Below are 70993 nucleotides of genomic sequence, written 5' to 3'. Positions count from 1 at the left end.
TTTTAAAGGTGTTTTAACCTGTTTAAAACGCTATTTAAAAAGAATTTTTAATGTATTTTTAAATTCGTTTAAAATATATAAAAAGTTCCAGGGCTTTTGCAAGGCTCAAAACAGGTCTAAAATAGTTTTTAAATATCTTATAAATCGGAATAAAAACAGGATAAAAACAGTTTCAGAAACATATTTTAATTTGCTATACTATTTTAAAACTATTTTTAATGGCAATTTTAAACGTATTTTGAAAAAAGCAGGTTTAAAATAGGTCCAAAAATATATTTTTAATATATTAAAAATATATTTTTAATATATTTTTCGACTGATTTTAAAGGTGTTTTAACCTGTTTAAAACGCTTTTAAAATGTTATGCTTCAAAGTATATGTTAAAAGCTTTTTAATGGGTTTCGAAATTTAGCAAAATAATCGTATTTGCAAATACAATAAAAATACTTTGAAAATAGTATTAATATACCACAGAGGAAGAAAAGCAATAGCACGCGTATATTGTGAAAATACATCAAAAATAGGATGCAAAAATGCAAAAACAGTATAAAATTGTAAGAAAATAGCCTTAGAGTTGTCTGAAAACAGTACAAAAATCGGTCGAAAGAGCATAAAAACAGTACAAAAACAGGATGAAAATGCCATTTAAATTCATGAAATAAAATGAATACAAAACCGTCGAAAATTACTCAGAAAAAGCAAGATTTACTTCTGCGAAATTTCTCCACACAGTCCTAAGCTAGGATTTCACCGGAATTATCTCTTAGCCGATTACTTTAGGTTGATTTCCCTACGAATTCTCGGGAAATTCTTATGGAATTTTTCAGAAATGCTGAAATCAATCTTTAGCCTGTGTACAAACCCACTCCCCTCAATAAAAATCGGAGGGGAAGGGGGTCGGTACACAGGCTATCAATCTTCCGCTTCAAAAGAGTATTGCGTTACGTTACCGGTAAATAATAATCTACATACATGTAACTTACATTTTTTATTATATTCACGGCTTTACTCAATTATTATAAGAAGCTTGCAGGCTACGCCTGAATGTTTAATTATTGGCTGATAAAGAACAACATAAGAATAACACCATCAAATTTACACGAGCATGAAAGAGGTCGGTGACGTGACATCAAGTGACTGAGAACAGAGAGGCTGAGCATGGAACCCTGTAAAAACTAAAATTGCCGTACAGGCGGGAGTATATAAATGTTTACTACCCTTCATTTGTTTCTCATATGGCGTATACTTAAGCGTCTTAGTAACATGTTATGCATATATTGTGTATAATAGTCACATAACAGAAGACTCTTGGATTAACACACAAGACAGCACAAGACCGCGTGCTTCGGAGAGAAACTGAACCAGATCCTTTCAAAGTACATAACAGTCGCTGAGGAGTCATACCCATTTTTGATCCGTGATAAATGCAACATCTACGTGTTCAGACAATCCGCAGAGTTGAAATGTATACTTTTGTAAGATCGTAACAAACAGTAAAATCAAGCGCACCCGCCATCACAGCAACCGCCGGTACAATAATTTAAAATGAGCAAAGGACAAAGGACGGTTTGTTTATCACGTGCATTTGTCACATCACCGCGGCGCGAAGTCGTGATTTCAGTCGCGCGTGACATCTTAGAAATAATAATCCGAATGCAAATATGGCGGATCTCTCGTTCGGCCTGGGCCTAGTTGCCCGAAAGCGAGGCTAGTGAGGCCTCGGTAGTTTTGTTTTGACTGCGCGTCTTAGCGATTCAGTCGATCAATAAGGTTTCCTTCGAGTTGTTAAGTGCTTAAGAGCCATCAAAGAGGAGATTTAACTCCAGCAGAGACGAAAGTTGATTATCTTCGCTTTGCCAAGGTTCTTTTCGAAGAAAGAAACGGATTCAAGCGATTCGGCGCGGCGAATGGAGGCACTTTACTATCACGGAGTTAAAAGAACGAAAGTGTGCTCGCTTCACTTAAGAGAAGACTCACGAAACTACTAGAATGAGTGAATAACTGAAAGATTCATGGTTCTGTTTCAAGTTTGCTTTGTCCGTTCTCTTACCAAGGAAAGGTAAAATATCCTCGAGAACGAGTGAATCCGCCGTCGCGACTTACCTAACTTTAGGCGCTCTCAGGGACACAACGACAGACAACAAGGCCGAATGTTTTCACAGTCTTCACGATCCTGTGCTCAAGAGTTTGAGCAGTGCCATAAAAGGAGCAATTTTTGGAAAATCGCTGTTAATTTACCTCGAAACCATTCGACAAGTTGCTAAGATAGATCACGCGCAGGGTCAAATACAATGCTCGAATACTTGCACGCTCTTTCTCTACCAGAACCTTTTTCCTTCTTCATACTTTCTTAGTTGGCAACGGTTCCTTAGTTAGTTTTTTCAGTGCACCTTGGTCAAGGACTAATCTTGAAATATGTCGCTTTCTTCTGGTTCTTACATAGTTTCACAGGCCACGCTTGTAGGATTAACAGGCGATTGTTATTGTTGTTGTTATTTTTTAATGCAGCTGTTTTCAGCGTGAAATCTAAAAGATCTTACAGTCCACAGCAGATGCTCCCGTTTTCGACAATGTTTACCTTTTGTTGAATAAATAACAGACCATGCAAACATCTTGGAACAGCACCATCTCTTGTGAAAATTATTTCTTCAAATACTTTCGTGAGTCCTCTCATCTAAACAGGATCTAAAGCAAGTGAAGCGAGCACACTTTCGCTGTAAAGTGCTTCCCATCGCCGCGCCGAATCGCATGAATTTTTAACTTTCTTTGTGAAAAGATCTCGGGAAAGTAAGGGCTATTCCACCTAGAGAAAAATCTTCTTTTTGGTGGCCCTCAGGCATGCAACAACTCAAAGCAAACGAGCTCACTAGCCTCGCTTTCGCGCAACTAGACCCGGGCCGGCCGAGAGGTCCGCCATATTTGCATTCGGTGTATGCATGTGCGGAATAATCTATGAGAGAAAGATTATAACCATATGTCGGAGTTTATTCATATCCGAGCTTTGTTTCTTGATGCAATATATATGAGGTGAGATCTTAGCTTGGATAATTTATTTATTATGTAATTTCAAGGGCTTATTTTAGATAAACCTCTGTTGACCGCGTGCATCCGGTTCTCGGCCCGCGGCTTCGGCTGTTTGTGAAAAAATTCCTATATGAAATTAAAATGCGATTTTAAGAAGTTTCTTTTAAAAAACTTATGGAAAGTCCCGTAACTGCATTAATTGAATCACGGCTAAAATCTACGCGGAGATTTTCGCAGAGAGCTTGCAGGTAATGAACAGTGAGGAACGGATAGATCTTTTATCGAACACTGTCACAGTTACGTGTTGTCAGTCAAAGCTAAAACCTGTTCCTAATTTTCTTCTCTTTTTTTTATTTAATTTAGATTTAATTTTTCGCTCAACTTCGAACTTTGTTGGGAGGAGAATCCGGTCCACAATATGTGACAGCTTGTTTTGAGTCATTTATGAGTTCGTGACACGATGAAGGCTTAAAAATTAACTTTGTGCAATTGTTACTTTTATTTATAGTCTGAGTATAAGTCTCCCAAAAGACATTACAGTATTGCACCCTAGTAATAATAAGTTATCAATACACTACTTTAAAGTATTTACAATAAGGTAAGCATTTGATGACTTTAAGCAGACTTCAAATAGTTTATGGATAATTTGTTTTTATAGTCAGGGTGCTGTGTGCCCAAAATACAATTCAAATAGACCTCAAAACAGTGTTTAAGTACCCTATTTAAAAGTATTTAAAATGCGGTCAGTTCTTAAGGTTTTAAAACATATTTCAAATAGTCTATTTGAACTCTGTTTGTAACTTTGTCAGTGGATGCGTCTCAAAATACATTTTAGATACAACTCCAAACAGTGTTAAAGTACCCTATTTAAAAGGATTTAAAATACGGTCAGCATTTAGGCTCTTAAAACATATTTCAAATAGTCTATTTGAACTATGTTTGTAACTTTGTGAGTGGATGCGTCTCAAAATACATTTTAGATACAACTCAAAACAGAGTTAAAGTACCCTATTTAAAAGTATCTTAATTACAGTCAGCATAAAAGCCCTTAAAACATATTTCAAATAGTCTATTTGAACTCTGTTTGTAACAGTGTTAGTGGTTCTATGCCCAAAATACATTTTAAATACTCTATTTTAAGGTGACTCGACCCAGTTTTTTTGGGGGGGTACCATCCTACTTTGAAGCTCTCTGGTATCCCCACCTTTACTTTTATAGTAAGAGATGAATCTCATAGTTTATTAGATATAATCCGTGTAAAGTTTGCTTATCATTTTCGCACAAATTATGACCTAAATTTGGAAACCGCTGAATTTCTCGAATTGGGTCTTTGCGATTTTGGTGAAACTCTGTTCAGCGCAAGGCACTAATGCGCACTATGTGTAGCCGAGAGATTTTCACGAAAAAATGCCGGCAACAGCAGATTTTCGACTCAGACCTCAAAGGGGCGTGGCATAATAACCACGTGACATTTACTCCGATCGCCAAAAATTTTATGTTATATTGTAGATTGATCTATATGTTATCCATTCTATGTGTTAGCCTTACGATAAAAGTAAAGGTGGGGATACCAGAGAGCTTCAAAGTAGGCTGGTACCCCCCCCAAAAAACTGGGTCGAGTCACCTTAATCATATTTATTAAACAAAATACATTGTAAATTGATGAGAGAGGTTTTCCTTTACATGAAATACAATTTAACTACACCCAAGATATATTTCAAACAGGGGCGAAAATTTAAATTTTTTTGTCAAATAGTATTAAAATACAGAAAAATAGTGTTCAAATACTGAAAATACATTTTAAATACTTTAAAATCAGTTTCAAAATACTTATGGTTTGGTAAGGGATTAATGCCCGACTTTTAGTTATGCTATTAAAACGGAAAGACAGGCCAAAATCGTGGTCTTCGGATGCTTTTTCACCTGAAGAAAAGAAAAAGCAAGAAAAGAATCAAAGTGTGAGAGAAAGTGAGAGTGAAGACGAAATTTTGAAAGCGCTCTAAATGGCCGACGATCTAGGATACTACCGCGACCAAGATATCAGGATGTGGACAATCTTCAGATTAAGATGCAACTTCTTTACCAAGAGCATTATATAATAGTAGAAGGGGAAATTTTAATGTTTATTGTAATTGAAGAAAAAGATGATACACAAGGTGAGAATGGCGCAATTAGTAACCGATAGTAATCAGAACACAGGGAACGTGAAAGAGATCATTTACAATTTTATGGAACAAGAGCTACAAATCCAAAACGCTCGAGGCTGAATTGAATTCCAGTGCGTCCATGCACCGGGCAGGGAAAGCGAAAGGTAAGAAATCCCGCCTTATCATCACTCCGGCCGCGAAAAGGTCTTATCTAAGGTGAGAAAGTCAGTTGTTGAAAGACAGGACTTATAGTGTCTTCGAAGACATGCCCAAAGAACTTTATGAATTAAGAAAAGCCAACTTAAAAAACTGCAGAATGCGAGAGAGCGGTGACACAGCGTATTTCAGTAGTAAATATCCTTATACTCTTTTCATAAACGGTAAATATATTCCCTTAAATTAACTTTCTCTTTCTCCAACATATACGTATATGCTAATTTTACTGGATAGGCACTGCTATTATTTGGCTCTATTTCTTTCTTTCTTTCTTTTACACAACCCTAAATCTGCAAGTAAGAAAACAAAGCTAAAGCCAAAACATTTGTATTCAGTAGTCAGATAAACGGCGGTTGCCCTAGTAGCAGATGATCCAAAACGGGAAAAGAGTCAGCCGTTCTTAATTACACATTCATGGAGCAAGATTATGTCTTTGTATTTGTATTTTGTACTTGTATCATGATTGCTTATGTTTGTTTATCTCTCGTGTCAATGTTTATTTGTAGTTAATATACCATTATGCTTTATAACTGAGTTCACGTCCTTTCGCAATTAATAGTGTTAGTCCGTAGTTCGTTCTGTACACTATGCGCAGCATACAGCTGAACATATTTAGGGTTAAAACTTCGCTGTAACCGTTAATTTGAAATGAGTCAGTCTTTGAATAACGTAAGGGGTATTTAAGTAACTTTAATAAACGACGAACAATTTATACATGGTGCTGTAAACAGAATTGTGGAGGAGGAAGAAAAATAAAAATAAAAAAAAAAGGGAGAGGGATTAGTAAAACATTGTAGGTAGTGAGTAGTGCCTTCTTTGATTTTCTTTAAAAATAGATTCCTTTTAAACCACTGAGTATTTTACTCTTTTTGCAATTATTAAAGAATCATAAAGTTGATATTTTGTGTCTTAAGAAACGTGTCTGGTCTTATTGCGTGCATTTATAAGTCGCGTGTTTGAATTGATCCTTGTTATGTTTTTTATTGTTCTGTGTTTTTATAATAATACGTCAACGTTCTCCCTTGGGGTTTTTAGTGCGTAGCTGACGCAAGATTAACTGACTAATGGCGCGTGAAAATGACAAGATCACAGATCATAAGTTCACCAAGCGCTGAGACTTCAATAGTTAGTCGTTCACTCGAGATAGAACGGAGGAAACGGTTTTGTAATAGTCAGTCAAAATTGAAATAGAGAGTTTTCAGCTCCACTTTCTGCGTGTGTGTGAGTGTGTTTTTTTTGTTTATATCTGGTTTTTAGCGCTAATTAGAAGACATAAGCCGTTTCTAGCATTGCTAGGTGATCGTTCCTCTTATTCCTATTTTTTAACTAGACGTTCCGCGGCAAACCGGACTAAAGTTACTTACCGCAAGCCTATTGTTCCTATTGTATAAGAGAGACGCTCATTAGATATGGAGGAAGGCACTAATTAATATAGGCACTTATAATTATGGATAAAGGCAGTGTCAGCAGTGACTAGACACTTGCTAGGCAATGACTATGCACTTGAGTTAGAATTAAGTTTCACAACCGTCGCATCGACCGCAACCAGGCACAATTGCGAAAAGCCAAATCTTGTATTAAGAATACATCAGTTAAAGCAGGCAAAAGTCAATCTGACTCATGTAACATTCCAGAAAGTTTAAAAGCTATAACAGCTAACTTAGAGAAACGCCTTGAAGAAGTAAATGCAATGTTGTACGACCTTAAAGAGGCAAACAATAAAACTGTTGAAACTTACACTCGTGTGGTCTCTGAGTCAGGGTCTAGTAATAAAAAGGACTACGGGATTAGAAAGCGCAAATTTAAGAACAAAAAACACACAGAAAGACGAAAGAAAACCCGCAAAGATATTAGAGCTATGAAAACAGAATCCAATAGAAAATACATAAAGAACCTCTCCAATCTTGAACTTACAAATGATCAGATAAATCTGCTCTCTCGTGGATTAAAATTTGTCCCTACGTCTACAACAAACGAAACCGCATTAAGAAAACAACTCCTTACAGACTTCAAAGATTTTGCTAGGAGAATGCGGCTCCAGTTTATATATCACGGCAAGGACAAAAACATCCACCCCTTCTACGTTAAGTCAAACTGGGAACCACCAGTTCAGCAGTCTGTCACCCTAGAGAGCTATCTAGAAGAAATTAAAATACAACTTGCGCACACACCGATAACCAAAGCTATACACAACCTACCGCTAAATGAGAGAAAAGCTATCACAGAGCTGAAAAACAACTCTGAAATAAACGTCAAGAAAGCGGATAAAGGTACTACCACAGTCATAATGAACAAACTAGATAAAACACAAGAGGGGCAGACCCTACTAGACGATGGAAACAACTACACACCCCTCGAAGACCCCATGGCAAGGGCAACTTTCCAAAAAGTGAAACAAATAGTCGAAGAACTACATCAGGGAAGTTTTATTGACGAAATGACTGTTAAATGGTTATCACAGACACCTAATCCACCCAGAATACCTGTCTTCTACACTCTCACAAAGATTCATAAGCCAAATCCTGTTGGCCGACCTATAGTGGCAGGAAACGACGGACCCACCGAACGAATATCATCATTTGTTGATAGCCTATACTTCAGCCTATAGCTAAGTCACAAAAGTCCTATCTTAAGGACACAACTGACTTTGTTAACTTCATAGAAAGGAGAAACCTCCCAGAGGACGTTTTCCTAGTCTCCTTAGACGTTGCTAGCCTGTACACAAATATCCCACAGGAAGAGGGAATAAACACAGTATGCAAAGCATACCAGACTTTCTACGGGGAAAACACACCTATCCCCACCCAATCCCTCAGAAAAATCCTTAAACTTATTCTTCAAGAGAACTCATTTGAATTCAACGGCAAAAACTATCTCCAAACACACGGAACCGCAATGGGTACAAAGATGGCAGTCGCCTTTGCCAACATTTTTATGTCGGCGGTAGAGACAGAAATACTGAACCTCAGCAAAACTAAACCTCTTGAGTGGAAAAGATACATTGACGATATTTTCTCATTGTGGAGAACTGATAGAAAGGAGATAGATGAATTCATTGCTCTTGCAAACAGGCATCACCCTTCAATTAAATTTACGGCTGAATTATCTGATAAAGAGATTAACTTTCTGGATACAACTGTTTACAAAGGCGAGAGATTTCACAACCAGGGAATCCTTGACATCCGCACACATTTTAAACCTACAGAGACTTTTCAATACACGCATTTCTCTTCCTGTAACCCTCACGGGGTCAGAAAAGGTCTCATAAAGGGCGAAGCCCTTGGACTTCTGAGAACTAACTCCTCAGCTAAATCCTTCTATGAGAACATCTACAACTTCAAAAAAACGCCTTCGCGCTGGAGGTTACCCTCACAATCTCATAGAAAAAATCACCTCTGAGGTTAAATTTACCGAACGGAAGTCAGCTTTACAAAAGAACAATGAAGTGCGAAAAAAAATTCTGCCTTTCGTTACCACATACCACCCTGCTTTGCCGAACCTTAAAAACATTTTAATGAGCAAATGGCACTTAATTCAAGATCAACCACTATTGAGAGAAATATACAACGAGCCTCCCATCATTTCATATAAAAGAGCAAAATCGCTGGGAGATATCCTCGTTAGAGCTAAACTATAAGGTCACGTATCACACTATCACGAGCTTATGAGTCGTGTTTGGCCTGTCAACGCCTTTCACCTAATGATTTTAAATTCATAACGAAGGGTGTACCTCTTTTATTTTGACCCTGATAACGCGCCTAAGTTAGTACTAAGAAGCATTGAGAACGGATGTTTTATGAGTCAAATGAGTCATGAGTCATGAGTCATGAGTCAATGGGTCAATGAGTCAGATCTGAAAAAATAAAAGTTTCGGTAGAACCTAGCCTGTTCCAGGCGTTCAGATAGTGGGGAGCGGTGCGAAGTAAAAAGGAGCGCCAATAAAGGCATTACTTTTACTTAATACGTCTACTTGCTTCATTGCTGCCTGCACATGCAAGGCCTATTTCTGACATGAAATCTCAACTTGGGCTGTTTTTTAGCAGTATTCCAGGCCCTGCCGCTACTACTACGTGCATGCCCCGAAAAATAGCCTTCCCAGACACCCTTCAAGAACCATTTAAACCATCAGACAATCCATACTACTAGAGTTTCCATACCAGAAGTGAAGTGCTGCGCCAAGGTTGTTCATATTAGTTGATGCACGGGTTTTAAAGAGGCGAACTAATGTAAATAAACACAAACATAATGCAAACAATGAATGCCCAAAGATTTTAATCAATCAACGAGCCTTGAAAGTTATTTAACTTTACAATGGGTATACAGTAATACCTCAACAATAATTATTCGTACACTGTATGCTTCTAATATAAACACTGACTGTGTGCAACTGTTCGACTCGCTGTTTCATACCCCTCCTCGGGCAAATTACAATAATTCTAATTCAGTTTGTTCGCCTTGTAGCATCATTCACCATTTGAGGCAAGTAAAACTGATTGGAAAAGTGGTGAACTACATTGGGAAGATTATCAACTGAAAACAACTCTGCTATTGATTGTTGGAACAGACGCTTAGTGTTCTGGATCGTCTTCATTGTGTTCATGATCGACAGCGATCCACAGCATGAAAGAAAATTGTATTCCCCTTGATAAGATTCCTCGCTAAAACCTAATGAATACTTCCCGGAATACTTACCTTTACACCAGCATGACAAGCTAATGAGTAACATACCGATACAGATATAAAAAGTACTCATGACCGATTTTCTACTTCAAACCGGGCCCGAACATCAACACACCGAATAAAAACGAGCTCCCCTAAAAACGCCTGTGTGGGAGGCTAATCAAAGAATCGAAAAGAACGACTGCTCCCAGATTTGAGTCTTTGAGCGCTAGGAAATTCCATAATAGGTTTATCTCAATTTACTTTAAGCGCTGTGTTCAAAGGGAATTAAACACTTTCTTCCGAGGCACTCACAAAATTTTTAGGCTGGCTTATTTTTCGCTTCTGCTATGCGACAGGGCCTGGGAACTGCTAACAAACAGCCTAGGGCGAGATTTCATGTCAGAAATAGGCCTTGTGTAGGCAGCAATGAAGGTAGTAGGCAAAATAAGCAAAAGTAATGCTTAATGTAATTGTTTCTACCGAAACTTTTATTTTTTCAGATCTGACTCATTGACTCATTGACTCATGACTCATGACTCGTTAACTCATTTTACTCATTAATACTTTACACTCTGAAGGATTAGGGAATGACTAGGCACTTGCTAGGCACTGACTAGGGTAAATCATCCCTCTACCACTACTGAACAAAGACAGAAATCTAATTTAGTTTTTTAGAAAATGACATGGCCTGCTTCAAACAGAAAACTTGGACTGAGGGGAAAACATCATATTAGGGGGCGATTTCATTCGTCCGTTGCCGGCTCTCAGTGATAAGCATGGTGGTGTCATGATTCCCAAGAAGAGCTGCAATTGATAGTATTGAAACTTGACAAAGCAAACTGGGCTTAGTTGATATTAATTTGGAGAATTAAAAGCGTTTGTCGTAGCGAGCAAACCAGCCCATTTTGTTTTGTTGACTAGCAGTTTTATCCTGTTATCTTCAAAACTATGAAACCTCGATCTTGAATATAAGCAACAACAGCTTTCCTAACCCGTTAAATATCGGGATTTTCGAGAAACGGGCCCCGGGTTCATATCAAAAAGGTCTCACATTTCCCTCACCGCAGTACGAGGCAGCATAAAAGAGAGGAAAAGTCGTTACGTCACGTTGTCATGGTAGCAAAATTTCTAGATGACAACAAACCGAAAACGTCATCTAAAATGTGAATTGCACTGTTTCAAACTCCATCGATCTTATTCAGTTTCATTTAATTTATCAAATGTTGGCGAAATTTTCTTGGGTTGAATGCTAAAGAACTGTATCTAAGAAAAAGAAAAAGAAAATGTTTGTGTTGTGTTCACCTACTCGATATATCGGGCGAGTGAAATTAGAAAGTTTCATGCAGTAGTCGTGCATTGACGGCTAATAATTAAATGTACAAAAAAGCGTGTGTGCACGTGCAAGGTTGTTGTTTTGCTAATAAACCCATTTCGTTTTTGCTGTTCTCGTTGCCGTCTCCATCATTGTTGCTTAAGCCACCTATTGTTGTGATCCAGAAATTTTGCTACCATGATAACTTGGCGTCACACTTCTCCTCTCTGTAGCCCTTAAATTTTTACCTCGTACAACTTTAAACTTTAATCATTCTTTCAGTTGTCAGACATTTTCTCTCCGCTATAGATTCTTTGTAAAAGAAATTCAATAGCTAAGGTATCCACAAGTTAGAATTCCGTGAGCACAAGACATCAACTTTTTACGCTACTAAAACAATCACTGTTAACAGTAGCCAAGTTCTTGTTTGTCGGCTTAAACTGAGCTTCAGCTGTGATTTCTGTTCTTTTTCTGTTTAGGGGTACGCTAGGAACTTTTTCATGGCTGCATATCTCGAATTTTAGACAAGTGGAAGCAAATTTTTGGCCACAAAAACGTAAACGCCTGAAAAATCTTTTCTAAACCTGTTTGGTTAAAGCATCAAGCTTGGCTGCGGTATTTGTCAATCGCTGAAAAAATTATCTTTGGAAGGAAGTTTAAACTCTTGACTACTGAAAAAGCTGACGTATAGGAATCATGGTCCATTAAACAAGAGGAACTCATAATGTTGCCGTTCGGAAAGCAATAAAAAGAAAACGATACTTCATCAAAAGCCTTCTCGCCCTTGTGTCTGAACATGAAAAAATTGCTGGGCATTAAGTACCGATGATCGATTGCTAGTAAAGTAGCTGGTAATGAAAGCCGCATGAAAACGCAAAAAATTATATTTATTGATCAGGTCCAAGCCCTTTGAATAACTTTAGTGGAGGAAACTAGTGAAAGCTATTGATAACTTAATTGGCTGTGTGAAGTATTGGCCAACTAGTAAGAGCTCCTACACTTTCACTGAAGGGGTGGGCGATATTACTTGGATAAAAACATTCCAGTTGAAACCGACGTTACTCAAGAAGACTAACCTGAAAGAAGGTTTTAGTTTTATTCGCTTTCAGGCAGCGTAGATCACAGTTTTTAGCAGGTGGCAAAGAATGCTCAAGTTTTCAGTTCATGTCACCGTACTATGATGGTATACTCTGTTAACTAAAGAGTGATACCAAATGTGCAGTCTTGTGCATTGAAAGGACTTAGGTATAAACCTCAGGGTCCAAGAGTCTATTTTACATCCCAATACCGTTTTAACTTCATATCATCTAAAACTGATTTAAATTTCTTCAATTCGGTGTCAAGCTGCTCCTGGTAAGGCTAAATTGTTCAAATTAGCGAACCCCGACGACAGGACTCAAAACTTTTGCCAATATAGATGAAATCTTTTTTTTTTTTTTTCAAACAAAGATATGTAAGCTCCACTAATTGACCTTCATGTATCAAATGCAAATTCCAATGGAACATCATTTAGACGTATATGATAAGTTGTTAGCGTTGGGGAGCTTAATAAGGCGTTTACGAGCGACGCACGCCAAGCGAAAGGAAACCTTTTCCCTTTTATTATGCCTTGACGCTACGAAATCTGTATTTCTGAGTGTCGTTACTCTTATGCAGACGATTTGTCTGAAAATTTTGCCAAAAGCACCACCGCAAAGAAAGCAATTACGTCCTCCTCCCGTTGATGTACGCGCTCAAAATCCTCTTTGCCTATTAAAAAAAAGATAATAAGGTTTTAAGAGAGGACAAACATAGAGGACCAAGGAGCTTCTAGGGAATGTCTGGGTGAGATGTCGTAGATTGCCCAGCATTAGGCACCGACACCGTGTGTAGGAAGTTTCAAACACAGGAATTGCAGTCTGTTATTAGTTCGTGCAAGCACACTTAAAATATTATCGGCCCGACTGCCATCAGAGAGAGGATTCAAAAGAAGTTGACTGCATGCATCGATTATCTGTCTTTTAGTTTGCACAGATAAAATGTGGTGACTGTGTGGTCCAAAACTAACCTATTTCTGACCTTTTGATAGCTCAATCAGCAAAAATAAAACCAATTCGAGTCAAACCCTAGCTAGGCCACCGATCAAAATAGCCAAAGGTATTTGCATGATTTAACTTGAATTATTCCACAATCCAACAAAACTTCTTACCTGGGGGAAGATCCCGATAATGCTGATACTATTCCGAAGTTACTACATAGCAATATAATCAGCTGAAGGCAATGTTTTGTGAACGGCATTTGATCTATTAAAGAATATTCACGGCCGTAAAGCCAGAGTTCTTAAATCACTGTGACATCGAATTATAAAAAAAAATAACTTATAATATTATAATTTAAGAAAAAATCCCTAAATCACAAATGCATGTATCTTCCATTTATCATTGACATGCATCAGTTATTACACAAAAAAATGCTAGGGGCGAGAAGAAAATGACTGGAACTTGTACCTCGATCGCTAGATCTCAATAATTAGATCTTTTCGTAGGGACGGCTATCAACAAAACTGGGATAGGCAAGATTAGAATTGAGAAAATAAGAAATTGTCAGACCAGCACCAAGTCCAACACCATGTGGATAGACAACCTCGTTCCCAGGTTTTCTCTCCTGGGAGAGAACCCTGGGAACGAGGTTGGTCAGTCGGTTGGTGATAGATAGGAGGATAAAATGGTTTGAGGAAGCTGGACCGTGTTGTTTAAGGCCGGTTCAAGATAACCCAGGGTTAGTGGAAAATTTTGAATTCAGAAATGAAAGCTCAAAAAGCAAATTTCGTTTAATTTTTGTTTGTTCGCAATTCGATGATTAGATCCTATCAAAGAATATAGAAAATTGTCAGACAAAATGATTTGGAACAAAAGAAAAAGAAACCCGGATTAAAATTTAACCCCGGGTTAACTCTAATTGGCCTTCTAACAACTGGACCCTGAAGAGAAAGGTCACCAAGTAAGTTAGTAAGTAAGTAAGTAAGAGTGAGTAAGTCAGAAAGTTAGTAAGTAAGTAGTAAGTATCGTTTGGAGGATAACAAATATGGCGTTTCCATACTCAGAAACTTGATTTGACAAATTTCACCGGACACCACCTCGGCTAAACATACAATAGGCTTTTCCCACTCACTGCTCCCTCAAAAGTCTACCAGCCCCAAACTTATTTCTCGTAAGCTGTTGCGATATTCAGTTATGTAACACATCAATAACTTCAGTGTCTGCCTCTTCTTTTCAAGTTTTATTGAATTAGCTGAAAAGCGTGTATTCCGGCCTTCCAATTCACTCATTCTCATCTGGACAAGAGTTAATCACTTTGCATACGAAAGGAAGCTTAGGATCTTTAGTCTTTGCCTCCCATGAGCCATCGTCTCCACTAATGGAAACAAAATTTTCATCGTCAGTAACGTCGGGCTTCCACTCCCCGAAGTCTAGCTCAGTGCCATCAGTCCAGATCCACGGTCTGTTTTGCACGGTTCTCCTCTTCAAGCCAATCCAGGCCATTGATCCTGATCCCACCATCTGTCTGATTTTTTGATTTTCTTCCTGACTGTGAATGCTAGCTAGATGACCTCCTTTACGTTGACATTCTTTTTCAGCGGTACTCGCCTTCACAAGAGTCTCAACAAACACAAACTTCAAGAATTTAGCTGCAAACGGATAAGGGACAGAAAGGAAGTGCAGTGAACTTTTCTATTTGTAAAGGTGTTTAAATTATTAATAAAATTGACACCATGCAGCATGTATTGCGATACAGCTTTTAATGCAAGTCATGTCTCTACCCCGATGTTGGCCGCTTAATTGAGGTTTGAATGTAATATAACAAAACGAACTCCTGCAATAGATTGGAGTAAGACTGTACGGGACAACGGTCGTTGATTTAATGAATCTGTCATTCCCGTAGATTTTGCGGGGGCGAATGACATCAATGATGCCAACTTGCTACAAGGAGTCGAAAAGGAGAGAGAGCTGAGATGGAGATCGGTCGAACGCACTCCGTTATCTTTGATCATTGCTTATTTTCAAAAACATTTGGTAGGTACAAACCGCTTTCGATTTTCGCATAATAGCAGAAACGTAGCTGCACTGCCTGCCGAGAAGTACTTCCAGCTGGTTTGATGGTGCCGTTAATAACTGATTCCTTAGCGAATGGGTCATCTAACGCTCCGGTTTTGATCGACCATTCTCCTTTACGTGCACCACAAACCTTTTGGCATGGGAATCCTTGAACTTTCATCAATATAAACGGGTTGTCTATGATTTTGAAACAATGCAAAAATAATTGACAAAACAAGACTTGGGTTATTACATGTTAAGTAAAGTTAAGTTTTGTTAAACAGAAATAATGCTCAACAAAGGTGCTCTTGCATATTTTACCAGAGAAATTGCGATGAAACGGTTTTAAATTTAAACAGGAATGAAACTGAGTGAATTAAACTGTACTGCTGCGTCGATGAGGAATTAAACAAAACTGAATATCTTGTACTCACTATCTGTCTTCTCGTTGGCTAATTTTAGAAATCAGCATAGACTTCAGGGCCGAGTTGTTCTAAGCTAGGTTAAGATAACCCGGGGTTAGTGCGAGATTTGAATTCAGATTTGAAAGCTTAGAAATCATTTCAGTTTTTATTCTTTTTGTCTAGAAGTTGATTATTGGAAGCTCTAAAAATGGCACAGAAAATTATCCGAGAAAACGCTTTTGAACATAAGAAAAAGAAACCCGACGTAAATTTAACCCCGGGTTAAGCGCTAATCGGCCTTCGAACAACTGGGCCCAGGACTAATCTGAAGGTTGCGCCCGCAATGCATGGTTTCCAAGGGCAATGTCAGTTGTACATTTTTCTCCTTCCCCTGGTGTTGCGCGCGTCGCGGTGTGTTTGTCGTTATTTTGTTCAAAACAGTGTATAATAGCGGAACCTCCGCTCGCGAAGCGCGCGACGGATCCCCAATGCTAAGGAGATACGGGAACCTATCGATGCAAGAAAATTTGGTCTTGACGTTACCGTACGTTGTTTCAGGGTAGATCTAAGTAGATACGAATTCCTCCGCTAGAGAGTTTTGTTCCTACCGTTCCAAAAGGCTTAAGAAATTGTTGGCCAATCAGAATCTGTCTACTGAGCATATGTTTGGTAGTTTTTAGGGGATAGGGGATGAAACGGATTTGACTCCTTAGTGGAGGACATACATTTTCAACAAAATGGCTGGCGTGCGCTTACCAAAGAGTTTTCAAAGTTTTGCATTCAATGGTTGAAAATACACCGACGAAAGACAAAAATGGAAAGAGACAGTTCAAAAAAATACTCAGTTTCCTTTTTGTGGACAAACGAAAGCTTTTCGGTACGAAATTGTCAATCTAGGAATTCCACCTTGTTTTCTTTACGGCTGAGTGCTTGGCTTATTTTGGACTAACCAAGGCACCGACGTTGTTGAAGAAATTTCAGGTTGGTAATGAAGTTTATGCGTTTGTTTACACTTTCTATTCTCGCTGAAAAAAGTAAACTTTAGCTTTTCTAAATACGAAAGAGTTCTCCTTTCTTCTAATAACAGACTCGTCGGTTTTTCGAGCTCGAGTTTGTCTTTTTTTTTAAAGTTTAAGTACAGTTGACTCCCAATAACTCGAACCTCCCGCTAACTCGAAGTAATTTTTGTTTCACCTCAGATCATTTCCATATCATTTTACTCTCGATAACTCGAAACATGTTTTGAGGGCTTAAAAGGTCGGGAAAAAAGAACAGAGTACTGTCGTCCGAAAAGTTGATTTTGAATTTCCCATTAACGTGTTGTAGGCATATAGTTTACTAGTGAAGGCTGATGTTGTTTGTCCCAAATCTAACGTGAAACAGCTTTACTACTCAAAACGGTAAAACGAATGCTCTATTTAAGCTATGTTGTTTACGTTACATTCTGATTTATAATCTAGAAGTATCTTTCATTTTTCGCTTAACATTTGTACAATTAAATATGATAAAAATGTTCACTGTACAGTAAAAACTGGTTTTTCCCTTACTTCCGGCTATTGCTTTGAGCTCCCGAAAACTCGAACTCCCGATAACTCGAACTTTTAACGATTTCCCTTGAAGGTTCGAGTTATCGAGAGTCGACTGTGTAGTAGTTGTAACGTTTATTATTATACATTGTAGTCACCATCTGTCTTCTCATTGGCTAAAGCCTGCGGTTAATTCTGGGAAACAGCGCAACCTACAGATTATTCACTAATCTGTACCTACAGATTAGTGAATAATCTGTAGGTTGCGCGCGCAATGCATTATTTCCAAGAGCAATATCAAGTGCACGGACAGCAATGTCAAGTTCGCGGACAGCGAAGTAAGAATGGCTTCTATAATAAAAAAATAAGAATGGCTTGTATAATAAAACAATTATTAGATTCGGTTTTTGTGATATCCGGAATAATCAAGGTCTCGGTTAGTGTTATCAGCCTTAGCCTTCGGCTTCGGCTGATAACACTTACCTCCACCTTGATTATTTCGGATATCACAAAAACCTCATTCAATAATTGTTTATAATTTGTAGTGTATGCACTGCATAACACCTGAGCACGTACTGTGCAGTTTGTGTAGGTTAAAGAATTATACTTATTAGTATCGAAACGGTAAAAACTTCCCATTAGATATCGTAACCTACAAATTGCTGCTACTGGAAAGACCTATAACTTCGCAAAGGGATGTGGTGGGGGACAGCCTCGTTCCCAGTCGTTCTCGGCGATTTTGGATGTGACGTCACCTATCAAGCTTGTCGGGTAACTCGGATAGCGCGAACTGGCCTGGGTACGAGGCTGGGTGGGGGGTGGTTCGATAATGTATACGTAGTTTGGAAGAATTCTATCTGTTACAGACTTGATGCATAGTGATTTTTATTCTGTAAATATAAGTCTTTTAGCTGGCTGGGAGAGTTTTTTCATTTCAGGTGTGTTTGAGGGATATTCTTTCTTAATCATTTAACCCCTCCCTCTAGAGGTAAACTGATGCTGAAGGCTCCTAAAATAAAGAAGGAATTTGGAGATTTCTCTTTTTCTGGCTCAGAGTTCATGTTATTAGTTCAAATTTGATTGCTTTTATCATAAGTATATAAACCGAGGCTTCGCTTTAAGCCCTGGCTAAATCTATATGTTATAGGATTTACGGGATTTGGTTTTTGTGATATCCCGCCCTTTTCTGGCCATGCTGTAAATGGTAGATAGCGAGTTTGTTAGCCAATCGAAATGGAATTTTTGAATTGTGTTGGGTTGTAGAAGATTGTTCGGTAATTTGAACAATCTTCTCTTACAAAATGTGATGAGTTCTCTTTCCGTTTTCGTTTACAAAAAATTATTCCTTTTAAAAAGGTGAAACTTCTAACAAATTTCGCTCAAAACCGAAATGGAAAGTAAATCACCCTGCTAAGAGCCAATCATATTGCAAGGATCACCAGTGATTTCAAAATACAATGAAATAGATGTAATAATGACCAGTCCGCCTGCAATTATCAACTCGATCTTTTCATTTTCTCTTGCTCTTGTGTTACAGTATTTTTCATCCCCACCAGGCCCACTTTGATACCAGTGTTTTATCCACGATATTAAACCTCCTTTACACCAGATCTAAACGAAGTAAAAGTAACCTTACCGAGAGGTAAATGGATTCCGTTGTCGACAAAGCCATCCTGCCTGCAACAGAATTCTATTTTAAAGTGTTTTTTACTTTCGAATGAGCCATCAGGGTATGTTCCTTTTTTCAGCGGAGGTCTCAGAGAGTCTTCAAATGCTCCGTAATCCAATTCATCAATCCACATCACAGAAGCAGCTTCGAAATCTGATGATTAAAAAACAAAAGCGAAATATTAGGGGAGGCGGTGTGGTTTGACACACAATCCGGCGATCTCATTTTTCAGCGTACTGTAAGACAAAGTGTACCCTGGGTGCTAAAAAGTGACCCGCGCTTCGCCGCTCGTGTCTTCAGCCTTCGGCCGAACACGTGTCGGCCTGCGGCCGACGAAACGAAGTTCCCCGTCGCACGCGAGAAAAAACCTCTGGTACCCAGGGTGGACAATGTGATATCTGGGTACGATGTAAGAAGGTAGCATACCGAAACGTGCAAGAACAAAGAACCGAAAGGCACTGTAAACTATAATTAAGCTTAAAAAAGCAAGGTTTTCATGACCCCAAGTCAAAGGAATTATATCGGCTCATCAACAATAATACAAAAGATCTAACTTACTTCTTGGACATTTTGGTTCTCTAGTGTTCCTACTCTTTCGTAAGATACAGTATCTTCCTTTAGGCCAGTCTTGACTGAAGTATTGGCTGCCAGGGTCTTGTGTCTTTGTGCAGAATTCGTACTTCACACCGCCAAAATTTTCCCAATCTCCAGTCTTTCCAATCTGTTTAATGTTAATCTTAAACGACGCCATTAAGGTTGGTAATGATGTAAATATAATATGATTTTGGTCTGTTATACTACCAGGCCGCCACTGGAATCCAGTTCCCTGAGGGCACACCTTTGTTAAGGAGGTGTGATCGGTAGCAGCAAACAGCGAGTAATATCCAGATGGCCAGGAAAGCTGAAGTTCCATGGGATTATCTGCAGAGAAAATAGACTGATTAACAATTACCTTTGAATTGACTGTGTGAAGTCCTCAAAATTGGTTCCTAGGGCAGGTAAAAAATATATATAACCCCCAATGACACTAAATTGCTTGGTTGTTTCTTTTAATGCTCTAGTAAATTCAAAAGGACCTTCGAGCTGTCATATTCCACGGAACGATTCGCAACTACTATTTAGTTATTAGTATCTTAGCCTGTTCCAGGCTCTCAGATAGTGGGGAAGACGCGACAAAAAAAGGGACGGGAAAAGGTAGCGGGGCGGGCCCCTTCTCTCCCCACTTTCCTCCCTTTTTATTTTTGTGTTTGTGCTTTCTCAATTCAGCGGACCCGACTATCTCGGAGCCTGGAACAGGCTATTAGTAGCGGGAGCATTTTGCTCGACTTGTTTGTGCATGTGTGACATACCATCCGTCAATTTTCCGCGCGCAACGCCCTCCAAGAACCCCATTTGCTGCCTGCTAAAAAAAACACAACATGGCCGCCGGGGATAACGAAGAGTTTCTGTTGCCAGTATACCGTTGGACGAGAGAAATGCTAAATCTTTCCGCATCACATCGCGCGTAAGCTCGGCATCTACGCAAATTACTGCACTGTCTTTATCATTGCCGGTACTTGTAAGTCGCTCAACTATTAATAAGTAATGCTTTAAGAGTCTTGAACAGCATCGCTTTTTAGGGGTGGCCAATGGTAAAATCCGAGACCCGCCGAGACGCCGAGATCCTAGTTAGAAATCCGAGCCCGAGACTCTTTGGTGAAAAGTTTCGAGACTCAAAAAAAGTAAAAACAAACCATGAAAAAACGAGACTTCGAGACTTATCAAAAACGCTTCCGAGATTTCGAGATCATGCCAAAATTTTCCGAGACCCACGTTTTTTGAGGTTCCATTCGCCACCCCTCTTTTTAGGCTAGAGGGTAACGATGTATAGTTAACTTCGAATGTTGACTAGTCAGCGCTTAAGCCACGCGCAAGCAATTGATATAAGTGTTTACAATAATACACTAACTATTACATCAAGTTTTTTTAAGTAAAGAGTTTTAAAGGTAACTAATTCCACAAGAATAAAAACTACTTTTAAATTCAAATAAATTGAAGCCATGCAAATTCCAGACCCTGATCTTACTTGATTCAACAAAATCTAGACTCTGTTGATGAAAAAAAAAACTGGTATTTGTAAACTGAATACCCTCTGACTGATAAGCCTAGTACAGCACTAAAGATGTTTGCTATATTCATAACATCAAGGTGTATATGGATAGTATAAACACCTTTAGCTCGCTTAACGTGCATTTCTTTCGGGTATTGCTTGATCGCTTGTCTCATGTTCCTTAAAAACTTTCCAAGTTTTGTAAGCGTCATCTTTTTGCATGATCTCTTTTTCTTCAGCTCTTCTAAATTGCTCCAAAACGTCGGCGTCAGCGTCTCTTCGATTCCCATTAAGGTCACCTGAATCGGTTCAGGAAGACTGTCTCCACCGATATTATAAGTAACTTGTTCTTCTCCAAAATCTTTTTTACTCTCCTCTGATTCCTCAAATTTATTGACGTCAACGCTGGCCGATGCCTTAAAACCTGCATAACCTCCGGACACGGAAAAACTGTTGGTAGCCTGAAATTTTTTATAGACCATAAAAAACATTTCAACTTGGATTGTATGGCAATCTAATAATACGATCGAGGCAGGAAAAGAGCACAACAAAAGGATAGGTTGCGGGTTGCCAAACAGATAGATTGACAGAGAAAGATTGACAAACATAGATTAATAAACGGTTATTATAGCTTAACAAAAGGATAGCCGATTGTGAAACACATCTTGGAAGGAAATCTAAAAAATGCACCCTACAACGTTTTTTTAAGCATGGAGCACTGGGTAACTGAACGGTTTATCCATGCACATTCGGCAAAAGTGATAACTGTCAACTGGTGTGAAAATTGTGTACGGACAAATCACTTTTAAGGGTCAAGCTAACATGCCATGTTAAAGAAGATCATATAAAAACTTGTTTAACTTTTCTGCTTAAACAAAAACTTAAGCTTGGCAATTGTTTCTATGCACGAGAAACGTAGAAGGAATGTAATAGACCCTTTCTCAAGGGGCATTCGGTCCTTTTCGCCCGCGGACAGTTCACCTGGACTTAAGTCGATTCGCCCAAAATGAATTTGTCGTTCTTTAGGCCTGAAAAAAGAAAAAAGCGTAAAGACAGTGACTGCACGTCGAGCTGGAGAGTGTTGAAAGTCATCGGGCGAGACAAATAAGTCCGGGCGACACGTCGTCTGGCAAATCGACTTTTGAGAGAAACGGTTTTTAGCGAATTCTTGCAAGGCAGTTATGATCTACTAGTTGTCAACACTTTGTATGTTCTCAGAGTTTACTCGTACAATCAAACCTCGTTAATACGGACCAAGAGGGGGCCATAGAAAGTGCCCATATTAAGAGGGACCAATTTAGAGAAAATGTAAAGGCTTTTTTCCCCAGGGAAAATGTAAACTGTCCTTATTAAGCGGGTGCCCCTAAAACAGGATTTGACTGTATTAGTTAAACCTAGTTTTACTAGCCGTTCATAGACTGTTTACAACTTAGTAGAAAAACTGTAACACTTCCTTAGCGTGAGTGATTGCTCTAGTTTTTTTTTCCATAAAGGAAAAAACAAAGAAAGATGAAATCGAATGATTAACAAATTCTACCCTATCCACAATCCAACAATAGGGGAATAAGCTTATAAGGTGCGTTGTGCATTAATGTGCAAACTTACATTTTCTGAAGCGTAAGATATGAACTCTTGAAGTGAACTTCTGAATCTCGTGATTTTCTTCGTCCCCAGTACGACTTTAACTACAACATGCTAGGTAAGACAGATAAACAAAATAGGAGAGCCGTCGTCAAATCTTTTCCCAGACAATTTTATATATTCGACCACCGCGAAATGATACCTCCAACGCAGAGGTTTTTTGTTTAGTGAACAATAGACCCTGGAGTAGTATAGGGCGCGTCGAATTGACCACTTTTGAGGAGGGATCTCATAACTTTGCGGTAACAAAAAAAATTGACGGCGATGATATCATAGCGTTTTGTTTTTGTCTCATGAATTTTTTAAATCATGGGCTAAGAAAACATGGGTTTCAACTCAATAAAGGTTAAATCGGTTTTTAATAAAGTTGAATTATTCACATTAAAGTAGTCTTTTGTCCTTTCTGGTCAATTCTGGCCGTATATTTATTGTAGAAAGCCTACAAACACGCTTTGTTTTGATTCAGAAGTCGATCTGCGTTCATTTAAACTTGGTAACCGAGCGTTTTCTTCGAATCCTGGTGCGCGGGCGATAAACGCGTGGAGTATTCTACTAAAAACCCCTGGGTCACTTTTTACTAGTAAGAATGCTCCACGCGCTTAGCGTCCGCGCCCCAGGATTCGAAAAGAATGTTCGGTTACCAAGTTTTAATGAATGCTGATCTACCTCTGAATCAAAACAAAGCGTATTTCCAGGCTTTTACAACAAAATATGGCCAGAATTGACCAGAAACGACAAAAGACTACTTCAATGTAAGTAATTCAACTTTATTAAAAAAAGATTTAACCTTTATTTAGTCAAAACTCGTGTTCCCTGAAGGCCATGCTTGCATGTTTTGTTTTCCTAACGCAGGTTATGTTATAATACTCTAAAGAACTGTTCCTTTCATATTTCGTCTTATTCCCGTGCATATGTACTCGTAATTTATGAAAAGACAAAGGTTCCACGGGTCATTAGGAAAACAAAACATACCAGGTAAAGAGGTCTATCACCATGCTTTCAACTTACTGTTCCCCAATAATTCAAGAAATAGAAGTATGTCTTTTTGTCTTTACGGTTCCTGAATTTTACTGTTAATCCACAAACATCAGCAGCAAACTCTTCGGTCAGTGTCCACTGGTAGTTTTCTACTAATTTGAGTCGGTATCTTGCTTCACCTTTATTGCAAATTTCTGTGCAGTCACGATAGACCGTTTCTCCACTTTGAGTGCTTTTTTTCATCTGCTCATACTCTGCAAGGAAAATCAGTTAGAAACAACTTTCAGTACGGCTGTCGCCTTTCAAAGCTCTTAAAAGAAACTTTGGTGATAAAATGTGTATTGAGCCATCGAGATTGTAAACAGTTGGTCCATTAGATAGAAAACTACTTTCACTTGCTGTTTGATATCGTTACTTTACTTTCATTTTATGTTTTTGGCCAATAAAACCGATTTTAACTATTATTACTTAGAGTACGATAAAGTTTCAACAAAAGGAACTTACTTGAACTTAAGCTGAAGGAAAAGTCAAACAATCCGGAGTATCCAGCTGTTTTAAAAATGACAAATAAAAAGCTAAAATTAATGATAACACACACAAAAAAGAATTAACAAAAGAGAGCATTCACGATACCCGCCATCTTTGCCTTCGTTTTTGTTGAGGAAAAGCAACGTTAAATGGTTTCTTAGGGGTGAAAAACTGATGTTATCATACACTTTACTTCTCATTGGCTAGGACAAGAAACTCTGCTAGGAACCTACAGTTAATTTTGCAAATCAGCGCAACCTACAGATTAGTTAGTTATCTACTAGCAGATAACTGATTAACCAGTTCTGTAGGCTGCGTCTCAATTCATGATTTTCAAGAGCAATGTCAAACTGTGTTCCCTGCGACGGTATGTTTGTCGTAATTTTCTTCAAAAGGCAATGTACGATGAAGAACTTTAAATCTTGAGGACAACATTGGCAAATTATAGGTGGAAGTGATTATTTTGACCTTCTTGCAATAACGACCGTAAACACCATCAAAGCAAGCAATATATAAGTCATATAATAAGCCACTTCCGAGTTCCAAAAACCCTCACTTTCAAAATGAGACCAAGTGCACATTCTTTCTTGTGGAAATGAGTTTTATTTGCATGAGAATGAAAAATCATTTCCACATCAAAGGCTGGGCACTTAACTTAGTTTTGATACAGAGGCCCGGGGGAACTCGGAAATGGCCTATTGATGGAATAAACAAATCCGACAGCGATTACTCGTTTTAGGACTCTCCCCCCCCCCCCCCCCCCCTACCGAAAAACCATGTAATATAGCTTCCATCTCATCAACCCTAAGCGTGACCCTAACTGCACTCAGAAGAAAACGACAAGTGCTTTGTTGCTGTTGCGGGTTTTTTTTTTAGAATACTATCCCCCCTTTCCTTGGTTTTTCAGAGGCATTTTTTTCAAGTATCATTGTGAGGCAAGAGCATTATTAATAAGCAATATTCGAGCATTTTAGTGCGCTTTATTTGTCGCTTTCTGTCAGTTAAAACCATTAAATTGTATGTATACGTTGACTACTTATACGTTAAAATTGATTAAAAAGCCTTTGTATATTGAGCATTATCGGAAGATTTTTAAGTCTTAGTGGAAAAAATGGATCATTAAGGTGGATAATTTCAGTGGGGAACAAAATGTACAAAAGCCTACAGCATAAAAGCCAACAACATACCTTCAGCGCTGACATCAACGCTTAGTTTCTCCTGATAACGTTTGGTTCCACCAAAGATCTTTGACGATTTGGTCGTTGCACAAGACTGTCTTTCTTCGTAGCAGATCTGGATTGGGACTGCATCTCCCTCTTCTGTGGTCAGCTTTAAGATTTTCTTGGTTTTATCAAATCCCGGATCAACACCCCCAAGAGCATTGTTACCCTCAGGGTTCCCCCTCAGTAGATCGTACTTCACACCAATAAACCCCAGCCCCGCAGGGTTCTTGTTTCTTTGACAAAATTCGCCAGCAGGATCTGGGACTGGGTCAAGCTGTTTCTCTTGCCCTGTAACTTTAAAATTTCCTTCATGAGGAAGTGCATAACCGCTTGAGTTCCATAGAAATATAATCACAAAAACCAACAGACTTGGTCCCAGGAATGATAAAGAGGACATAGTTATCGCTCCTAGATGAAAAAAAAAACGTCAAAATTATTCGTCAGTATATGTATTGCACATTGTGCATGAAATAATTTGTTTTGTGGTATCTTTCGTTAATGATAAATGCCAATCTCAAGACCAATCTCGTCATAACTTAGAATGTTCTCAGGCCTGTATTTTGAAGAATTCTTAATCGATCAATGGTTGAGCTGCATACGATAGACAATTAAACAAGAAAAATGCGCTTTATTTGAGTGTCAAGGTATTTACGTCTCGAACTGGAGACGGGACCGCCATTTTACGTGGTAATCCGAGCCACGCGAAGGTCTCGCCGCTTGCAGTACAAAGGTAGGTACCTTCATTTCTCAGATATTTTAAGACCCTGAGTACTGGTCCGGCCCCGGAAATCGAACCCACGACCAGGGCGGATAAAGGTTGGGCGGTGAAACGAGCGCGTCCGAGCAAAAAGGTGTGATGCAGTGGACTGGGACTCTGCTTAGAAATGTCGCTTGTTTTCGACTTCGGTCAGGGCTTGCGATGTGGTTTGTACATTGGACACTGCCACTGTCACAGAATTATGGCAGCTTGATTTGTTTTCTTGCACATCTTCCTCGTTCCTTTGTGCTGGTACGCTGTCTCCGAGAGGCAAATGTTGCAATTTTTTGCGGGAGGTTTAGTTGTGCAGGCAAGCATCTCTTTCAAAGGGTTTCTTTTATTACTTCCATGACTCTACCACTGAATTATATCTTTACTCGCCAATGTCGATGTTATTCCAAAACAAAAACAACTAAGTACTGTCTAAAACACGAAGGAAAATCTCATCCATGTCATCCATGGCAAAACTAAAAGACAGCAGATCGTGTTTTATAACTAGAAGACGTGTACTTTATAAATGCGTGCAGCTCGTGCAAGGTGAAATTATGCTAATTTCAATCACCATCGTTCTTCTTTTTAATTTTGAAAAAAAGATCTCATACGTCTTTCTGTTTCTTCGAAACTTCAAAATTAGTTTCCCCTCAGTTTTTACTGTTTACCTTGTTTTGTTTTAGAGAGAAAAACGGAGAAAAAACCTTACAACTAACTTCAATAAATTTTGTTTACATGCGGTTGCCGGATTTGCAACGCATTGCGCGAATCGCCATGGCGCGTTGCACTCGAGGAGCAAAGTTTGAAGAAGTACAACGCCACTATATCAATATATATCAATCCAATTTTTTGTTATGTTATATAAAATTTATCCCCCTTTAACATATGTAAAAATTGAGTTTAAGAAGTGTTAAGCTTTTGCAAACGAAACGGCGAAAGACGATTAGCTGACATTTAGCGGAAGGGGGAGGCATTCAACACTTTCAAATTAAACTCAAATTTTGGCATTATACGATCACCAATTTTGACTTATAGACGTACAGACACAAACATATGAAACTGTTTATTGATATTGTTATGAGACGAATTTATCTATTTAACATTGTAGCCTGAAATTACAGAAAAAAAAATAGGATCCCCTGTTTGCAAAAAGGAAAATTTCGCCGGCCTTCAAGCGCACCGGAAGCGCGAAAAGAGCGCTCGTGCCAGTCCTACTCCGCATCACACATTAAATGAAGAGCGGAGCGCTCGTTTCACCGCCCAACCTTTATCCGCCCTGCCCACCACCTACCGCTCTGAGCTAGTCCTGCCACGACAAGACAATGGAAACGAAAGAGGGTGCCTCTCGAACAAAATCTTTAAATATATTTAGAAATCAGATTAAAAACTTCCCTTTTTTTGGATCCTTGAAGGGAACCTGGAGACGTCGTTTTTGTCGCAGGTTTTTCACTATGATCTGTTTTTCAAAGAGATCGCCGCATATCAAGAATTGTTTTGCGTGGTAATGCAACTGACGAGCTTGAGCAATCACGATGACGACGAAGGAAACGATCCAAATAAAACAAAGCAAAAGTTTAATGAGGAAAACAAAAACTTTGAACAAACAAACGTTTTGAACATCATCATAAACTGATTTCTAACGGATCTTTGTTTTATTAAAAGTGATCGTTGCGACTTCGATTTCGCCGGAAATACCCATAGAGAGGCTGTCAATCTTAATTTCTCGTTCTCGAAACATTTTGGACAGTGTGAACACGCTTTAGAACGCTGATCGAATTTGAATGAATATTTTCAGTGATAGTGTAAACCCGTCGTTTAATTGAAACGCCGATCGAACAGATCTGATCGAGAATCTGATTTAAAAAAAACGATTGTCAATTACAGTGTGCTAAGTTGATATTTTTTCTTGCAGAAACGACCTTTTCCAAAAGCAGTTTTCTTCAGTGAAAATTGAATTTCATTTGATGGACTGGATTGCATCAGTTGTATGAACGGATCGTGCGTTCAAAAAGGCAGACAAGCATTCAAAACAATTTGTGTATTCGATCATGACTATTGTACTCAACAAATTATTATTGAGAATATAAACGCTTTCTCACGTGAAGATGTTTTAACATTTTTAGCACGTTCTTGTAGAATTTTAAGTTAATTAACGAATTCCATTATTAAGAATCTAAATCTACAGAGGCCGCTTAGGGTGGCTTAAGTTTTAGACATCTCTTTTTGAAAACTTAAACCCGAATTTCTGTGCGCGCACTTATCGGTTACTGGAAAATCCGAGTGCATAGAGTATAGAGCGAGACGTTTTTATCTTATACATCCCTCAATTTGTTCAATCCACGTATTCCTAAATGAGAAGTCGAGATGAAAGAAAGAAAAAACCGATAAAGAATTTCAATAAGCAATATCGACATTTTATCTGCTTAAAGAACAAATATTAGAAAAAGAGTAAAAAATGTTATCGTACCTTCGGACACTTGGAGTGATTTTCTTTAGCTCTCGATCTCAAGTACGGAGAAGCGGATCCTGTGTGGTGAAAGTAAAAGGACCAACAGCAATTCTTTTGTAATGATTCAAGTACGCATAAACTAATAGCGTATGACGTGTTCTTTTTCAAAGTCATAAATAATTTGGGGAGAAATAAAAAGAAAGACTGGTTTGGATAGCAAGACGTTTTTTTTAATTTTTGTTTTGTTTTGTTTTTTCTTTTTTTGATGTTTTTTTTTTTTTTAATCAATCATTGGAAGTCTGTCTTGTCAGTTTACAAACGCAGCAAAAAGTACGTAATTCCATATCTAGATACCAAAAATTCTTAAAACTCGGCAACTAAAGCTTGTTGTTTTGTTGTTTTATTAACCTGCCTCTCCGGTGGCAGAGCAAACTTGAACTAAACTTACCTACCTTCAAATACATTTTGACAAAGCTTGAACGTTTTAAAAGAGTGACGTGTATTTATGTTCAGCAGTACGTGGTTGTTACACAAGAACCTTTTCTTTTAAAACTGTCAATGACGAAAAGCCGGATTTATTGTAACACTGATATCTTAAAGGTTTGACCAAAAGGTGAACATTAATTTTCAAAACAAACTTGTTCTTTGAAAAAGTTTGTTCTTTTTTCTTTTTATGTACGCTTTTCCACGGGCGGCCTAGACAAAGTTACGATTTTTGTTATAAATCAAAACTCGCAAAAAGTTTCGTTTTAGATACGAGCTGTGCGTAGAATCTAATATTTTCTGATATTGTATACTCTACCTGAGCTAATTTAGGTTTCTAATTTTGTTTAGGTAGACAAAAACTACACGAGGGTCTCAATGGAGTGGTGTAACTTTGACGGTTGACGGTTATTACTGAGGAAATTTAGCCCAAGAGTTTAAGTAAATATTTACTCCCGTATAAATTAACAATAAATGTGTGTTTTGGAGGTGCTTGGCCTGTCACTTATAAAATTTCGAACTATTTTCAGATAAAACTTAAAATGTCTAGAGAGAGTGTTTTTGAGAACATGGGAAATGGTTCCTCCCACTGGGCAGTTTGTTGTCGATTCTTCAAAAGTCCGTGAAGATCAGCTAAAGTAGCGAGCTTTGAAATACCTTGAACTGTTTGACGGTTAATATTAATCTGCAATTTTGTACAGTTAACGGAATTAAAAAATCACCTTTTCAGCTGACCGTTGACGGAAAAATTTTAGGCTGTTTGACGGCCGACAGTTAACCTCATTGAGACCCGCAAACAGTTTCATTGAAAATCAAAAATTGAGAACTGTTTTAACCCTAAAAATGGGGCCGTTTCGGTGACTAAAATGAAGTCCTATTTTTGAGTGTAATTTGACTCCCTTAATCAGGACCAGTATAGTGGTGCTGGACTCCAATGCGCAATGGCAATATAATAGGTAGCCCTGTTTGTCACACAATCAACATGAGCGCTAGACCTTATCTCTGTATATCACTTTGGTTCCTGCCCGGAGTCTGCAAAGAATCTAGAGGAACCTGGGGACGAGAATTGCAAGATGGCTACTTTTGGTGAGTCACGTGCCTCAATGTTATGCGCAGTACGTGTCTAATCTGACGTCGCTCAAAGCATTTGGTAGAAGTTTGTCAGAGTTCCTTCCTTATTTTTACCTTTTTTGACCTTAAAACATACAAGAGACGTTATAGAAGGTGACACAAAAGGCCTTGTACATGGTGGACACTACAATTTTTATGGCAGCGGAGAGAAACGGCCACAGCGGGCAGATATTTGAGGCCCTCAGAAATCGATTTCCCGAGATTCCGGAACAAGTCATCTCTCGAACGCTACAAACCGAGGTACTGTTGTCTTTTGTTATTTCAGTTTCGTCATTTCTCTGGAGAATTTGTCGGTACTGTCAGCTGTTCTTTGTTTCTGGTTCAAGGTGATCTAATTCAGCTTATTTTGTTGTGTTCAAACGCCTCGTTGTTATATTCTTTCCGATTTTTGGAACGTGGGTTGTATTGCTGTGGAGGTGTTGTCTCGAAAAATAGCGTGTAAACTAAGTAAGTACATACGAACCGGGAAGTCAGTTGTGTTGGAAACTGTGCTTTTCCTCGTTTTGCAGTAACAAAGTATGCTCATCGACAAATTGATTTAATTGCAAAATATCCTTGGGGACGATACCAGCAATTTTTCAGACTCATTTGTAAACAAATTTGAAACCTTGAACGACGTTTGCATCATGCAGTCGCAAGGTGAAATATTGCAGGAAGAGATCACGAATAATTATCTCTCCCAACAGACGGCGTCGAGTCTTAATGGGTATTTCTTTTCTAACATTTGGCGGCTGTAAGCTGTGTACAAGAGGAAAAGAGGCAACTAGAAATCATTATCAATATACTGCACTAGAATGTCAAATACTGCCCGTCGCTCTAGTCAAGATCGAAAGTGAGCGTACATTTCTCGTACACGCTGGTTGTGTGTTACCTAATCATGTGTTATCTTCTGGTAGGTAAGATAACTTAGCCGGTAAATAAAGTAATCACGACATTGGAGAATCGTTGACTTTGAACGCAGACCGTCATAACTATAAATTCGTGTATGAATCATTGCCTGTCTACGTACATGTAAAACAGGAAGAGGGCTGTTAAATCACATGTTCTCTGATAGGTAAACTTATTATCGCCTATGTGGTCTGAGAAGGTGATAACAAGTTGTTGGGGTATGTTCAACAAGTTTTCTACTCGGGATAAAGTGACAAACTGCAGAATAGCAAGAAAGCTTAGTTTATAGAGAGTTTAATTTCATTTTGATGTCTATTTTAATGTCAAATCTAATTAAATCAGTAACATAAATTTGATGAAGTATAAGTTTAAAGTACAATCAGAAAATCCTTTTTCATTCTACTTTAAATGAATAGTGAGCTACAAGCTTAACTTGTTTTCACAGCTTATAAGTCAATTATATATGATTAATTTGTGCTTATCTTTTAATTAACTGAGCTTTTTTGCCCACAAAAGGTAAAAAACACACAAGTGTTATTAACTATCAACTTTTATAATTATCATTAATTTTTTAAATACCATTCTATGATAGGGACAAGGGTTTGAAGGCATTGTGACAAAAAAAAAACAAAACATACCAGCTTCTTTTGTCTATTGCAAAGTTTGAGAGCACATGTAATTTATGCTACAATCAGGGACAAAAGTAGTTGACACACTTGTTCAAAAGGGGTGCTTTTAACCAACATTTAATTCATTTATTATTTCATTCCTTTTAAAGGCCGTAAATCCCCCGACCCCCCGAATCAATGTTGTCTGAAGTAAAAAAAAGACTTGAGGGTCCAAAATTCAACATTGATTTTTTGGGCAAAGGGGTTGGGGTAGACAGGGGAAGGGGATAAGTATATCCACTATGCAAAAAGGGGCCATTTTACGGAAGTGTGTCAACACTTTTGTCCCTCATTGTAGCTACAGTCATATAAGGTCAATACAAGTCAAGTCTGACTATTATATAAAGTAAAGGGCTTCATAAACATGTACTTTTGTTGAAAAGTCAAAACCCAGTGGTGGCTTTCTGAATAATAGTGAATGTCCATTTTCAATCATCTTGACTTCTTCTGAAGTCTTCTTTTACAGATATTTTCGTAAACCTTTTTTCGTGGCTTTGACATGTAAGTGTAAGTTCAAAGGTTAGTGTTATAAGCCATTTTAGCCAATAGAATTCTAAAAAAATTACTTCTTTTTCAGCATGGGAATCCGGAAAGGTGTCTGGCCGTTCTCACAGCTGAGAGTGACAAAATCCTCTATGGTGGAATTGATGTGTTAGACAGTCCAATGCCTGTTCAGCCAACATCACAAAACACACCAATAGATGAACCAATATCTATCACAATCCCCTCTTCAACTACGTCCCCATATGTTCTGAATAGAATAACACCACCTCTTCATCCAGCAATAAGGCCGATGACAGTCGGACAACCTAGTCCTAGTGCAGGATTTGTGTCACCTGTCTCAGCTGACAGACCACTACCCTCTGCAGTTGCATCATATGATAAAAGTATGTGTTTTGTTTATGGTTATGAATGAGGGCTAGGGCCACTACTACCTACTTAGGTGATCTCCCGATGATCTAGCCTATGTTACCTATCTAGCCTATTTATGTCTTTCATTGTCAATTATGTTAAAGTTTTGTGTTCTTAGGTGAACAAGTTCCAGCAAAACTCAAATGTTTCTGCTAAAGAGAATAATTTATATTCCACAAAAATTGACTGTTTTGTAGTTGATTTGTTGCATTTACATTTGACCTTTGTGACCATTCGTCTTTTGTCTATCATTCGAAAACAATAACTAAAATAACTTAACCACTACATCAACAAATCAGAGCTACTGACCAGATTGAGGACAGATTTTACATTGTCAGTATGGAATTTCTGTTGCTGAGGCGCAGACGTACCTGCTGGGAAAGTGCCGCTAGTGGAGGAGCAAGGAGAGATGGCTGTTTTCACAGGCCACTCCCGATCAAGCCAAATGAATGAATGAAGGCTATATGAGGAAGGGGATTTTCCCCACTTATGGTGCATTTAAATTGAGCTCACTTTGCTAGCACAAAAAAGAGCTTTGAAAAAATCAGAAACAGCATCTCTGTGGTGTTCCTAAAATCAAAATCAATAAAAGCACCATATCACTGTAAAGTGAAGTTTAATCAATTGCTCAAGAATACTTTTGTTTTTAACACTCCCGCGTTTTCTCCTGGTGCAATGAGGCATCTGATACTATTTTGTGCGTGTACATGATGCAGTTTCAGACATGCCATGAAATCGCAGTAATGTTATCTATACCTGTATGGTATATATGTCAGTGCATCTAAAGTACATGAATTGGCCATCAAATCCCAGAAATTTGTAGCCAGATACTACAAGTGACTAGAATTCATTATCTCATGTACCATGATATTCTTAAATAGACCCAAAGTGCAGTATGCACATGCATAAAATGTCAATCTGTGCAAAGAAAAAGTAATTTTGCTCATCAACATTTTGCATAAATGTAAAGTTCAACATTGTGAACAACTGTTGCTTTTAACTTGCAGCTTTACTTTGTCATCAGCGGCAGAGATTGGAGACCCTTAAAAAGGTTTGACTTTGTGATTTTATCCACTTACAGTATAAGATGAGTGCGGTACTCTAATCACACTTGGCAGTTCTTGTGACTTACTCCTGCCTCTATGCAACAAGGAAATAAAGACTAAGTTTTCTCCCACTATTTCCATATAAATATCCAGTACATCTACCTTAGATCTCAAAACTTGTGGTTGTCACACATGAACAACAACAACAGCAACAAAAAAGCTTTGAAGGTGTCAACTTCCTGATTTGCATAGCTCCCTCAAAGTAATTCCATAGTGCTGTAACTGTAACTTTTTAATTAAAAATACACTATGGACACTCCAAAGGTCAGCCCCTTGTTCAAGTCATACACTAGTGCCATACCGTAAAATTCCGAAAATAAGCCCCTCCATGTATAAGTCCCTCCAAATATAAGCCCCCCAAACCGGTAACACAAAAAACCTCCGTTAAATCACCCCTCCAAATCTAAACCCCCCTCGGGCTTGTACTTGGAAAATTGTCCTCGAATACAAAGTAAAAAAAGCAAAAACAGTAAATTTACTTCCAACTATATGGTTAGCCCAATCGATTTTGAAACACAAATTTCCCTCCGTAGATAAGCCCCTCCGAATTTAAGCCCCTCAAAAAGGGCCTTTGAAAAATATTAGCCCCGAGGCTTATTTTCGGAATTTTACAGTGTTATTTTTAGAGAGAATTTTGTGTACTAAGCGTTACTGCTGAAGTTAGAAGTGGAGTTGTTGAAATGAAGTACAAAAAAATGAATACAATATGGTAACATTAATATTTTGTTGAGAATTCATACTTCATGCATCTCTTTTTAATTTGACAGGAAATATACAATGAACATCATAAATTAATCAGATTAAGAAGTGAATGCCAAGAAAAAGAAACAGACAGAATCAACAAAAAGTTCCGGGTTGCTCCTTATCCCACTGTAAGTTTACTTGTATTAACAGTTAGACCTTTATGGTGTAGGGCAGGTGCAATGTACATGCTGTAATATACATGTATGTTTGATTGCAGCACTAATAAATTAACCTTGGTGACAAATGTGCCCCACTTGGCATATTTTATGCCCATGAAAAAGTAGTGTTCATACAGGTCATGGAAAACCTGGAAAGTCATGAAATTTAAGAATTTCATTTTCTAGGCCTGGAAAGTCATAGAATAATTGTCGGTCCTTGAAAGTCATGGAAAATTAGTTTGGTAGATTAGTCGCTGCAGATGCCATTACTGAGTTAGGTCAAAAAATTCCCTAAAACAAGCAAAATGTTTAGAAATTTTAAACGTGGCAGCTAAACCTATGGTCATGGAAAACTTGGAAAGGTCATTAAAAAAGTCGTGGAAAGTTATGGAATTTGAAGAGCTAAAAGAGTACAAACGGTTTGAAAAGGGTTTTTTATCCATGGCGCTCCAAGGTAGTCCTTTTGACTTCAGCTTAGAGCCTTGACATTTTTAAGAGCTTCTAGTGAAGAACTCTTCATTCTGACTATGTACAGGTTGGGGTACTCTTTCATTCTTGGATTATTTTTTTTCTTTTGTTCCAAACTCATTATCATTTATGTGCATTGTCTTACTCAAAAACAAAGGAAAAAAAGTCATCCATATCATGCATATGTACATTTCAAAGGTTTTGTAATATTAGCAGGGAGTTATAGTCTTGTGACCTTCCTTGTTCCGTTATAACTGAGTGTTTAAATGTACAATTCAGTCTTCAGATGTAAGGCATCTTAGAGATGAAAATCACGTGTTAACAGAAGAAATTGAACAGATGACACGGGAAATCGATGAGCTGAGTAATGGACGAGAAGGTGGGTGTCTGTTTGCATTTTAATGTTTGGAATTGGCTGAGATTTCATAGTTAAATTTCAGAATACATGTTACCACATTAACCCAAATGATTTTATTTTATTGATTCTACACTGTAATTATAAAAAAAGTCTTTTCATAAGATTTTCATTTAGTTTGCACCTGTTTGCAAATCAAATAAATAAAAGGTTACATATTTGTACTTCCTGTTAAGGTGGTTAAATACCCTAGTGGCTGTCGCTAAGAACCAGAGACTAGAGATTTCCCCTGGCTTCTTTGAACATGACCCCCTGGCTACTTTCATATAAAAAGAAAGCAAACATCTAGGCACCTCAATCCCCCACCTACTAATTGTATACATTTATACCTGACAACAGCCCTGTATCATATTTTCATTTTTACATTTACTGAGTAGAAAATTCATTTCTTGTAGCTCATTTTACATTTAATACCGTATATAAGGTACCAACACTTTTGCCTCATTTTATTGTTCGAAATCTATTTCTAAGGTGACTTGGTGTGAAAGTTGCATACGTATTGCAGTGAAAATCTTCTGATAGTTCTTACAGTGATGACTGTGTTGTTAATTATCTAGTTGTGATAGGACACCACCCCAACAGTAATCCAGCACTTAATCAGCTGCCAACCTACCCACCCCCAGGTATGTATTGTATTATTATTACACGTACAGTACTAATCAAAAGTAAGTTGATAGACTGTTGGGAGTGTCAATGCTGAACTCAATTCTCAATACTTCATCCTGTGAGCGTTGAAAATTGAGGATCAGTTACTGGGAACTTAGATAGTGGAAAATTGCGATACAGTAAACATTAGACATACAGTATAACAATCATGATTTCTCAATAATTTTATACCCTGGTTCATGCAAGTACATTGTAAATGTGACTCTGATGGCTCTATGGATGGGCTTCCCAGGATTTCAAACAACAAGATTGCAAACTACTTTGAAACGCAATTCAAAAGCCGCATTTCATTCATCAAATAACACATTTACACGCTAGAAGCGAAGAAGAAGATGTAAGTTTATTTCACCTGTAAAATACTGGCATTATTGTTTAAGTGAGTAAAGTTAGAGTAATCCATTTTGGCCATTCGTCAAGCGTTAAAACCAATGCCTTTTTAGCAGACTTTAAGCAGACTTCAGTCAAGTGCTTAGTAACCTGGGTCAAGTTTCCCCTCTGTTTTTTCTTTTCCGAAAGCATTTTTATGGCATGATTTCAGACATAAAGATTGTCAAACTTTTTACTATACTGTATAAGACAATGGTGGATTCTAAAAAAGCTGTTGTATTTTTGCAGTGCAGGGAGGTACATAAACAAGTTGCTGTTTTCTGACCATTTATTTGCTTCTTGTAACATTTGTTTACAAGAGCTTTATGAGATAAAAGAGAAAATTAGTCTTCTAAGAGGACATGACCTTACTGGCAATGAATAGTCTGTACAAAAACCACACGCTTGCAAAACAAAATCGTTCTTCACGGCAGTCAGGTTGTGTACAAGCGACTTCTAATTGGCACATGCACTTTTTGTCACTGTTTGTTATGTGCTATCAGGGGTGTAGCCAGCCCATAGACCTGTAGACCCAGGCATACAAACTTTTGATTTCACAACACTACTGCTTGTGATAAATTATGCATAGTTGGGGTGAGCTACTTAAGAGGTCAAAGTGTTGGTGAGGTCAGTGCATACTAGTCATGCGTTCAATTTTCAGGATACGTGGAAAAGTCAACCAGGCCTACAAATAGTCGAAAATCTGGCTACACCCCTGGCCATAAGTGCTAGATAGCATGTAACGTTGGTTTGGCGGCCACAGGCAAAGTTAAAACGGATCTGGGAAACTGCCCACCTACCCCTCCCCTAAGCTAACATTAGCACTTACTTCTCACTTTGGACAAAATGATGGCTTAGGGGAGGGGTAGGTGAGCAGTTTCCCAGAAACCAAAATTGATCCGTTAAAACTTAAATTACAGAACGGTTCTGGGACTATTGTGATTTCTTGCTAAGATTTAGCACACAAATCGTCGTAATGAAATTTCCATAAAATGAAATTTTAAAAATGCCTGTTGTTTTGAAAACATGCAAACTTGTGACAGTTAAATTCAATGTCTACATAGTAAAAGTGAAGGATTCAAGTTTACTTTTTCCCACATTGCAATTTTCAATTTTAAATACTACTAATGATTAAAAAATATTCATTACAAGTAACACTGTATCAATACGTTAAGCAGTTACGAATGGATAGAAATAGGAAAGAAGTTAATTTTGCAAAAAATAATAATTCGAGAATTATCATAAGTCAAAACAGAGCACATTTCTTGTAATCAAGACCATTCCTTTTGAATGCAAACACCTTACATTTTTAAAATGACAGAGCATAATATCGTATTTAACCTTTTCAAAAAGCTGTAAGAGCAATCAGTATCAAGTTCCTCAAGATAAGACAAGTAAATTTTAAATTCTTCAAGTAAAAGGAAGCTTCCCACAGAACCTATATTTTACTTCAGGTTAACGTAAGGCTATTTTCCCATGCAACATAATTAAGATTGATTGACATGCTTCGCCTTTCTCAAAGCTCAAGAAACAGCAAGTTCGCGAAGTTGGTTTTAAGGATGGTTTTCAAGTCACTTGAAACTTTTCTTGAATCGTTTCAACTTTCTAACTTTAATGAGGTGCAACGTAAATTAAAACCTAGTGACTCTTAAGTCTCACTTAACGGCCTAGTATAAAGGCTACCATTCATTCATACATGCCAACTCTCCCGGATTATTCGGAAGTCTCCCGGATACAGCACCGATCTCCCGCCCTCCCATACAGGTCACCATATCTCCTGGATAACTTTTCTGTGCTGTGATTTGAGATTTAGCCCATTTTTAGCTCAAAACTTGAATTTTTCTTAATAGCAGTATGGTTTCTGGGGCATCAAAATGATGATTGCAGATTTTGATAGCATGTACTTCATGTAAGACTTCATATAATAATGTCCTAAGTCATTCCCATTGGGGGCTGGGTCAATTTGTTGGGGGGTGGGGGGAGGGAAAGGAGAGTCTCCAGATTTTAGATCTCCAGAGGTTGGCATCTCCGAGACTATAGCATGGAGTGTTACTGGCTATGAGCCAGTAAGCTCAAAAAACCATGCTCATATACAAGTTATAAATTCTATGATGAGTTCTTGAACAGTTGATTATTTTTTTCTTCTTGAGTATTCTCATTGTGACCACTTCCCTTTCTTTATCGTGTTTGTGTTTATATAGTTAGAAGAGTTGAAAGTTTCCCTTCCTGTAGAGCCAATACTGGTGCAAATGGTGAGTCTTCAATCTGAAACAAAAACGTTTTTTGCCAAATGAAAACTCATGCACCTATCAATGTAAACCCCGTGGGGGGGGGGGGGGGGAGTGCAGGCAAGGGGTGGGGATTTGACAAATTTTAAAATTTTTTGATCAAATTCCCCAGGGTGGGAAACAAAAGGTCAATCAAAAGTGTCAAAAAAGCCGCCACCCCAGGGGAAAAAATCTAAACAAACAATACTATAATACTGTATAAAACAAATTAAAAGAACATTTCAAAAGTACGTCCTTACTAAATGTAAGCTCTATTAAATTACTCGCTGTAATTAAGTATTTTCTCTCTCCACTAGCATCTCTTATTTTGAACAACAAAATCACTCTAGGAAGATTGACCATGCTATTATAATATTAATGAAACGTAAAATGCTTTATAACATCTGCTCAACATGTCGGAACAGGTTGGATCAGTGACCCATAAAAAATCCTCTGACTTTCATGGTGGAATTCGATTTCAATCGAGTTTTACAATCAGATGGGAACTTGAAGATAAAAATTCTCAAAATAGACGTTATGTTGAGATGACAGTTTAAAGTATCGGATTATGGCGATTAAAACAGATGAAAACTTCACACCTTTCTCCAACAGCGTGACTTTCAGAAAGCCTTGAGGGACGGATTTGGTAACCGCTTCTGAATTGATACCAGGCTTCTGTCGGTCAAAGTCAAATGTCCCGACCCCAGGGACACTTCGCACGATCAAAAGCCCGACAGGGGGATAGTCTCAGGCATCAAATCCCTGCCCCTTGCCCGCACTCCCCCCCCCCCCCCCCCATGGGATTTACATTGATAGGTGCATTACCTGACAGTTTACTTCCTGTAAAACAGAGTTCTGCATTCATTCAACTGCATTCTGTCAATTTTTCCAACCTGAATATCTAACCACATTTGTTGCTGCAGATGGGCTTAAAGTGCAGGAAAGACATTTTTTGTCCTCTTCCAGTAACCTGCTGACAAATAGATCTACATGTAGAGGTTCACTGATTTTTTTAAGCCATGGTTTATGTGAAACTTTGTTGAGGAAACCAGCCAAAAATGTTTTTAGGAGCTTTTCACATCCATGGGCCTGTTTCTTGCTTTAAAATGGAGCTGGATCTGAGCTGATCTTTGTCATCAGATCCCTTGTTATGTAATTCATGCTATACACCACAACTCTCTCTAAGCCCTGCCAGCACATTGTTTCCTTAACAAAGAAGAAACTTTGCTAAGATACTTTCTGTCTCTTCACCCAAGTGTAATAAATCATACAGTGCAGCTCAAAGATAAGCTACCACGTTAACACGCTTTAAACTAGTTTTAAGTGGGTACTTCTAGCAACCTACTCCTGGGGAGACACTATGATAGACAGGCATGATCATCCAATCCAGTGGGGAAGGGAATGGGGGGGGAGGGATGGTGGGGAGAATAGCATTACTTGTGGGTCCTTCATGCTACAGTACTACAGAATGCAGGGTAAGCTGCTGTGGTGAGGTCTCATCTTGCATCGTTATGCTGTTACCTTGCTACCACACTGTCACCATAGTCAACGTCTTGCTAAGCTAACACTAATGTAATGCAGACCATGATACAGGCCATGATGGCTAGTCATGACAAGCAAAATAATATCCATAATTTTTTGTTTGTTTTTTTCTGTAACTATACTCACTTAAAGGCAGATAACTGTTCCTCCGCTAAGGGAACACAGCACACATTTCTTTGCAATCTTCTCCTATATATATAAAAAGAGAAATTAAGGCTGGACCTTCTTGCACAATCAGTGGATTATTAACTTGGTTATTATTTCTGAGAATAAAAGAATACTATTGAGCTTTTCTCCCAACCTGAGGCCACCATGATAGTAACATGGAAAAGTAGGGTGTACACTTGAGGCAGAATAATGTGGCAGCTATTATCTCGTGCATTGGTAGGGAAGATGAGATTTCTTTTTCTGTACAGTTTGAGACTACTTACTTAAAGCTGGATAGCCTGAAAGTAAAACACCGAACTTCTTTTTTTCCTTGCCATGATGTAGGCTGTCATAATGAGTTCCTTTGATGAGTTCTTTAATGATTATAATCCTGCTTTTTTATTGGCACTCTATGGGGTGAAGCGGTTTCCACTAATTTTTCAAACCTTTGCCTAAAATTAATGTTGTACTGCTGCAGGAGACAGTTTACATTTTACATGTTTCACTGGCCACTGGTAATCCTAACAGACAAAGAACACTTGAATGCATAACACAGCACTTCTAGACAGTGATGGTGGGACTTTTTTCTTCTTAATAGGTCGTGCTTCTTCACTTCATCGATTCTGCTCAATGATTGGAAGCTTAACTACACATTCTTCTCATGGTAAAAAATTAATAAGAATTAACAGGTTGCATTAACTGTGGGTGTCATTAACCTTATCACAACTACTCATAATGATATGGATACAAAAACATTTTGTAACACTGAGGAGCAAAAATTAGTAGCTGAATTATGGCAATACAATTTGATGTAGCAAAATCATTTAGGTGGCCAGGAAATTTTTAATTTCCACCCACACACTCAAAAAGTGAGGTCATGACGATTCTGTTTGTTGAGAATATTAAGTCCTCTAATGCACTGTGGATCTTTTGACAAACAATTTTGATCTTTTTGACCCAAAAGTTTTCAAAGCCTACATGCATGTGATCGTAGAAATAAAGAGTTAACACATTAAATGAACTGAGTGCTCCAGTATATTTCTGTTTGATATCTAGAATCTGATTTAATCCTTCTTTTTAGCAAATGAGTTTCCTCTTTTAAACCTCAACTTTTTCTGCTATTAACATTCCCCCTTTTCAGCTAACCCTTCATGTGTCTTTGACCTTAAAATGTACAATGGAGCTGACTTGGTTTTTGCTATTAATAGTACACATGTACAATATTTCCTCTATGGCCAGTGATAAGCCCCCAGTCTGAGGCACCAAAATTTACACTCCCCTAACGCTGCCACCCTGAAAAGGATATTTTACGAAAAATACTAAGTAAATAAAAGATGATATTATAGTTGCTCAATCCTTGTTGTCTGAGTCATGCCATGTCCGGGTAATTTTGACTGAGTGTAGGTATAAAAAACAAAAACAAAAAAAGGGCTGAATGAAAAGACATAGGATAACAACAAAAACAAAATAATAAATTGACGATCCTGGAGCATTGAACAGTGTAATAATAGGACCCCCCCCCCCCCCCCCATGAAGGGGGAGGGGCTATTTAGAGGGACTATACACATGTACGACTTAAGCATGAAAGCAAGGACTAAGTGTCACGTCACAATTACATTGTATAAGGTGGCAGAAGTGCACCCTACAACTACCACAAAAAAGATATCTTTCACCAATACTGCGCTGCTGCCCTTTGTAATAATTGTTCCGATAGTAGGAAAGACTTGATGTGTCTGGATGTGACAAGGATCCTTGTCTCCTTTCCTATGCACGTTCATTTACTATAACTGCTCCAGGAATATCTTTTGAGGTTAATTTATATTCTTTAAATGACAAATCACTTTTGTTTACGGTTTTGGAAATTTGCGGGAAATCTGGTGGCGCTTAGGCCTGTTTCATGCTTATGTCGTGTGTATATATGGTGTAGCACAATATGACGGGCATTAATTGAGTGCATGCATTTACATTTAAGGCACGTCACTTAGAAGAGTCCAACTTCATTCCAAGGACCTAATTTAACTAATAGTCGCTTTTTCATATTGAAAGTTTTCATTGTCCCTGCTGAATACAGACACTTATAGCACATTGTTAAGGGGTTAGTCTCAACCTAAAGTGAAACTTTTGTATAAATTGGCCAATTAGTGGTTGCGCTTGAGATTGACTCGTTGTTGTGTGTCAATTTTGCACTACTGGGCCCAGGTGTTTGAAGACCGAGTAACGCTAACCCGTGATTAAATTTAAAGTTTTCTTTTTCTTTTGTTCAAGAGAATTTTCTTGGATAATTTTCTCTATTCTTTTTAGGGCGTCTATTATCAAATTGGAATAAGCACTTTGTTGGATAATTTTCTCTATTCTTTTTAGAGTATCCATTCCAATGTGGAAATGGATGCTCTGAAAAGAGTGTAGAAAATAAATTATTCAAGAAATATCTCAAAAAAGATGCTTAACTTGAAATTATTGAAAAAACAAGAAGAATTAAACTTTTCTTTTTTTAAGCTTTCAAATTTCGCACTTACCTTGGTTAACTGACTCAACTTGACCCAGCTTTGAACAACCTGTCCTGGGAGTGTCTTTGGTCAAGGACTTTGATCCCAGTTTCCTACACAGCTGTGTAATAGCCAATGAGAGGAGTGATAGCAAAACACTCCCATAATGCAATTCACCGCAGCACTGACCAAGTATTACCCTTTAGCTAAAAATAGCAAGCACTGCCCGGAAGGTGGATGAAAGATAAAAATGAACAATAGACAGGGTTGCAAATACGTCTTCTCACTGGAATTTTTAAATACATTCACTTCAGGTGAAGTCTAACCCTGTATTGAAAAAAAAAAATGATGCGTCTTCAGTGCTTTTATTCAAAGGACAGAGAACCCAAAACTGTCATAAGAAAAATGTCGGTTCATGAGTTACCAAAAACAACAAATGGCATCATTCGCAATTGCGGCTGAAGAGGTCTCAAGTCAGTTTTTAATCATGGTAGGGTCTCGGCATCAATGCACTTTGTGTAGGACTGTTAGTCTTTCTCTCCTTTGACCTTAGCCTGAGAAAACATCCGACAATTTGCGACGCTTCCACTGGTTTCCCGGCCAGATGACGTCTGACTAACGAGCGCAGAAATTCCATACTGATGGCGCATCACTACCCAGATCAGGGTAGTGTCGCGTCATCATTATGGAATTTCTGCACTCGTTTCTCAGACGCCATTTCTTAGCCTACTTTGCTCTTTACCTTGTCCTAGTGTTCCAGGCAAGGTAAAAAGACAAACATGATCTACAGACATGAAAATAGTTTAACAGAAAATACAGCAACGAAGTGAAGCATTTCAATTTTAAATTCATTTTTTCAATTTACAGATGAAGAGAGTCCTTCAGGCAGTATCAGTCCTCCTCCTCCTGATGGTGGAAGTGTGAATGATTGGGTGTTTCTTCCTCCAAATCTTCAAACCACAGTACACACTTCAGGTATGTCGAATGTTTTGCTGTTGTTGTTGTTTAAAAATGCACTTTATTTAAGTGTCAATATATTTAGTGCGAAAGTATTAATTGGGGAGACTATTTTTTACGTCTCTTACTGAGGGAGGGTCGTTATTTTACGTGACCATCCGAGCCACGCGAAGGTCTAGCTGTTTGCAGAGCAAAGGAAGTACATTCATTTCTCAGCTATTTTAAGACTCTTAGTAGTGGTCCGGTCCCGGGAATCAAACCCGTAATCTCTCGCTCTGTAGTCAAGTGCTCTTTCGACTGAGTAATGGAACAAAGATGATGTGAAATGGGAAATGCAAACCTTCTGTAAGATGTCTTATTTTTGATTTGTATTTCCGCAGTTCACATGATCTTCATTCCATGTTTCATTTCTTTTTATGGGTTAAGATGAACTCAACAAATCGGTCTGCTCGCAGTGTATGGGTCTTCATAGCTCAGTTGGTAGAGCACAGTAGCGCTAACGTAGAGACCATGGGCCTGGTGAAGCCATGCAAATTTTGTCGGGGTTATTCACATTGCTTAAATTGCGATTACCACTGTGATGGTCATATCTTAATTTAGAGTTGTTTTTCCAGTCGGTAATACAGGCAATTCAGAAAAAAGGAAATCGGAGTTGTCCCAACCGGAGATGAAGTAGCCTACGTAGCTGGCGGTTTTTTCGGTGTGTGTTTTCGCTTTTGGTTCGTATTTATACGACGGCGCTCGAGGTCAAAGTGTTTCTCCGTTTGCCCCCTTCCCTCATTGTTTCGACCTCGGTTCAGCTCTCACGCGGCTGTACCTCTAAATTTAAGAACCACCTAAAGAAAAACACACCATAAAACACCAGCTACGCAGGCTAGAGTTGAACATGTGATGCTGTGATTGTTAGTCCAGATGTACTTCTACTGAGCCTGTGGCCCTGACTAAAAAAAACAACTATAGCAACAACAACAACAACACTCTCGTTGTAAACGAGAGTGAAATATTTGTGTGCAGTCCTTGTGGTGCGGCCTGCCTCCATTGGCCATATTTATTTAATCCCATTGTACATATTTTGTGTGAAGTTTATATTGACAGTGATATCTGCTTTTTTTGTCGTTGTTTGTGATCAGAAAACACGACCTGGACTTGCACTGTCTGCACATTTCTAAATCACGAGGCACTGGAAGTCTGCGAGATGTGCGATATGCCAAGGAACCGCGCCATGGAGGCAAGAGCATGAATCGACTGGGAACCAACAAATCACGGACTTGCGAACTTTGACAGGATCAAAGTGTCAGCGATCGAGCTTCATCATAAGTTATGAACAATGCAGCACAAACGAAGACTCTTGAAAAATTTTAAAAGGCGTCGGGACAGTGGTTATTGTTGTAAACAATAATTTGCTTTAGTCTTATTTCTTCGTTGTTTTTCTTTGATGCCGTTATGCGACGCCCAAAGTTAGAATATATCTGATTATTTTTCTCCTTTCAAAGGGCTTGTAGCCAGGAGAGAAAATATGACTTTTTAGTCACTTTGAAGGATGTCAAAGAATTAAAGTAAAACTTGTAAACCTGGTGTTATTGAATTAATGTATTGACCTTTTTCACAATTTTCCAACTTATCAGTCAATTTTAAGAGCGCCTATGCCCCTGGCAAATCCCCGGGCATTTGGCATTTAAAAATATATATATATATCAGTGGCGTATCCAGACCTTCAGATAAGGGGGAGGCCCGGTCATTCAGACCCTGAGATGAGGGGGGCGGGGGGGTCTCCCCTGGACCCACCTTCTGTACATGTATTGGTGAAATGTCCCCCTATATTGGCACTTTTAATGTTAAAACATGTTCAAATGCCCTACCGGTTCAATAGGGCTTTGCAGACTTTACAGAGTGTCAGATACGCCACCCTCCATACAGGCAGCAAATAAAGAACTACCTCACAAACTCTTTGTAATCAGCCGGCTTGTCATCCGCGTACCTAAAGAACCTGAAAAGTCGGCACGAAGATGTAGTCATTTTATTGACACCTCTTCAATGCGTCGCGACGAGGTATTAATATATTGCACCGGATTATGAGTCAAGGAAAGTTCCACTGCGAGATTTACTCGATCAAAGATCTCCGCCCTATTCATGCCACAACGGCAATGGCCTAAAAGAGGGCAAAACTGAAGTGCTCGAGGTACTGATCCTTTTTCATGGTGAAGGTTACTATTTTTATTGTGGGCGGCAAATGAAGGACAGGGCTTTACCGTCTTTAATTCTACGTGGACCTGTTGCCCTTGGGAAAGGAAATACGGGGGGTGGGCTAAAAAGTTTCCTAACACTCAGCAAATTATGAGAAACTGTGCAAGAGCAGCATTCACTTAAAAGTCATCAACTGTTTTGCCTTATCGCGGTTTCTTTCTGACCAATGTTCAAGGCGGATGTCCTTGTGGTTATAGGTGATTTATAATTCTTGTTTTAACATTAGACCCGCAGCTAGTTGTTAGTATTTTGACGATATGATATCACTTAAGATTTCAGTGGTCAAGAAGTTTTCACTGAGTTTGAATGCACACCATAAGCTTTTGTTTGTTAATTTTTTCATATAATCTGTAAGCCGTCCTCGCTAAAGGCATTCAACACTAGACGATCCCAGACATCAAGCGGACACGAAAATCTTACCATTTATTTCTATGCTCGCTAGACTGCAAAACAGTCTGAGTTGAACGCTCGCTTCGAGCGCCACGAAGCGCAACCTCATCCCCCTGGCTAACATAATTTTTCTCTTCTTCATTACAATTTTGACTTTTTGAAACAGAAAATATAAGTATCATTGTCTTTATTTCTCCTTTATAACTTTATATCCGAGTGCGATAGGTGACCACTTTAATTGCACTATTTTGTCGTTTCGAAAATGAATAACAAAAAAAGTTGTGTTTTATGTAGGGATTTCATCAGTATCTATAAAATAAACTGTAAATGACATCACAACAAGCTTTATTGATTTAGTGACATGATATCTCTCACCTCAAGATTTTCCGATTCGCTAGTTTCATTTCCTTAGACAACGCCTATTTTTACGTAGAAAACGCATGGTCTCTTAAGTTTAGCTTTAGTTGGATTTCGTCGTCTTCATGTGTACATCATTGTAGTCTATTTTGGATAGTTCATTTCTTGGTACTTAGAGGCAAGCGGGAACCGATATGTAAGTACATTTTATCTTCTGTAGTTTTGTCTATCTGGCAACTCATAAAGTATATTCCTGCAAGAAATTGTTGTAATACTCAGTATCTCGTACCATTACGTGACTACGCCTTTTTTGAGTTTCAAGTAGGTTTTTACCTTTTTAGTTCGGCGTGAGAATCTCATTTCTTTTAGTTTATTTAGTTTTCATGCGTTTGCAAACGTAGTCCGTTCTCAGATTTATTTTGTTAGTTTCTTAGTATAGCATTATTCGCAGGAAGCAACCATTATTGTTTTTGGGAAGGTTTCTTTACTCCTGCGTACCCAAATTTAGTTGATTTTATTCCTTTCATGAAGTATATTTAGTCTAATATTCTAGTTGGTAAATTTACTATTCCTGTATTTCAATAAGTATATTTCTTTTGTCTTATTATGCGTTTTGGCAAGGTTTTTATACCGGAACAGCTACGAAAATGAAAATATGATTGGAATGTCAGTAAAAAGTTTATATTATCTGCTAGCCAAACTATAATAATTGCAATTGTACTTTTAGCTTTTAGTAATTATTTGTTACGTTGCATTATATTTCAGTTTACGGTTCGATTATCGTCAATAAAATCACCATCAAGGACTAGCTCCTAGTTTCGTGATCACAGTTGATTCATGATCGACCAGTAAAATATACCCGCTCACACGGAGTTTCGCCGCTACAAATAGTTTTAGCCGCGTGACAATTGGCTTCTCCTACAGTCGCAGCGTATCATCCGTTACAGTAAAATATCGACGTTACCTCTAACTTTCGTGCACAATGAGTTCAAAATCGGAAATTGGAGAAACTGGAATGAACGATGACGAACTTTACGAAGGATCGAAAGAACGCCAGGAATTCGAAGGCGCGGCGTCCGGCGAGATTAAGGACACACGCGAAAGGAAACAAACGATGAAAGGAAGAGAATATAAAAAAGAAATGCTAGAAAAAAGACGAAGAACATGCAGTTCTAATCTGCAAAAACACCTTGATTCGATTCGAGAACTTTTAAACTGCGATGAACCGCCGTGGGCCTCCTTGCAGCTCGCACGCGATAACCTCGATAAAATAAAGGACGAGTTTAATGACGCACATTACGAATTTTATGAGTATATCGACTCCGAGGAAGAAAGGCAAACCGCTTACCAATGGTTTGATGTACAAGACAGAGTAGCTATAGAATTACGTACCCAGCTTGTTGACAAAATCTATTCCGTAGAAAGAAAAGCTGAAGAGCAGAAACCCAAGTCCGCCTTTTCAGGCAGCAGTAAGAGATCAAAAAAGTCGAACACCTCGGGAGGGTCGGCTAGGTCACGAAGATTAGAAGCGGCGGCAAGAAAGGCCAAACTCGAAGTCGAAAAGCAGTTTTTAGAGCAGGAACACGAAATGCGAAAATTACAAATATTAAAAGAAATCTCTATTGCCGAGGCAGAAGAAAACGTAATGAAGAGAATCTTGAACGAAGAAAGTGAAATGATCACGAACGGCCATGCCAGTCGGAAACCATTAATTGACCCTGATGACAAGGATAATGACAAAGGTAACAAGATTAAGGATGAGGTCAAAAGCGAAGATGTCAAAACAGAAATTAAGGATCAATTAAAGGAACGTGAGGTCGATCAGATAAGCAAGGAACTTAATCCGAACACGCAACCTTTTGTCCCAAAACAAATACCGGCTTTCAACGCATCGCAAACCCAACCGTATCCGTCGTTTGACATCGGAGCCACTCTCAGTCATCTTGTAAGTTTGCAAGCAAAACAAACGGAATTGAGCTCGCTCCTCATCAATCAACAAAAAGCAGTTCATTTGCCTGTGAAAGAACCGCCTGTATTCTCGGGTGACAGTTTCGAGTATCCTGCTTTCATCACGGCATTTGATTCAATTATCGCGAACAACGTTCACACTGATAAGGATCGGCTATTCTTCTTAGAGAAATACACAAGCGGAAGCGCTAACGAGGCGATAAAAGGTTTTCTAGCCACGAACTCTGACACCGCTTATAAAGAAGCCCGCAAACTGTTGGAGCAGCGTTATGGGAACCCTGTGGTCGTAGCCGAAAATTACAAGTCAAATTTACGGAACTGGCGACAGATAAACGATGGCGATTCTAAAGGGCTTCGAGAGTTTTCCGATTTTTTGGTACGCTGTCAGGAAGCGATGAAAACTATGAAGTCCATGGCCGAGCTTGATTCTAGCCAAATACTAGTAACCCTGTCAGCGAAGCTTCCCTCTTATTCGGGCGTCAAATGGTGCAGGTTCGCCCATGAAGAACAAGCAAAACGCCAGAACCCTGTCGGATTTAAAGATTTCGTCCAGTTTGTCAAGCAAGAAGCAGAGGTTGCTAATGATCCTGTATTCTCTCCTGACGCTCTCAAGAGAGAACGAAACAAAGCCACTAACATAAATGAGCAGCGCGTTCGTCTTACAAGACCAAAACGACGAAGTGAAGCCAGCACAGGCCAGTCTTTCTTTTCGTCTGTGACCAAATCGGGAGAAACTGGCAGAACTGCGGCTCCACTACCTCACTTAACACCATGTCCAATATGCGAAGGAAACCATTCAGCTGTGAAATGCCACAAGATCTCGAACGCCTCCCCCGTTGAAAGATACGACATCTTCTTGTCCAAAGGTTTATGTTTTAGATGTGCAAAATCAAGTCATCTTTCACGCAACTGCCCGTCCAAATCTACCTGCGGAGAGTGCGGGAAAAGGCACCACACCCTTCTGCACAGAAACGAGCCCACTGGTAAAGATAGCAAGCCTCAAGCAAAGGAAAAGGTTGATCAAAACAAACCACAAGAAAAGAAGGACTACTCGCCTAGTACCCCGGCAACAGCCAACGCCTCTAGTGTCTCTTTAACGTCACATGTTGAGTCGACCGTCATTACTAACTCAAAAATTGTGCCCGTTTTCGTGTCCCATCGTGATAACCCGAAGAAAGAAGCGAAGGTCTACGCTCTGCTAGACGATGCAAGCGACACCACGTTCATTACAACCAAAGTTCAACAAGCCCTCGGAATTGAAGGAGTAGAAACCGAGCTAACCCTTAGCACCATGTCGGGAAAGGAAGTCATATCAGTGTCAAGAATTGATGGCCTCGTAGCGGAAAGACTTGACAGAAGAGCGAAAGTGGATCTGCCCAAAACGTACGCAAAGGAAGGTATTCCATGCAGAGGGAATCAGATACCCACTCCAGAAATGGCCGATAAGTGGCCCCATCTCAAGAAAATCAAAGACAAGATACCCAAATTAGACGATAGCATTGAAATCGGCCTCCTCATTGGTTGCAATTGTCCGAAGGCGATCAAACCTAAAGAAGTCATCACAGGCAAAAGTGAAGATCCCTACGCAGTACGTACATTGCTTGGATGGTGTATTGTTGGACCCGTCACTAGCACCGAGTCCCCTGAATCTCCGATAGTCTCCTCGTGCAACGCAATCTTGACACATGAAAGCACCCCTATGGAAAACCTGAGTATTGACTTCGTCGTTCGAGACAAAGCAAAGGAAATAATGAATCCATTGGCGGTAAAACAAATGTTTGAACTTGACTTTGCTGAACACCGAAGCGCGAAAAAACAAGGTCTCTCTAAAGAAGATAGAAGATTTCTGAACATTGCGGAGACAGGCGTGCACAGATGCGACGACGGCCACTACGAACTTCCTCTCCCCTTAAAGGAAGATTTTAAAGGTCTACCTAACAATAGAAATGATGCAGTCCGACGTATGTATCACCTCAAGAAACGGTTCGACTCACCAAACGGCAAGGATTATAAAGAAGAATATATAAAGTTCATGAAAGACATGATTGACAATGGTTACGCTGAAAAGGCTCCAGATGACGACAACTTGAAACCTGGCATGACATTCTACATCAATCACCATGGAACAAGACATCCAAAAAAGAAAAAACTGAGAATAGTTTTTAACTGCAGTCAGGAATATAGCGGTGAATCCCTGAACAAGTATTTGATTCAAGGCCCTTTGTTGACTAACGACCTAACAGGTGTCCTTTTAAGATTCAGACAAGAACCGATCGCCGTGACATGTGACATTGAGGGAATGTTTCACCAAGTACGTGTCAACCCTGAACATCGCGACCTTCTGCGTTTCCTCTGGTGGGAAGACAACAACCCTTCCAAGGGCCTCGTAGATTATCGCATGACAGTTCACTTGTTTGGCGCCACATCATCCCCGAGTTGCGCCAACTTTGCGCTGAAGCAAACCGCGAACGACTTCGAGGGAGACTATGGAGAGCAAGCGGCCGAATTTATCCGAAAGGATTTTTATGTCGATGATGGTTTGAAGTCAGTCCCTACAACAGCGTCAGCGGTGGAGCTGGTGAAGAACGTAAAAGCCATGTGTCATCAAGGTGGTTTCAATCTCCACAAGTTCTTATCCAACAGCAAAGAAGTAATCAAGAGCATCCCAGAAAGTGACAGAACTGAGGGTGTCAAAGAAATCGACCTAGACTTGGATAAACTCCCTTTGGAACGCACATTAGGAGTGCAGTGGTGCGTCGAGTCCGATAGTTTTGAATTCAATATCGTTCTCCAAGACAAGCCATGTACAAGACGCGGAATTTTGTCCACTGTGAGTTCCGTATACGACCCCATAGGATTCGTTGCCCCCCTCATGTTGCAAGGAAAAGCAATTTTACAAGAACTATGTGGTCTCAACCTGGACTGGGACGAACCTGTTCCAGAAGAAGCAAAAATGAAATGGGAAAGATGGAGAATGGAACTGATGAAACTTCAAAGCATCAAAATTCCCAGATGTTACAAGCCAAGCCACTTCGGTCAAGTCATCAGAGCAGAATTACATCACTTTAGCGACGCAAGTGTCCAAGGATATGGTCAGTGTAGCTACCTGCGCCTTGAAGATGAAGCGCATAATGTGCACTGCGCGTTTGTGATGGGAAAATCTCGAGTAGCTCCTCTAAAACCCGTTACCATCCCGCGACTTGAGCTTACCGCTGCTGTATGTTCCGTACGAATAAGCCAACAAATACATCGGGAATTAGAGTATAGAATCGACGAAGACTTCTACTGGACGGATAGCAAGGTAGTACTTGGGTATCTGAACAATGAAAGCAAACGATTTCATGTGTACGTGGCCAACAGGGTACAAGAGATACAAGATTGCGCAGATAAGAAGCAATGGCGGTACATAGAATCTAAACAGAACCCCGCGGACGAGGCGTCGCGTGGAATGAAAGCCAAGGAACTTCAAGATTCAAGATGGATTCTGGGACCGGAGTTTCTGTGGAGCAAGGATTGTACTTGGCTGAATAGCGACGAACAGAGCCACATCTAGAGAGATGACGACCCCGAAGTTAAAAAATCAGTCACCATGACAACATCTTCGTCTGAAAAAAGCAAGTCTACTTTGGATGAAAGAGTCGAACGGTTTTCTAGCTGGTATCGCGCACAGCGGGCGGTAGCGTTGTGCATGAAGTATATGAAGAAATTAAAGGCTCGCGCCAAGAAAGAACCTGAGGAGACAGTTCAAGTGAGAGCCCAAGATCTGCAGAGAGCTGGAAAATTAATTATCCAAGCCGCGCAGTTCAAGGCATTTAAAGACCAGCTCAAGGAACCAGTAAAAGGAAAAGAGGACTCTTCAATGCACGTGACCACAAAGCCATATAATTCAGTTCGTAAATTAGACCCCTACATCGATGAGGATGGTGTTCTGCGCGTGGGTGGTCGTCTAAAGAATGCAGATTACGCCGATCAGGTTAAACATCCCGTAATTTTGCCAAAAGGAAGTCATGTGACCAAACTCATTACCAAGCACTACCACGAGTACACCAAGCATCAGGGCAAAGGAATGACGCTCAACGAAATTAGGTCTCGCGGTTATTGGATTATCGGAGGCTCATCCGCTGTAAGCGCCGTTATCGCTTCTTGTGTGACATGTAGGAAGCTCCGAGGACCGGTAATCGAACAGAGAATGGCAGACCTCCCAGAAGATCGACTGGAAAGTGCCCCACCTTTCACATATTGTGCAGCCGACTACTTTGGTCCGTTCATGGTAAAGGAAAAACGTAAAGAAATCAAGCGCTATGGAGTCATATTTACGTGTATGGCTTCAAGAGCAATCCACCTAGAGATCGCTAATTCACTCGACACTGATTCGTTCCTGAACGCATTCAGACGATTTACCAGCCGACGTGGACCCGTCCGTCAACTACGAAGCGATCAAGGAACTAATTTCGTGGGAGCCCGACGAGAACTTCTGGAAGCCCTAAACGAAATGGACCAGGAAAAAATCAAGTCAAGCCTCTTGAAAGAACAATGCGACTGGATCACCTTCAAGATGAATGTACCGTCGGCAAGCCACATGGGCGGCGTGTGGGAACGCCAGATACGAACGGTACGGAACGTGCTCTCATCCCTTTTACAACACAACTCTGAGCAACTTGATGATGAATCCCTCAGGACGTTCATGTGTGAGGCGGAGGCAATAGTTAACAGTCGCCCTCTCACAGTCAATCAGCTCACCGATCCAGATTCCGCAGAACCACTGACCCCAAGTCATCTTTTAACAATGAAGTCTAAGGTCCTACTATCAACGCCTGGAAAGTTCGAGCCGGCCGATATGTACGCTCGCAAGCGTTGGAGACGCGTACAGCATCTCGCCAATGAGTTTTGGACCCGCTGGCGTAAAGAATACTTACTCAGCCTCCAGGAACGTCAGAAGTGGACAAGACCCCGTCGAAATTTAAGCGTCGGTGACGTAGTGATGGTGAAAGATCCCAACCTCTCACGTAACGCATGGCAACTTGCTCGTGTCGCTACTGTCTACCCAAGTAAAGATGGTCAAGTCCGCAAGGTTCAAGTAGCCCTCGCAGATAGCTGCCTGGACAAGAATGGAAGGAGATCTGGACCTCTGCGTTACCTAGAGCGACCAGTACAGAAGTTAGTACTTTTAATGGCAGTGGAAGAGTGAGTACCGGGGAGATCCCCACCGAAGAGCCACAAGGTTACTTAAAAACGAACACTTTGATTTTGAATTTCGATTTTAGTTTTTAGTTATTTGAACTTTGATTAGTGAAATATAAATATTTCAGGGGAGCCATGTAAATGACATCACAACAAGCTTTATTGATTTAGTGACATGATATCTCTCACCTCAAGATTTTCCGATTCGCTAGTTTCATTTCCTTAGACAACGCCTATTTTTACGTAGAAAACGCATGGTCTCTTAAGTTTAGCTTTAGTTGGATTTCGTCGTCTTCATGTGTACATCATTGTAGTCTATTTTGGATAGTTCATTTCTTGGTACTTAGAGGCAAGCGGGAACCGATATGTAAGTACATTTTATCTTCTGTAGTTTTGTCTATCTGGCAACTCATAAAGTATATTCCTGCAAGAAATTGTTGTAATACTCAGTATCTCGTACCATTACGTGACTACGCCTTTTTTGAGTTTCAAGTAGGTTTTTACCTTTTTAGTTCGGCGTGAGAATCTCATTTCTTTTAGTTTATTTAGTTTTCATGCGTTTGCAAACGTAGTCCGTTCTCAGATTTATTTTGTTAGTTTCTTAGTATAGCATTATTCGCAGGAAGCAACCATTATTGTTTTTGGGAAGGTTTCTTTACTCCTGCGTACCCAAATTTAGTTGATTTTATTCCTTTCATGAAGTATATTTAGTCTAATATTCTAGTTGGTAAATTTACTATTCCTGTATTTCAATAAGTATATTTCTTTTGTCTTATTATGCGTTTTGGCAAGGTTTTTATACCGGAACAGCTACGAAAATGAAAATATGATTGGAATGTCAGTAAAAAGTTTATATTATCTGCTAGCCAAACTATAATAATTGCAATTGTACTTTTAGCTTTTAGTAATTATTTGTTACGTTGCATTATATTTCAGTTTACGGTTCGATTATCGTCAATAAAATCACCATCAAGGACTAGCTCCTAGTTTCGTGATCACAGTTGATTCATGATCGACCAGTAAAATATACCCGCTCACACGGAGTTTCGCCGCTACAAATAGTTTTAGCCGCGTGACAATTGGCTTCTCCTACAGTCGCAGCGTATCATCCGTTACATAAACAGAACATTACATGACCGCTTGGGGATACGAATTTTATATCCTCGTGCTGAAAGTATCTCACATAAAATTCGTATCCCCAAGCGGCCATGTAATATCTTCTATTAGTCTCGCTTTCACTTTCTCAAATTTCTTAAATATAACGTAATTTTTCTACCTAAGTATTTTTAGACTCAGCACCCTAATACAAAATATCCTTAGGCTATATGCGTCACCCTTCAATAATTATTTAAGTGTTGCTTTCACTTTCGTTTAATTTACTTAGAACTCGAATGCAGTGGAGGGATTCATATTAATTTACAGCATACGCAAAAAACCTGTCGCATGTTTTATTGTTTTACCGTCCAAATAATAAAAAATTCCAGCGGGTAAATGTGAGAGCCATACGAGTATGTTGCAAACGAATCCACGCTATAATTTCACCATATAGCGTGACCTCTTCACACGCAAAGGAAAAATCACGGAAAGCTTGAATGCGCATGCGTTATGGTTTCCTTTTCTGAGAAAAACTGATTCGAAATTCACTTTATACGCCGAAATTCACTTAATAAGGAAGCGTGAAAACTTGCCAGAGAATTGCCTCCTGATACTTTTCTGCCTCTTTTACTGGTTATTAAAGGATCGTAGAGCTTCGAGCAGCAAAGTTATACTTACTGGAGGGAACTTTTCCTTGACTTGGGATTGCGTTTGTTGGCTTTATTTGACAACCGTTTCGGCTATTCACAATACTCTCCTAAGCATCTGTACTGATCACATCGTGTCATGGTAAGTACTTACCGGCTTCTCCCATTTGAAGAAATTAGCAGTTAACCGTTTAAAACTAAATCGCGTTTCTTTCTTGTCGATCATAAGTTTTGGCCCTCTTTTCGGTTCTTTAGGCCACGTCCACACGAATCCGAATATTTTTGAAACCGCATATTTTTCTCCATTAATCGGAAATTCCGTCCACACGAAACCAGTGAATCCGGTCACCAAAACCGCATTGTTTTGAAACCGCTCTCCAGAGCGATTTATGAGACCCCGTCCACACGAGTTTGGATAAAAAACATACGGTTTCAAAAATGTCTGGATTCTTGTGGATATGGTATTATAATCATAACTGTACATCTGGCTCCAGTTGTTTAAAAGCTAGATAACGCTATCCACTGGATAAATCTTTGTCCGGTGGATAAGGCAATTGGTTTTTGTAATCACTTATCCGCTGGATATTTAACAATTATTCTTTGAAATCGAGGTGAATAGTGGCAAAATATTTACCGAGCCACGAAGTGGCGAGGTAAATATTCCTAAAGCCACTATTCACCGAGATTGAAAAGAATAATTGTTTTAGTATATACACACGAAGTGATCTCAATAAAATCAGAGAGGAAACCATTCAAAAGTACGATTTGATTGACAGATCAGGTCAGCTAGACACGCGACAGTTTAAAAATAGATCTTTGTAGAATTTTCAAACATGGCAATTCACAAGCTTATCACTTCGCAAACAAGAGCGTAATGACTTAAATGGAACCGCTAAAAGTTTGAATTGTTTCCTTACCTGAGAGGAAAAGAAGAGCTTTGATGTTTTCTGTTGACTCGCCAAGTTTATAGCCGAAAAGGTTTGTTGTGTCGTTCTTCGCATGAAGTGCTGACAAAAATGGCGATTCGGTTCCTCGAGGTAAGACGTCGTCTTCACGTCGCATTCTTTCTCGTGTTTACTTGAAACGTAGAATTTCTGCAAACATTTGCTTTCAGATTTGTTTGTCATAGAGAAACTTCGTTTTTGGGCAAATTTTTCTTGTTAGGAAACGCTGAGTTCACGAAACGGCCTGTTCTAGGCGAATAAACGGGAGTTGTAAACAATCCATCGACCACAAAATTCAACAACAGTAAATGGAAAAACGCCGTTTTGAATCCTTCGAAGTCTTTTCTTGCCTGAAAAAAAGTCAACCCTAGGATTTTGTCGACTTTTAAAAGATCTTTCTCTAAGAAAATGGGAAAAAATCCGCGCTCAAACATTATCCACTCGCTAGGAGGTGAATATTGTTGAATAGCCCGAGATAGCGAACCAATCAGATTGCTTAAATCACCAAGATCACTGAGTGTGTATATACTAAAGTGATTTGTCCCCTGGACAGTGCTTTCCACTGTTTGAACAACCGTGGCCTGTACTTCAGGTTCTAATATTTATGGCAATAAGCAGGATTGATAGCGAGCAGAACAGAACAACGAGGAGCCACACGCCTTTTCGTGACCGACCCAGTATCGTGCACGCGACTTGTTTCCACAATTTGTTCCATACAATTTAATCGCCTTTTAAGAGGTCTTCGCGTATAATCAAGTCCGACATATTCCGCGTATTATTGTGTTGCTGTGGTTTATCTCTAGAAGATATGTTTAAAAATAATGCAACTGAATAACATATGTGATAGAGTGCAGCTATCAAGCATAGCACACCAGCCCAGGTGCCTTAGTTTCTTTGTTCGAACAGAACTAAGCGCATGCCCTGAAACGGGCACTGTGGATAATACTTCCGTTTACACCGTAAAAATGTAATTGAAGGTTATAACAAGAATAGATTACCTTCAGCTGTGATTCAGGACTTTTGATTAAAAATCTTTCATTGCATCAAGGAAACTATAGGAGTTCGCAGCTGGCCAGCCGCGTAAAAGTCATGGAGAAATAACCAAATTATGCACTGAAGCACAAGTACCAACTCTTGTGAAGTACCAACTCCTGGCCAGTACCATACGCATGCGCACAACCATATCACCCCAGGCAGTGGCAGCCATGGACAGCTGTTTCGCCCTTATTTATTGAGGCTCATCAGAATGACATAGCCGTCGGGTCAATGAGTTGGTACGTGTGCTTCAGTGCATAATTTGGTTGATGGAGAAATAAGCTTGTTTGAGTTGAGAAGTCTCAAAAAACTAGCGGGTGTATTATGAGTTGTTATCGTTGTCGTTGCCTTCGTTTTCGTTTTCGTTTTCGTCTTCATTTTTTTTTTATTGACCTGCATGACTCTTCCCTCCCCCACCCACCTCACCCTCCCCAGCCCTTTCCTTGTTTGCAATGTTGTTGTGGTGGTTGTTGCCGTTTTTCTTCTTTTCTTGGTCGCAGCTTAAGTAGGAAGATACAGCAGGGGAAGAAAACAGCCGTGCCCGACCTCCTCCGTATAGTGATGGAAAGAATTGTTTAATCTTGATATCTAGGTTAACGAGTTCCCATCCACATCATAATTTATCTGAAACTAACATTTCATTTACAACATTTTACTTTTAGCTCTATTAAAAACCCAATCAGTACAACAGCATGAGTAGCACACAAGGGACTTCGAAAGGCAATCTTCCTGTTCTTCACCCTCAGAAAGCATGTGCTCACAACTCTTGCTCTTTTAGCCGAAATTCCACGCCACATTTCCATTGCCCTTATTGTGGAATTGGAGCTAGAAAGGTAGGTTTTGAAGAACGAATAACAAACCAGACCAACTTATTTTGCCAAGACATCAAATCATACATCCAGCAATAGACACTACTCACTTCCAACAGAAAACGAGTTAACGTTGATGCGATACTAATCTATTATTTAAATAAATGACGATACTTACTATTCACAGCCTAGACTGACTGATCATTAGAATTTACTTAGAATGATTACTGGCAAAGGTTAATTAGCCAAAGAAAAAATGAAACAGAAATTCATGCAAAGGAAAACTCATGCACAGTGAGTATAGCCAAAAAACAAATCCTGCATTGATCTTCGAAAGTACAGAAGTAGGCCATATGTATGTACTAAGGCAGGAGACGATGATCGGCTCCTGACTTAGAATAAATCGTATGTATTAGTTTTTCCTTGCTGGTGCATAGAGGGGGAACGCCATTTTAACACATATTATTGATTATTTGAGGTGCACTACCGTGGAGCAGTTTTTATAATGCTGTCTTGCTTGCTAGTCTTTACCAGTTTAAATACTTGGGGGTCTAATAGTGAGTTTACCCAACTGGACGGCAGAAAGGAGAAGACGGCAAAACTCTTCGGTGTGACAAGCGTGATAAGGCTATTACTTATGTGCTTTGTCGTGACCTTCACCTCACATTAATGTTTTCTGGTGTTTTACTAAAAGATCTGTTTAAGCGGGGGGGGGGGGGGGGTGGGGGGTGAAGTTTGACGTAACGTTTTTTTAAAAAAATTAAGGTCACGCTTGTCACTCAAGGTTTGCCGTCTTCTTTCCTTTCCTGTTGCGTAGTTCTCTAATGTGAGTGCCGCTCTCCATTCACACATTCTGGCAGGAGGTCTGAACCAGCTTATGAGAGTTGATCTATAACTTTATTTTAGAAAGAAACAAACTAAACTCTATCCTTTATCCTTTGTATGCCATATCGAAATGAAAATGGTCGTTAACAGCACTGTATTTGATGCCCAGAATTTTGAATTATTGCATTTCCAAGAAAATGGAATTCAAAATCCTCTGCTGAAAAAACGGAATTAATGTCTAAGTCATTTGATTTCAAGTCTCATCGCGAAGTGACACCCGCCTTAGACTTGTAATGTTACTGATTAAAGAGCTTGCCAGAGGTAAACTCACCCTTTCTGTACTTAAAATAGAAACCGAAGATCATTGAGCACCTTCAATCAAAGCATGGAGACATGACCACCAGAACAGCAACCTGTGAAGTGAGACAAAGCAAGGAAGAGGTAAACTCATTTTAAAACCTTTAGACTAACGTCCTTCAACAAGGGGTTCCAAACGGTTGCTGATCCGTTGTGGATGATTGAACAATGCTCCTATTTTTGTTGTTAGAAAGTTTCTGAAAAGTTTGTGAGTTAATTTGTTTCGTTTCCTTAACTTGTTACCTGCCAAATGCATCTATTTTAGGTCAAGTACGGTACGACTTTCAAGGTTTTGCTGTCTTCAAATAATTGAAACGTCTCATAGCGGAAAAGTGATCGCAAGAGGTTGAATAACATAAGTGACAGGAGCCTGCAAGTAATGATTATAAGTCACTGAAGAACAAGTACATCGACGTTTTGTCGCATTTTGTTATATTTTCATAGATACTTGCGAATTATAAATTTAATCTGTTTTCAGGAGGCGGAAAAAGCAGAAATAAAAGATGGCATAACAATTACAATGGATAAAAAGAAGGCTAAGCGGAAGAAAAAAAGAAAGAGAAAAACAGATGATCACAACGACTCAGAAGAAGAAAAGGCAAGCTGAAAAATGACAATTTTTTTCTAAGGATTAGTTTTTTGTTATTTTACGATCGACATGAAAATCAACACGGGCAAGTGAAAGTGCGCAAAAATTGTTTTCACCTTCATTGCACTACATGCTTTAGATGTAACCAAAAGATACGGATCAATGACTTACATGTATCATCACATGTATCCCTCCCCCCCACCCCCCCCCCCCCCCCACCCGGCGATGGGGTGGAGGGAGCTGGCTCACTTCAGATAAAATAAGTAAAGATGAACCGCTCCTCAAAGGCCATTTTGGGGAAAGAAGAAAGTAGCCGTTGTAGAGAGGTTTGAACAAGAGTCAATGTATGGACTGTCCACCAAAAAAAGTGCCCGTTGCGAGAGAGGTCGGCCGTTAGTGGAGTTTTGTGTGCACTGATGAAATACGGGTTTTTTTCCTGAAGGCATTGTACTGATAATTTATTTCAGGAAGCCACCGCTGAACATCAAGGCAAACTTGCAAAGGAATATCCTTTGACAGTTAGTCTTCCTAAAGACTGTAACGACAATCGAGATGAAAAGGAGATCAACAGGACAAGTAAGCTGATGAGCGGATTTAGGGGTTGGCCGAGGGAACCGAGGCTATCCCTTTTTCTGTGCAATTTCGTATTCTTAAAAATATAATTCTCAGTAACATAAATAGTATCTATATTGCTGCCAGGTGTCCAGGTCACCCCTTTCTGAATTTTGTGGATCCACCCCTGTCAGAACTAAGGCTAACCTTAACAAGTACTGCCAGGCGGAACCTCGGTATAACATACTTGATAATACAAAGTCCTCGGTGACCAGTGATTTTCTTCGCTCCAGTTATAGTAAAATATATATGCCTAGATATAAAGAAACCGTGCTATATAAGTTATAGCTAAAACATGTTTTTCCCGTCTAGAAAGCTTAAGCGGCTGATAAGACTACTTCTAATTTCAAGGAAATTAAAGGACTGAAAAAGATTAAACATGTACCAGGAAAGTTTAATTTAATCAAAATTAAATTAAATGGAATAAAACCGAGAAAATGTCTTATTTATTTATTTATTTATTTATTTCTTATAGAAGGAGAATATGGAACCGACAGTAACTTTGAGAGTGAATGGTCTGATAGCCAAAGTGAAATGGAAGGTTATTGGTCTGATGACGTTCTTTCCGATAACAAGCCAAGATCATCTTTATGGGGTAAGCGAATACATCACAAAAATTGCTTTTCTGACGACTTATTTTCAGTAACAATAAACTGAATACATGTACTCTTATTAATTTAGCATAAACAAGAAGGTTAATAGCATAATTCACTTTTTTTTTTCAGAACAAATAGTATATCAGATATCGTTGTTGGCATTGTAAGAGGCATTTGCAACTGAATCGTTTATTAACTCATTTGAGGGCCACAAGTTCAGAAGTTTACCACATTTACAGTCACCTGTTACCTTCTTTAGTCATTCTGACCAATTAGCAAAAAGAATACCCCGCACTTTAAAATCATTATATCTCATTGTTCATAGTTTCAAATGAAACTTTGTTAAACACTTAAAATAAGCGAAAAACGTTTGACACAACGTTTCGATGTCGCCATGACATATCAAGTGACAAAGACTGTAAAAACTAAAAACTGACCTATTATATACGGTTTAAAGTGAGAAAATAGAGAAGGTATTTTCGTTTACAGGTGCAAACTTGTTACTTTTGTTCTTTATTTTGTCTTTTTAAACCGTATAAATTAGATGAGTTTTTAGTTTTTGGCTTTGTCACTTGATATGTCAAGGCGACATCGGAACGTTGTGTTAAACTTTTTTCGCTTATCTTTAGTCTAAAGTATTCATAGTTTGTGACAGAAAAGGTTGCCTTAGGTGGTAATTTCTTGCTTCTTTTGTTGTTAGAACAAGAAGAAAACTACGACTCCAGCTCGTCATACAGTGCAGAAGAAGAAAGTGAACTTTCTGATGACATTTCAACAATTACTATCGTAGAGCCCATGTTGCTCGTTCCTCAACGTAGGCCTATATCAGATGAAAGAGTAAGTAACCATTTAAATGAGTACTTATTTGTTCGAAAGGTGGATAGTGCTATCCATTTTATAAATATCTTTTAAGTGGATAATGCAACTGGTTTTCCTCATACTTATGATGTTCTTATTAAATTTGTCATTGATTTGACTGCCCTTGTGTTTTACTGCCTAGTAAATACGTGATATTTTGCTCTCATGCTCAGTTTTGAATTTGTATCTTGCTCCCCTGAATTTGAACCCATCACCTTCATTTGGATGTCTATGTCCCTTTTTGTTATTGTTCTGGATGGATAAGAGTAATGGACCGAAATAAGATTTCAGCCAAAAAAAATATCATAGAGGCTGATTACATAAGCCAGGCTGAACCAGTTTGTTGGGCAAATCAACTTTGCGATTAAATGACAACCGAGCCATCCCATCTAGCTGGGTTCCTAGTATTATGGAAATTTTCCACGTAATCACGCTGGCCGGGCTATCCGACAAACCACGTAGCAACGGGACAGCGGGTAACAAAGTGCTGTGCACTACTTCCAGTCTCTTTGTACACATAACTGTTCCAGGTTGGCTCGCCTCCACGGTAATGCTTTGATTAAAGTCACCACAATGAAGCCAGGTTGCCCATTATTCCGGGCAGGCCGGGCTCATGTAATCAGGCCTTAATTCATCTTGCAAAATACTCCACAAGCGCCTGATAAAGCCAGATTCTTATTTTAGGGCCTTAGTATTGCAAGTCTGTTACGCTGATCACTCGACCAAGCTGCCTCCATCCTTCTCGAATTTTCGGCTCCCTGATAGTTAGTGTCACTGTTTTCTAGTCTCTTGCATTGTTTACCGGAAAAATCTTCGATGGAGGCTGCTGAAGGCTTGCCCCTGGTAAAAACAAGATAAAATAACGGTACTAAAAGAAAGCGAGATAAACAGCCTTGAGGACCTAAAGGAACGAAATTCTCCCCTTTTCCCTCAAGTAAGTGAGCCTCTGCCTGATGAGCGATAGCGAGCCCTCTAAGATGCTAATTTTAATGACAGAGCAGGCTGTACCTTATCTGAATGTGGTCATCGAAAAGTCGTTCCAATTAATTTCAAACAAATGTATGTTTGAAAATTGATCAATCAAAATCACAACATAAAAAAGGAAGGCGCAATAGCATTAATTTTTTTAAAAAATTAATGCTATCTTTAAAAGAATTAACCCTAATGATAATAATGTGTTTCTAGGGTGAATTTTGCTTCATACTCGACGATCTCTTGTTGGACATATTTAAAGACTCCGGTGAGATGGTCTTAGAGCTTTCATTTTTGGAGGATTCAGTTTTGAGCAGAACTGGGTGCAGTTTTATTACTTTACACAACAAGATTTTGTGTCAGGAAATGGATTTCGAATCCCTAGGCATCGAAGATTTCATTGAAAATGACTCCCGAATTTTTTGGTTGTATGATTCTCGGGTGGTCGTCGGATTAGATGTCTATCCTTGGCAACAAGTAGATAACGTGAAGGACGGAAATATCGTCACCCTTGATCTTTCCAACCGTTGTATTACATCTTGTAGCCCTCTAGTCGAGACATGTCAGCAATGGCGAAACGCTACTTCTGCAGTCATGAGGGGGAGTACCATAAATTCAGAGAGTTGGCCTTTTGCAGTCTTGGACATTCTTTGCTGGTTTTGTCCGTTTCTTCGCCAGATCGACATAACAGGATGTACAGGCTTCTCAAAGAGTTATCTCACGAGTAAGAGTTGCCAACGCAGAATTGAAATAATTGATTATTTGGATCCTTCGTTTATGGCCAGATGTCCAGATAGTGGCGAAGCGATTAGAGAAATGTTGGCGGAAAGAGCAATTTCACCATGCACAAGTTGTGAAGGTTGGTCCCTTTTGCACAGTGCTATATTTCTTGGCGACACGCAGCTGGTAAAACAGTTGCTTCAATGTATTCGCTATGAGAATAACAACACAGAGGATGACTTATTACTCCAAACGGCGCTAGAGTTAGCAACTTCTCTGCATAATCTGGAGATAATAATGTTGTTAAGAAGTATAAATGTCGTTTACGAGGATCCTTCCATGCTAGTTCAACATTGCTTTCTGAACCGACTTTGCTTTGAAAATTTTGACCATCCTGTGATAAAAGCCGTGGTTTCTAGTGAAACAGCACTGCAGGGGGCGAAAAACGTACACGACTCGCAGCAATGTAATGTGTCTTCCGTACTGCTTGCATTGTGTGAAGACGGTAGTGTGAACTTTAAAAGAAAAGTTTTTGAAGAAATTCTTCGAAAAGTACACTCCTGCCTTAAGACAGATTGTTGTTTGCTATTTTCTTGCGTGGATGAGAAAGCAATTCGAGAATTTTTGCAAATTTTGATGGAAGAATCCGAGGGCTTTAGTAATATAAGAATTGACGACTTTCCCTGCCTCATGTACTCATTGCCAAGTCTTTATTTGATTGAGCTTTTACTCAGTGAGGGAGCAAACATTGACGACAGAGACAATTTAGGGTGTACCGCTCTTTTTCACGCTGTGGAAAAGGCGTCAGTCACCCTCACGCCTCATTGTTTAAACCTTATCAAGTTTTTGCTCGACAAGCAGGCAAATCCACATGTGAGAAATAACCTGGGAGATTCTCCCCTTTTGTACAGTTTAACGCGATGCTCTCCTCCTTCTTGTAAACTGTGCCCCAAAATGATGACACATGAATCTGTCAACTTGAGGTTTGATGCGCCTTTCTTTATAGATCGAATAGTAGAGGTCTGGAGCCTTCTTTTGAATGCCAGAGCGAGAGGCAACGTAAAGGACGAAATGGACAGATCTCTGTTGCATTTGCTAATGACATTCTTGGAGACCGGAATTATTCCCCCTCCTATATGCCGTGAGTTGATTTGCACTGGCCTAACGCTCTTGCAGGATGGGGGTCTTGAAGTCAACGCCAGAGATGCCGAAGGGAACACCCCGTTACACTGCTGGGCAAACCTATCAAATTATGAAATAAATAGTGATGACTTGATTCAAATCGGAAATAAACTAGTTCTTCATGGTGGCGCTGTTAATGCAAGAAATGACAAAGGCGAAACTCCACTTCATTTTTCAAAGAGTTGGGAGCAAGTGGATTTCTTCATCCAGAAAGGTGCAGAGGCGGACGCACAAGATCTTTATGGAAACAATCCTTTTCTCAACTTCATTGAGAGAGGTTCATTAATTACACATCATGTCGAGGAAGACCGATGGAGAAGATGTCTTGCATCCGGAATGAATCCTTTTAGTACAAACTATGACGGCAGGTGCTTTTTTGATGTTTTGTTAGAAAAACAGTTTTTCAAGAGCGCACTGAATCTATTGAAGGTGATATTCGAAAGCGACGTAAATGAACATTTCAGAAAAACTGCCCGGGATCATCGAAATCGGAGTGGAAACTCGTTACTTCACATTGCTTGTGTTGTAGAGAACACAAATGCTTCACTGATCTGTGATTATTTGCTGCGAAATGGATGGATGGCTAACTTAAAAAACACGTACGACCAAACACCGTTGCTTTTGGCATGCAAAAATGTGAAAAGCCTTAATTCTGTGCTTTCAAAAAACATCCTTTTACTCCGACGGTACCATGCTGACAAAAGCATTCCAGATTGTCAGGGAAGCACATGTGAAGCTTTGCTCCGCCGGGATCTCTGCGTCCTGTTATATCAAGAAGTTACGAGAGTTAGCCTTTCCAACCAGTTAAAATGGATTCAGCAATCTGTCAACCATCACTGTGCGCTAGCAGAAGTTGCACTTGGTTCAAAAGCTCGAAAAGTCGATAACTTCTACCACCACGAGAATTGCATAGGAGCAGGCTCTTTTGGATTGGTATTTCCCGGTCTGAATGAAAAAGATGGCAGAGAGGTAGCCATAAAACGACTAGAAAAGGCAAGACTGGAGCAAAGAGGAACCGTGCTTGAAAGAGAGATTAAATGCTTGCAGGAACTCTCTGATTGCTCTTTTGTACTCAATTACATCTCATGTGCCAGCGATGAAAATTTTCAGTACCTAGTAGTTGAGCTCATGGAGGGCTCTTTGGATGATTACCTCCCAAATAATGAAGTATGCGAAGAGGCTTTCACGATTTGTTTGAACATTGGTAATGGTTTAGAGTTTCTACACAATAGAAATGTTCTTCACAGGGATCTAAAACCTCAAAACATTTTGTACAAAACGCAGCCAGAGTTTGTTGTTAAAATAAGCGATTTTGGAATCAGTAAAATATTGCACGGCGTACAAAGTGGTGCTCTAAGTGAGACGGTCTTGAATTCAAGGGTAGGTACAAGATGCTGGATGGCTCCTGAACTCCTAACCAAGAAGTCAAAAGATCACAGCGAAGCATCAGACATTTTCAGCTGTGGTCTCATTTTTCATTATGTCCTTGCGATGAAGAAACATCCTTTTGGATCGTATTCTGATGAATCATTGGCAGAAATCAATCCTCAAGAAACTGAAAGAAACATAACCAGTAATCAACAAAGTTTCTGTGAATCTCTCGCACCGGAGGCTAACAATCTTCTAACGCACATGCTTCTGCCTAAACCAAAACGACGGCCGTCTGCCTCTTCCCTGCAGAATTTTCCTTTCTTCTGGGATAATCGTAAGAAAGTCGAATTTCTCACGATTGTTGGAAATCAGAAGGAATTCGAGGAACCCAGAGCAAATCTGTCTCGCCCTTTATCCGTGGTGGAACAGAACTTAGAAAAACTTTACCTAGAGTGCTTAGAAGGAGCCTCTGAAGATTGGGAGACTGCCATACAGGATGTTTATGACGAAGTGACAGGAATGTATAAATATCGAAACTACAAAACCATATCGGCTGTTGAACTTGTTAGGTTTATCAGAAATTCTTATATCCATTCACATGATCTTTCTCCTGAAGTCAAGGATCTCTTGTGGGAAGATTTTGTTTTTCTCAAGCGCTTTCCTTTCTTGGTGACAGTAGTTTATAGAGCAGTTAAAGCGTGTAGTAGCTGGAGAGCGAGAAATCAATTGAAAAACTTTTTCTAATAACCTGACTCGTAAGGTGATTCAACTTGAAATGGGTGGCCGAATTTAGAACGTAAAAGGCGAAGAGAAGGTTAAACTAAAAAATGAGGTAAAACTCCTGTGCAGAAAGCATTGTTTGGTAATGGCCGCAGATGCTCTCAGTACATTTATCTTGATCAATTTACAACAAGTTAAAGCAAGATACTTCGAATACCCATCAGATTATGTATATATCCCCAGCTCTTCGAAAGTCATCTATTCTATCACAACTGACGAACTTATTGTCAAGTTATAGGACGCTTTTGTAGGACATCCGACCTGAAGAAAGTTGAGCACCTTCAGGAAAGACAGAGTACTACGCACAGTCAAAGCACTCGTAAACGAGCACCGAGGAATGTATAAAAAATGGTCGCAACGAGAGCTGATCGACCACGAGACTATGAGATGCTGACTTACCGAGAGCGGACGCTCACGGGAGTTTTTAGCAAAAAGCTTAGCATAACTACCAATACATTTAAGTGAAAAAATTACCAATAGAGTCTTTTTATCACTTTTTACACGCGACGTTAACGAACCGCAGCCCTTGAATATTACATTCCTACGGCGCGACTACTCGAACTGTGGCACTTAAAACGGTTACACTGAAGCATTCAAAATAGCTCATGCACGTTAAACGTGCTTATGTTACTTTCTCGAGATTGGTTGAACGGCTTTAGGTTCTTATTACCCCATGGACATACCTCGGAAACTGTCATGGGTAATTCTTTTGTTCTTTTTGACATATCCATGGAAATTTCCCCGGGGTGATTTCACCTTGTGAAAATTGGTCACACAAAAAGTTGCTTCCCCTTGAGCAAGAGCCTTCTACCTAACGGTAAAATGACTGGTGTATCCGCACCTAATTTTAGATGCCCAGATCACAATTTTTTAACCTCATCAACACAGATTTGTCATTTGTACTTTTTTAACATTCTACTTTTATCTTAATCATGATGTAATGCTTTTATAGAGTCCTTAATTAGCATAAATTTTGAGCTAAATACAGGTTTCACATAAATAATTAATTAAGTACTTCATTCTTTCCTTCATTCATTTATTCGAAATAAAGAAAGATAGTAGATTTCAAGCTCGCGATAATCAACATATCAGGATCTTGAGACAATGCAAAAATTCCTGATTAAATTCCCGAAAACTTGCCGTGTGCTCTATCCTGTGAAGATCACTGAGATTGAAGAGAATCATGGAGAGCAAGGCCGTACACTGGGTTTAAATTTGACAGGTCCCTGTATAAATTCAAGAATGTAGATAGTGTACCTACTATTTGAAATTAAGAATAGTGATGAATTTTAAGCTCAGTGAATGAGTTTTTGCCAGAACAACGCCATAAAGTAGGTTTACATTTGACACACGTCACTGAATCTGTTGGGACCAGCAATTTAGAGAGAGCACTGTATGAAATAAAGAAATGTGTCCCGGTTAATGAATGTGAAGGATGTGTTAATTAGTCTGTCACTGTAATACTACTTTTTCCATCTCATACAGCCAATTAACCCAAAGAGACTGCTGATATTTCCCAGTTATGAAATTTTATTGTTTTTAAAAAGTCTTGCGCACTTGTCCCTTGTAATCAATTGACTGATTTTTCTTCTTAAAACGTGCGCTATTGTACAACAGATATCGCTACGCTAATGTATTCGGTGTGGTGGTGTGGTTAAATTTTGATTCTTGGGTCAAATTTTGTTTTTCTTTCATACTTGTGCATGGTGATGGACGATAATGAAGATAAAACAAAAAATGATTAAATAATACAAATTGAACTTAGGACAAAATCAACCATAACATTTACAAGGGTCACTTGGTACGGGTTGGGTTAAAGTGTCCAAAGCTGCCTTAAATATCGCATAATGTAAAGCGATTAAATTTAACGACGTTTGATAGTAGATAGAAGGAATTCTAGCACCTCCATTTAGCACTTCCTATTTAACGAGGCTAAAAAGACCAGAGATGCTGAAAGTTTTTTTAGTACACCATGCAAAATTCTTCCATCGCCACAATGAAATTCTGCGTCATCATTGCTTTTTCTCCTGAATGCCTCTGATCTGGATTTTGGAAATTCTCTTTCCTGTAACAACTTTCAGTACGTCGGCTAACTACCTTCCATTTATCGCCGCAAATATTAACGTACACCTACGCTTCCATGCGTAACATGCGGCTCAATGAGAAGAAATGTAAAGATATGGTTATCAATTTTTTGAAGTACCAACCCACTGTTATAACGCCGATTCAGCTTAATGGTATAGTCATTGATAGAGTATCTAGTTATAAACTCTTAGGGGTTATTATCTCTAATGACCTCTCTTGGAACGAACACTGTGACAGTATCCATAAAAAAGCTACAAAGCGATTGTTTGTGCTGCGGACCCTCAAGAGAGTTGGACTGGGCACTAACGATCTCGTGTTAGTCTACTGTAGTATTGTTAGATCCATTGTTGAGTACGCCTCGCCAGTTTGGGCTGCGATCCCTTTATATCTTGATGAGTTAATTGAGTCTGTACAGCGGAAAGCGCTCAAAATAATATTTGGCCGGGTAGACTATGCGGAAGCCTTGATCTTGGCCGGCCTGGAGTCTCTTAGTGACAGGAGAGAAGGAGCTTGTAAGCGGTTTATGGCTACTGCACGCCAAATGTCCCCCCTTAAGAACATCATCCCCTGTCCTGCCGCTTTTGAGTCTCACTACAGTATGAGGGTCCAACTTCCTAGACGTCAACATGGTCATACCAGAAGAATTAATGACTTTGTAACTTATAAATTTCAGTGAATGTATGTAAATGGTTAATTGTATGTGACAATGACCTTCCCCAACAATTCAGTTATTGCTGCAAGTGGGTGAAATAAACAGAATATCTATCTATCTATCTATCTATTATGCATGGATTCGCTCTTTGTGACTTTTCAGCCCGTCTTATCACCTAAATCTCTTACCGCATTGGTTGCATGTATAAGAGTAGTATAGTAGGAAACTGATTGGTCAACTAGCGATCTATCATTTACCCATGCACGTCTACGAAAAATTAGCGCTCTAGAACCGGCAAATTGACCAAATCGCCTCTTTTGTGAGATTAAAAGTGCACCAATAAAATATACATTTTAGATTTTAAAGGAAGGTGAATAGGAAATTTTACAATTGACCTCAAGACGAAGAATGGCTGATACAATGAAAGAAAAATTCCAGGAGGCAAGTTTTTGAAAAGCATAATTTGTTTACGCGCGGGCAAATGACAGCAAGTCAACTCGTTAATGCCGATGACTGACCGAACCTCAGGCAAATGGAAATGTTTTCTGTTTTTGTTATGTTATTAACGAAATGGTAAACGTTGTAGCTCAGGGTAGCCATCGAATTTATGGATGCAGTTTGCTAAGCACTC

General features: G+C 39.1%; 6 protein-coding genes across 10 annotated transcripts; 5 read left to right on the top strand and 1 right to left on the bottom strand.

Annotated features, from left to right (window-relative positions):
* Positions 1–8282: 8282 nt before the first annotated feature.
* Positions 8283–8786, top strand: LOC140930254 (uncharacterized). Its single transcript, XM_073379933.1, has one exon. It carries the CDS (start codon positions 8283–8285, stop codon positions 8784–8786), a length of 504 nt encoding a protein of 167 aa, XP_073236034.1.
* A 5874-nt stretch (positions 8787–14660) lies between these two features.
* On the bottom strand, positions 14661–28768 carry LOC140930243 (uncharacterized). The gene is made up of 10 exons (XM_073379921.1): positions 28708–28768; positions 25457–25900; positions 24246–24290; positions 23772–23995; positions 22728–22817; positions 21244–21583; positions 19592–19954; positions 19001–19186; positions 15426–15632; positions 14661–15028 (listed from the first exon to the last, which is right to left on the bottom strand). Exons 2-10 carry the CDS (start codon positions 25887–25889, stop codon positions 14661–14663), a joined length of 2256 nt encoding a protein of 751 aa, XP_073236022.1. The 5' UTR covers positions 25890–25900; positions 28708–28768.
* Positions 28769–30278: 1510 nt separating this feature from the next.
* Positions 30279–45668, top strand: LOC140951988 (TGF-beta-activated kinase 1 and MAP3K7-binding protein 2-like). 5 transcript variants are annotated; one of them, XM_073401378.1, is made up of 10 exons: positions 30279–30543; positions 32437–32746; positions 33779–33822; positions 34645–34749; positions 35527–35626; positions 36220–36285; positions 38896–38946; positions 41249–41314; positions 44004–44111; positions 45224–45668. In XM_073401378.1, the coding sequence occupies exons 1-10, from the start codon at positions 30418–30420 to the stop codon at positions 45331–45333; spliced, it is 1086 nt and encodes a 361-aa protein (XP_073257479.1). In that variant the 5' UTR covers positions 30279–30417; the 3' UTR covers positions 45334–45668. The 5 variants fall into 5 exon arrangements, with proteins under 5 accessions (XP_073257479.1, XP_073257487.1, XP_073257495.1 ...); XM_073401410.1 differs by lacking the exon at positions 30279–30543 and adding an exon at positions 31308–31409; XM_073401386.1 differs by lacking the exon at positions 38896–38946.
* Positions 45669–47122: 1454 nt separating this feature from the next.
* On the top strand, positions 47123–52605 carry LOC140930236 (uncharacterized). The gene is made up of 2 exons (XM_073379909.1): positions 47123–47280; positions 47850–52605. The coding sequence occupies exon 2, from the start codon at positions 48067–48069 to the stop codon at positions 52603–52605; it is 4539 nt and encodes a 1512-aa protein (XP_073236010.1). The 5' UTR covers positions 47123–47280; positions 47850–48066.
* A 36-nt stretch (positions 52606–52641) lies between these two features.
* LOC140930228 (uncharacterized) lies at positions 52642–54240 on the top strand. The gene has a single exon (XM_073379897.1). It carries the CDS (start codon positions 52642–52644, stop codon positions 54238–54240), a length of 1599 nt encoding a protein of 532 aa, XP_073235998.1.
* Positions 54241–56421: 2181 nt separating this feature from the next.
* Positions 56422–69176, top strand: LOC140951977 (uncharacterized). Its single transcript, XM_073401365.1, has 8 exons — positions 56422–57012; positions 58617–58787; positions 59940–60029; positions 60424–60543; positions 61002–61110; positions 61622–61741; positions 62443–62579; positions 63786–69176. Exons 2-8 carry the CDS (start codon positions 58647–58649, stop codon positions 67587–67589), a joined length of 4521 nt encoding a protein of 1506 aa, XP_073257466.1. The 5' UTR covers positions 56422–57012; positions 58617–58646; the 3' UTR covers positions 67590–69176.
* Positions 69177–70993: the final 1817 nt, after the last annotated feature.

The sequence above is a fragment of the Porites lutea genome, chromosome 1, assembly GCF_958299795.1.
Source record: "Porites lutea chromosome 1, jaPorLute2.1, whole genome shotgun sequence".
Classification (NCBI taxonomy): Eukaryota; Metazoa; Cnidaria; class Anthozoa; order Scleractinia; family Poritidae; genus Porites; species Porites lutea.
Note: the sequence above shows the minus strand (reverse complement) of the source record. Positions and strands in the feature narration are given on the sequence as shown.

What these genes read in the sequence shown, in the direction of transcription:
- LOC140930254 (XM_073379933.1), top strand. Translation starts at nt 8,283, where the DNA reads ATGGGTACAAAGATGGCAGTCGCCTTTGCCAACATTTTTATGTCGGCG.
- LOC140930243 (XM_073379921.1), bottom strand. Translation starts at nt 25,889, where the DNA reads ATGTCCTCTTTATCATTCCTGGGACCAAGTCTGTTGGTTTTTGTGATT. An exon ending in TTCCTTCAGCTTAAGTTCAA is followed by an intron (nt 23,996 to 24,245) that starts GTAAGTTCCTTT and finishes TTTTCCTTGCAG; the next exon opens with AGTATGAGCAGATGAAAAAA. An exon ending in TATCTTACGCTTCAGAAAAT is followed by an intron (nt 21,584 to 22,727) that starts GTAAGTTTGCAC and finishes AAAAAATTTCAG; the next exon opens with GCTACCAACAGTTTTTCCGT.
- LOC140951988 (XM_073401378.1), top strand. Translation starts at nt 30,418, where the DNA reads ATGGTGGACACTACAATTTTTATGGCAGCGGAGAGAAACGGCCACAGC. An exon ending in GATTGGAGACCCTTAAAAAG is followed by an intron (nt 33,823 to 34,644) that starts GTTTGACTTTGT and finishes TTAATTTGACAG; the next exon opens with GAAATATACAATGAACATCA. An exon ending in GGGTTGCTCCTTATCCCACT is followed by an intron (nt 34,750 to 35,526) that starts GTAAGTTTACTT and finishes TGTACAATTCAG; the next exon opens with TCTTCAGATGTAAGGCATCT.
- LOC140930236 (XM_073379909.1), top strand. Translation starts at nt 48,067, where the DNA reads ATGAGTTCAAAATCGGAAATTGGAGAAACTGGAATGAACGATGACGAA.
- LOC140930228 (XM_073379897.1), top strand. Translation starts at nt 52,642, where the DNA reads ATGACAACATCTTCGTCTGAAAAAAGCAAGTCTACTTTGGATGAAAGA.
- LOC140951977 (XM_073401365.1), top strand. Translation starts at nt 58,647, where the DNA reads ATGAGTAGCACACAAGGGACTTCGAAAGGCAATCTTCCTGTTCTTCAC. An exon ending in AAAGGAGATCAACAGGACAA is followed by an intron (nt 61,111 to 61,621) that starts GTAAGCTGATGA and finishes TATTTCTTATAG; the next exon opens with AAGGAGAATATGGAACCGAC. An exon ending in GGCCTATATCAGATGAAAGA is followed by an intron (nt 62,580 to 63,785) that starts GTAAGTAACCAT and finishes ATGTGTTTCTAG; the next exon opens with GGTGAATTTTGCTTCATACT.